Source organism: Prosopis cineraria, unplaced genomic scaffold (genome assembly GCF_029017545.1).
Source record: "Prosopis cineraria cultivar Desert tree isolate PC_DT_omini unplaced genomic scaffold, ASM2901754v1 PC4, whole genome shotgun sequence".
In the NCBI taxonomy this organism is placed as follows: Eukaryota; Viridiplantae; Streptophyta; class Magnoliopsida; order Fabales; family Fabaceae; genus Prosopis; species Prosopis cineraria.
The window spans coordinates 25,203,092-25,275,180 of NW_026555335.1; the positions used below are offsets into that span (position 1 = coordinate 25,203,092).

The 72,089-nt window shown below is 33.3% G+C and overlaps 2 protein-coding genes across 2 annotated transcripts; one reads left to right on the top strand and one right to left on the bottom strand.

Moving 5' to 3' along the window:
• The first annotated feature begins 18,651 nt into the window (after window positions 1-18,651).
• Window positions 18,652-25,525, top strand: LOC129309181 (potassium channel AKT1-like). Its single transcript, XM_054950589.1, is given in 11 exon segments — window positions 18,652-18,975; window positions 19,532-19,897; window positions 19,984-20,041; window positions 20,116-20,433; window positions 20,554-20,799; window positions 20,919-21,017; window positions 21,536-21,754; window positions 21,859-22,053; window positions 22,681-22,756; window positions 24,376-25,059; window positions 25,062-25,525. Coding segments are annotated over 11 exon segments (2,694 nt in total). The 5' UTR covers window positions 18,652-18,790; the 3' UTR covers window positions 25,310-25,525.
• Window positions 25,526-25,936: 411 nt separating this feature from the next.
• LOC129309521 (uncharacterized) lies at window positions 25,937-29,136 on the bottom strand. Its single transcript, XM_054951126.1, has 7 exons — window positions 29,006-29,136; window positions 28,545-28,799; window positions 27,774-27,859; window positions 27,523-27,669; window positions 27,082-27,205; window positions 26,404-26,690; window positions 25,937-26,286 (listed from the first exon to the last, which is right to left on the bottom strand). Exons 2-7 carry the CDS (start codon window positions 28,747-28,749, stop codon window positions 26,194-26,196), a joined length of 942 nt encoding a protein of 313 aa, XP_054807101.1. The 5' UTR covers window positions 28,750-28,799; window positions 29,006-29,136; the 3' UTR covers window positions 25,937-26,193.
• Window positions 29,137-72,089: the final 42,953 nt, after the last annotated feature.

Sequence of the window (72,089 nt, forward strand, 5' to 3'; positions counted from 1 at the left end):
TAGAATTGTAAATTCTATCACACTTCTTGTTTCTAATTCAAAGTGGAAGAGAAATAATGAGAGATTGAGAGAGCGGCCTAGAGCTATATTAGGATTTGAGCTTTTGGCCACTTTGAGGTCCCTTAGAGCTTTATATACCTTTGGGTAAGTCTCTCCTTCCCTTCTCTTTCCCTCTACCATTTGTTTCTTGATTCTTTAGGGTTAGGGTTATAACTTATGGAAAGAGACACTTACCTCTTAGATTTTGTTAGGGTCCTTAGGTATGGTCTCACATTTGTACTCTATGGGTTAAACTAATGGAAGTTTTTAAAGGGATTAATGATGGGTTTTAGCTTAACCCTAACACTAAGTAATTTGGTTAATGATAATGGGTTAGTTAAACAATTTTGTTTATACTAATGTGAGATAAAATAACTCATGCAAGCTAGAAAATGGGTTACTCATAGTTAGTGTCATTAATCAGGGGTCTTAGGATTAAACCTTGTTCAAGGGTTAATTAATGATGATTAATCATTAATGATGCTTAGTGGTTTTAATTGCATATTGACAGTCTTTGGAGCCATTATATTTGGGAAGCTACCTTAGAAATCTAAAGCTGCCCTTAGTGTGGTAAACTAAGAGTTGAAATAGTTGAGAGTTAAATTACAGTATATGTTTATTATTTACATTTATGAGCTTGTATGATTATGGTATGAAATGCTTTGAAATGATATGAGTATGTTTGTTTGTATGGATGGTTAAGCTTCATATTTGGGCACAGGTAGTATGGAAGTGAATAAATGGCTTTATGATATGATATCAAGGATGAATACATGAACATGAGTAGATAAGCATGAGATTGATTATATGATGAATTGAGCAAGGTTATGTCTATGAATATGACAAACTTGTATATGATAATAATATTATGTCAAACTAGAGAATGGCTATGAATATGTCATCGTATAGGATTTAGATTTGTATGATAATGGATAGGTGGGAGTTTACTCGAGTGAGTATAGACAATATGAAAATCCACATGCTAAAGCCTCAATTGATATTTGTGCATTGGGGTTAACATAATTGACTAAAAAGTTCTTAGTATTATTATTGTTCTTTAGGGAATGGTATAAGGTGACTATAATACTTAGTATCATCGATTTCCTATGGGTAACAGTGTGGGATGATCAAATTTGACACCCTTAAGTATTTCAAAAAAGGGCCTATAACATCCTGAATTTCAATCTAAGAAAACTAGTTGCTAATCCGTGGTAAATTAGTAATTAGTGGATTAATTATGGTTTTAGATAAGGGATTAATATGTGATGCTTATTGGTTGGTATGGTTACCTAGTCATATGGTAGAATGACAATTTAGGACTTAACATGCATGCACTAGTGAGATTGGGCTCATAGTGTCACAAGTCGTGGCATGTGTTGTATGCACCATAATGCATAGCATAAAATTTGCATGAAGCTGACATGCTCAGCTAGTGAAAACAAAAGGAGAAGGAAGGAAAATCATTTATGAGAGAGAGAGAGAGAGAGAAAGAAGAGCCTGTCTTTGGTAGGGCTTTGATTATTAGAAGATTGGGAGTTTGCTTTGGCCAATGACTTGTCGGGTAAGTTTTATGCTGCTTTTTATTATGTTTTTACCCTAATTTCTTTTAGTTTGGTCAGTAGAAAAATTGAATTAGGAAGTTTTAAGGAGTTAAAATCTAAGGAAAAGGTTTAAAAAGAGGTATCAAGTGTGAAACTAAGGTTTTGCAACCAATCTGAAGTTTAATGTTGAACATTAAGGATATGGGCATAATTAACCTAATTTATTAGGTTAAAAATAGAGAAAATTGGTAAACAAGTAAGTTAGAAGGGTGTTTTGGTCATTTAAGTGGCCTAAGGGAAAATGACTATAGAGAATTGATTAAGGAATGTTCCTTGTGTAGATTGAGCATTTAAGAAGTTGCTCATAGGAATCTATACTCTTAGGAGTTAACTGTGTGAATGGTAACCCTTGGTAATAAGGGTAACTGGAGTAATCCTTTTATCTGTTGGTTTGTAAAATTATTTACAAGTATTTTATATAACTTTACGCATTGTGTTTTATGAACTGATAGAGTAGTTGTATTGCGAAAAGAACTATGTATGCATGTGTGTAAGTAATGCTTGAAATGTATATGATGAAACATGTGTATTTGGATCCGCGAGTGTACCTAGACTAGGGTAAGGGGTCATAGTTATAATCCTTCCCTATATCTACCATATATAAGAAAAGATTAACTTAATCATCGCCATACTTAAACTAAATCATAATCAATCACTTTATTTAAAAAGCTTGGGCCCAATACTTATTTTGCAAAATCACTAAGATCATAACACATTAGAGCAACACATAGTGGAAATAAATCATATGCATTCATATCAATCATTGCATGTATTTTAAATAAAGAAAACAAATCAAATTATAGGCCATGCACCATGGCGCACATGATGGAAAAATGCTACTGTTAAAAACTAATTTGCAGAGCAAACTTTTGGCGTGCTCTATAAAGTCCCAACTCAAATCAAACTTTACCATTTCAAATCACACAATCAATAAATCAAAATTAGAGTAATATCCCTTTTATTTGTTTTGAAATCATGGGATCCTGACTTCTTAAAACATATATTCAAATAAGAGGACTAGCGGAAGTGCAAACACATTCAAATGACTCAACATAACACAACTTTTCAATCCTAGAAAAGGGTCATGCACAGCGGCATGTACCACATGCACAACGACATGTGGTATAGAGCAACGAGCTCTATTTTTGTTTGCGTCATGTACCGTGACACATATGATAGCAATTTCTACTGTCATATGATAACTCAAAAGATGAACTTTTGCCAGCACCATTTTCACATCCGATGTTCGATTAGAGGGATTTAAGTGCCTGCGCAAAGCTTGCAACATATACTAGTTAATAAAAAAAGTCTGGACTCGTTCTAACAGTCTAATCTAAAATTAGACACCTAGCTGCAAAAAGCCACTTTTCTTTCAAAAACTTGCCCTTAAGTGCTCAATTTTCATTCTTTAACCCATTAGACTACTTTGGGCCTTGAACCGAGTCTAAAAAGACTACATATGCCTGATTGACACATCATACCACAAATATCACATCAATTTCCCATTTTAACCTCTCAATGCCACATTACACAATTGTATATTTATATGAGGAATATACATACAACACATATTCATATATATATATAACTAGACTTGTTCCACCTTCAACCCTCCAACTCTCACATATAGGGCTCTGCCTTACCATATGGTCAAGAATCACAATATACTCAACTCTTTCAAATAGAGCTCCATCTTACCATTTGTGTCAAATTCTCATATAACAATATAATTCACAATCAATACAAAATCATCACATCAATTCAAATTCAACACATATACACAAGTGGAACAAGTTATACAACATCATATACTTGCTTGTTTAGCATCTAGGCTTACCTACATACCCTCTCACTAAGGCACCTTTAGCGAGATGCAACATCAAATACACATACAAGCAAGGTTCACAACACAATTTATATACACATTCACTTATGCATCTTAGTTGGCAACTCAAATTCTATAAATAACTTTATACATTCATTCATACATATGGTAGTCATACCACCACCAAATGAAGCTACTCTTTCCTTGCTTCCTTTCTTGGCCTTTCATGCTCTCTTCATGTGTGTTCAAAAGTAACGGAGTGAAACATATGTCACAATAATTTAGAGGTAACCCCAATTACCGGTTAGTAAGCAAAATCATAAACAAGCGATAAAGGAGCATGTGTATCAATAAAAGCAATATCATATGCATATATAGGAATTCATTCTCATAAATCTCGTTATGCTCATGCAATACATTCTTGGTTCTAATTAGTGGAGTAATCTTTATGATTGGACCAGGACTTCCAGTCATAAGGAATAGGGCCCACCATACTACTGCTCAGACCAAGTAATACTCTTTGCGTATGGGTGGTCTCCTAAGTCAGTCATGGCAGAGTTAAACTCTATGCTCTAGATCATCAGGACTTCCTAATCTTATACAGAGCAGGACCAAACACTATGGACTCCCAAGCATGTAGATTCCCACAATCAATGTCACAAGTACTCAATCTATACAACATAGTATCCCTCAATCAGTTCTCAACACTTAACATAAGCATTGATTTGGCTAAACTGAATCCCTTAACACAGACAATAGTCCAATTAATGCGTCTTGAATTCATTAGTCTATTACCTATAGTCATTAGCCTTATAGGTTAATTAAATTATCATAATAACCTCCTAACTCACTTATCCATCCAATTTCTTAATTTCAACCTAACTTTTTAGCTATTTTGATCTCAAATCCTTAAAACTTAATTGTTCAACTCCATACTAATCACGAAACCTTATTTTTATATTTGATATCCTATTTTAACCTTTTCTTTTAGATTATAACACTTTAAAACTTCATGATTTGATTTCTCAACAGATGAAATTCAACAAAAATAGGGTAAAATTGAAGTTTAGGGTTGCTCGATAGTTACCCAGTAAGTTACTAATCGAAGAAAACTTTCGAGGTCCAAATATCACTTGTCCTAATAGAGCTAAGCTTCTCTACCCCTCTAGATGCATTTTTCACACTTTCTCTTCTGATTTCATGAGCTAATCACGTTAGCTTTAAGTAATTCCTAGACGTGGTGTATGGCAGAGTGAGTTCAATCTCACTTGTGCTCACGCATTATGCCCTGAATTGTTGTTTTACCTTTCAATCCTATCAATATAACATTCAAACAATATAAATTATCAACTCAACACCCAAACCACAATCAATTCACTAATTACTATTTTACCCCTGATTAGCAACTAGTTTCTGGGATTAAAATTCAGCATGTTTCATGCATCTTATCCATATACGATATTCGATCAAAGTGATTTAAGCACCTATATGAAGCTTAACTCATAAGCTAACTAATGAGATAAGTTCGGGCATGATCTAATAATCCGATTTTCTTGGTATAAAAAGTTACCTTTTTCAAAGAAATTAACACACCCAAGCACTCAAATCAATTCCCTAATCTTATTAGACCATACTAGGCCTTGAACCACTCCAAAAGAACCTAATACACCTGATTAAACATAATATATCACATATATACACACATATCAAAATTTGCCTGTTCAACAGCCAATTTCCACATTTATAAATTTCCCACAAATTGGCTCAAAAACTATCTTTTGGCCATTTTCACAATAATATCACCATAAAATCACACCTTTACACATTCACAACATATTTACAATTAAATCTTAGCCCCAATTACTCATTTCACCACACATTTCCACATATAGGCTAGATTCACAAAATTACTACAATTCTCAACAAATTACAACTTTAAACATACATGCAATTCCCATAGAAACTCATATATATAATATTCACATTAAGTTAGTTCATTGCATAAACTCAGAGGTTTCATAGCTATGGCACTACTATGCCAATCTAGACTCTTTTTCCTTGGCTAAATCACTATTCTGACCTGTAAAATGTAACCATGAGGGTGAGATAAAAATCTCAGTAATATAATAACTCTCTACTATTGACCATCACATACAACTATATAAAAGTATAGTATAATATATAAGTAAACATAGCATATACATATGTTTCATTTCAAATCACAACATATATTAATTTACCTCTTTTACTACTATATTCACTATATTTCTAACATGTAGCATAATTACTATCGACTGAACCTCCAAATCACCTTAACTTGAAACCATAAGCTTGCCTTAGAATAATATGCACTCTTATTGGCCTTAAGCTCACCTTCAATAGTAGAATCACCCAGCCAAAGGTATTTTATCTCACTTTCAGACTATGGTTTTCCTCAATACATACAATAGGGCGTCGATGACTCTAACACCACATCACATTGATACTAAGGAGTTTGAATCTCCAATACCATACCTCAATAAACACTAAAGAAATAATCTGTACCACTGTACCTTAAAATGTACTAAGAAGATACAATTCTCCAACACCATATCCCATTGGGCACTAAGGAGAATATGCTATATGATCTTTCTCTACATCTCTATATGGGTGAATATGATGCTTTTCAAACCAATCGTAGGTTCCTATTCACATCTATACATGTATCCACAATACCTAATATATATATATATATAAAAAAATATGAAATCACACGTTTTTAGTTGTCTATTTTATCAAAATCCCTTTTTCATGCAACATTGACACAATGCCATAAAACATGCTTAGCTTAAAATAATTTCATGCACTAGATAGTATACTCACATACAGTTATAATAAATAATCAAACAGAGAAAGTTATTATGTTACCTCAAAACTTTTGTCACAAGAAAAGTTACTTATGGATTCAATTACCATAAAAACTCTCCACAAGCTTCCTCCCATAACTTATTCATAAAATACGCCAATTTACACATAATTGACACCATTAGTCAATTGATTTAACTGACCAAAACACTAAATTGCTACTAATAGCTATACTTAGCTATTCAATCCTTTTCATTTAACCAATCTAAGTTCATTACTGCTCAACTATCACTTTACATCACCTCAAACAATCCCATCTTATTCTAACACCATTTCTACACCTATTTCTATTAAATTAGGGCCAAAATTGAGCTTACAAGTTTAAAGCTCTATCATTCAACTCTAACTAGTCATAAAGCTCTAATTTAATTCTTGAGAACCTTTTTATTACTATTGAGTAAGAAACAAACCCTTAAAATTTCACTGATTCAATTTCTCTATAACTCATACCAAGAGAAATTGTAGTAGAATCAGAAGTAAGGGTTATATAAAGTTTACATGATAAGTTACTAATCAAAAGTGCCTTCCAATGCTCTAAAATCCTTTTCCTTGGCCAATCTTTTCTTCTTCTCTTCTCCCTTCAAGTGTTACACCCCAAAGACTCAAATTATCAAATAGTCATTCAAATTTCTAATCACTTGCTAATTACTAATTTAACCTTAATTAATAACTAATCATAATATTAAAAAATTAGGATGTTACAACAGCCCTACTCTATGTAAGGTTAGAAAGTCTTAAAAGCCTTGAGGGTAGAGCTTACTCTGCCAGGAAGGACCTAGGAGAATTATCTACCAATGTAGCCTAGACTAGGGTAGGGGGTCATAGCCCTACTCTATGTAAGACTAAGAAGTCTAGATAGTCCAAGCATTGCGTGTTCTCTGCTAGTGGGGACTTAGGAGACCACTTATATTGATAATACCTAGTCTGAGATAGTGGTTTGGTGGGCCCTATTTCATGTAAGGGTAGAAGTCTTAGTTTGAGCATTGAACTTGCTCCACTGGGGTGAACTAGGAGTATATCAATATAGTGTTTAATGAGAATGATGTTATGTATATGTATATATATATTGTTTTATTAAAATGATGTTACTTTATTTCTTATTTATGATTTTACTTACTAACCGGTATTTAGGTTTTATCTAAGTTACTGGGATGTATGTCTCACTCCATTACTTTTTTATACAGGTGAAGAGAGCACAAAAAGGCTAAGAAAAGAAGCAAGAAAGTTGTGTTCTATGCTAACAGATGTAGGTGGTCTTAAACCTAGTAAGAACATGCTTGTAGATGAACAAGTTGCCATGTTTTTACATATACTAGCACATCATGTGAAGAATAGAGTAATGCAACATAACTTTGGTAGATCAGGAGAAACTATTCGTAGGCATTTCAACTCAATACTTACTAGTGTAATGAGACTTGGAGATATGTTGTTGAAGAAACTAGAGCCAGTGGCCGATGACTCTAGCGACGAAAGGTAGAAGTGGTTTAAGGTAAATATGCATGTTATGTATTTATCATTATTTTTAAAAGTTGTGTGAACAATTTATATTAACTTTTTTCTACTTTTCTATTTTATAGAATTGTTTAGGTTCCTTGGATAGAACTCACATCAAGTTAAGAGCTCCTTCTCTCGACAAGGCAAGATACCAGAATAGGAAAGGAGAGATAACTACAAATGTGTTGGGTGTTTACTCACAAAATGATTTCTTTATATATCTTTTGCCTGGTGGGAAGGGTCTGCAGCAGATGGATGGGTTCTTCGTGATGCCATAAGTAGAAGGAATGGCTTAAGAGTTCCACAAGGTCACTATTACTTGGTTGATGCTAGGTACACCAAGTGTGAGGGATTTCTTGCACCGTATAGAGGGCAAAGATACCACTTAAGTGAATAGAGAGAAGGGCGACATCCTAGAAGTGCACAAGAGTGCTTTAATATGAGACACTCTTTTGCACGAAATGTAATTAAGCAGTGCTTTGGTATTTTGAAGTTAAGGTGGGCTATACTAAGAAGCACATCATTTTATCCTGTTCGAACACATAACTGAGTTATAATTACTTGTTGCCTCCTACAGAACTTAATTCGTCAAGAAGGTGTAGATCTACTTGAAAATGAAGTTCTAGAAATGGGTGTTGATATGGACAAAATAGAAAACACCCTAATTCAAAACATGAATGCTTCTAATGAATGGGCTACCTTTAGGGATACTCTTGCTAATGAAATGCTCACTACTTTTTCTTCTAATAGGACATCTAGATGAATTAGTTATTTCATTTGAACATTATTGTTTGTTTCAATATGTCAAGTTTCTTTGTTTGTTTGAGTGTGGTGTATGGTATGATAAAACATGTATTATTGTTATGTCCTTAATAATAATATATTGTCATATTGTTATATTGTTATTTAACCTCTTCTCAAGTTCTAACATTTTCTTCTTATAGTTGCACAAACATGTCAAGTAGGTCTGGAAAATCAGACAAGCATATGTGGACACCCGATGAGGATGAATTGTTAATTCAATCCATGATAGTACTACATGGTAAGGGAGAACTTGTATCCGATAATGATTTAAGGCCACGTGTCTTAAACACTTTGAAGGACATGCTTGATGGTTTAATACCTGAAAGTGGTATTAAGGCCCATCCCCATATTCAATTAAGAGTCAAGAAGTTAAAAATTAACTATAGTGTGGTTTCTGACCTTCTCAATTTATCTGGTTTTAGTTGGGACCCTGAAAAGAAATGTGTGACAGCTTCTAAGACTGTTTAGGATGAATATGTGAAGGTAAATTGCTGTTGTTAATTTCTGTTGTTTCTTTCTACTATTTATTTATTTTTTCTAGTTTTAATTGCTATTAGTTTCTACTGTTTATTTTTTTTTCTGGTTTTTATTGCTGTTACTTTCTACAATTTCTACTGTTAAATTGCTGATGTTTCTACTTTTCCTGCTATTTTTTTCAATTACAGGTAAACAAGAAAGCTGCTAAGTGGAGAAACATGACTTTTCCCCATTATGATGAGCTATCCAATATCTTTGGGAAGGATAGGGCAACTGGAAAGGATGCACAAATGTATAAAGATATTGTTGAAGAGTTTCATGATCAATATGGGTTTACTCCACCCATAAAAGATACTCCTATTGAGCATATTCCAACTGTTCTCAAATGGATGGATCACATGCGAATACTTCACCACAAGAGAACTCTCCAACTGAGCTATCCCCTTCTGATGCAATTTCCAATGTAAAACAGAGGAAGTGAAATAGCATTGAAGTGAAACCTTCCATCCTTGAAGGCATGAAAATGATTGTTCAAATACTAGCTGATAGGTTGAAGGAGTCATCTGAGCATTTTGGCATGCACCTTAATAGATTTGAATGTGAGAAATGTATTAATGGCATGAGGTCGTCTTTCTTTGTTGAGTTGAAGAAGGTTGAAGGACTTTCCCACCAAGAATGTCTCAAGGCATATGTAAAGATTATTGGTGATAAGAATATGCTGATTGGCTTTTATTCCATACTTGAAGAGGACAAAGCTTATGTAATTCACAAAATAATTGCATAAGCTAGTATTGATGTCACTTGATATTTTGGTGTATCTTGACTTTTTGGTAATCCTTAGTAAAGTTGTAAGAGGATCCTTCATATGTAATGTCATGTTTGGATGTCTAATTTTTTGTGTAAGATATGGCATATCTTACTTGGGTGCTTGGATATATGAGTAGCACCATTGACTATATTTTGTTTCAAGGTAAGATATGGAGTATCTTGCTTCCTTGACCTTATTAATTATGATATGATAAATGACATCCTTTCTTTCATGTTTTATAGAGCATCTCTTGGAATTTTATATAATAGTAGTATCTTGTTTGGTCACCATTCAGTCGTGAACTCTAGGGAAAATCCTATCTAGATGCCATGAGGATACAACAATGCAATGAAGATGATGAAAAAACTAGGTGAATTGATTGTGAACAAGCTTTTCATAGTTTCTTCATTTGTGATTTTAAATTAAGCTTCTTCTGTTAGGCTTGTTGCTCACAAACTGCTAGAAATACAAGAACAGGCTTTTGAATATTCAAATTTGTCAGGAGTTGCAGATGAGTAGAAATACAATGACAATTTCTGGCCATAAAACTAAACTAAGGTGATATCTTGGTTTCCATCTATACTCTTCATTTTTCCCTTTTTAAACAGAGCATGTTGCATTGAATCAAATAAGTAGCTTGTGCCAAGGAAAATTGTTTGGATCTCCTAAATAATCTTATGCTCTACTCTGCTTTCTTAACATACCAAATGCTATGTTGTGCAAGTTTGATGACATCCTCAGTGCGTATGCTTGTTTACTAAGTGCATTTGTGTGCACAATCATATGTATGTGTATGCATGCGCACACATGTGTATTTATGTATGTGTTAGTGTCCTTAAAACAATGGAAAATCATCAAGTCAAGATTGAGAAGAAGAGGAACAATGGACTTCTTATTAACCAATTAAATGTACATGTACATGTACATGTACATTTTTACAAGAACTGTAACCTAAAGAACCAAAAAGGAAAAGAAAAAGAAGAGGAGGAGGAAAAAACTAAACCTGTTTACTGATTTAATCGACCTCTTACAATCCAATTCCTGACATAAAAATTATAGCACCTTTCACATAAGTCCTTAAGCTATGACAATCCATACTGAACAGCACCAGAATGTTTACGAGTTGCAACAGCTACTGTTGTGGCACCAACTACACCAAAGTGAGATTGTGGCTGCAGAAGCTTCACAACTTGTAAGCCCAGCATTACTCAATGGTTGAAGCATCAGAACCTTCATTAAAGATTTCAAAATGAGAATCTGATCCATCAACAGGCTCTTCTCTATTGCCATTTACCATTGGAAGACTTCCAGCTTTATGGTTGCTATCAGTAGCTTCAGTCTTCTTGGTTGAATGAGGATCTGGAATGCACAATTGTCTGTTCATCCAATCTCCCATTGATTTTAAAATAGCAACCAAGCATTTCATGGCCTCAAATTTTAACGTTGCCTCTTGAGGGGGAAAAAGTGAAGTCACTATACTAGGTGGGACACCCTGTGCAGTTTTAAGAAGTCCTATAAGGACCATAACAATTAAACAGAAAAGCAATGAGTGTATTGAATGACAAGCACACCTACACCAGCTGAAATAGTTTCAAAATTGATCGACGAATGCAATGCTAAAAAATATAATATATAAAGTAAATCAAATTTTAGGGGAAAACCTTACCTCTCAAATATGTTTGATGAATTGACATCACAATCATAATTGAGAAATATGTCCACCAATATCTATGAATCAACACACAACCTCTCTAGAAAATGAAGAAATATCATCTTTTGCTTTCCAGTGCAATGGCAAAGGATATGCATAATATGGACTAGTTTAGGGCTCTCAGAACAATCATAGGGAAAAAAAACTCCAATTTTTTCTTTTAATCTAGTTCTAAATCTTAATACAAGACTGATGAAAATGGAGCAAGGTAACTAGAAAACTATCATAAGAGTTGAAGCACTAGTCTTCAACAACGATAAACATAAGTACTGCCTGATAGCACCCAAAAACCTGTTTCATCACAAGCAAACACAAATATTACTATTCTTCATCATCATTTAAGGAAACTTGTAGGAGCTAAACATCAAAGCAAAATAATATGTGTTTGCTTCGTCATCATTCTTCGATACTCACCATGAACCAATACTAATCCACATATACATACATGCATATATGCTTCAAAGTATATGACATCATCAAAGAATGAATGCTAGTGCTATATGGAAGCAACATTCACTCTGCTTTACATGTAGAAAGGTGAAACACTTACAACATCAGTGCCAATAATGTAATCAAAGGGAGGATCAACAGCCCTAATGTGATCCATGTCTCCTTATTATATCTCTGAAACCTTAACTAAACCAAATAAATCTATAAAAGAATAGAAGTCTTTGTCAGATGCTATAATTCTTATTTGTAGAATAGTAAATAAGCTAAGACCAAGTACATGTATGAAAAGCATCCCCTTCCAAAATGAAACATGTTTTACAAGTTTAAAAAATATTCAACTCCCAAGTTTCACAAAAACACCCTTATCGCATATGGCAATATAGATGGTTTAAAAGTTTCAAACCATACCAGGATTTTTCTGCATGACCCTTGAAATATTGCACTCAACATTTCTATAAAGTATTGGCAAGACCTCTTTTTAGTCTATCACTATAACATCACACCCCAGCAAAGCCATACCTATAAAGTGCAAAAGAAGCACAAATCAGATTATATCAGATATTACCATTCAACCAAATCAGGGCAGCCAGAATAATTCCAGCCAAGGGATGCAAATAGGTAGCTTGAATTAATTCAAGGAACAATTTTTTAATTCCTTGATTATAATATTAAAAACCCATAAAATCCAAAAACTCCACAACCAGCCCCAAGTTCAATTACACGTTTTCCTTCAAGCTTAGCTAGGGAAAACTTCCCCTTTCTGCAATTTTTTTCCTGAATCAATGAAAGATGCAATCTTGGAGTTAAAGTCATCTAAATTCAAAGTTATTGATTGATGCTTTTGCAGAAACAAAATGGCAATACCTGACATGCTCCGAAGGGAAAGTAAAGTAAATCAAAGGCTTCATTTGAAGGCTTTAAAGCATACCTAACATGCTCTCCTTGGCTCTTCATTTTCATCTTGGAGGCGCTTACGAGTTGATGGAGCTGAGAGAAATTAGAATGGCACGAACAAACCCTTCGCAATATGGAGCCCGACGATCACAAATGGAAGCCAGAGACCTCTCAAGCTCACCGTTGTAGAAGTTCATCAGCAAGAAGAAGAAATGACAAGATGAAGGGGTGATCACATTTTTATTGGGTTTTATTTTCTGTTTTTATTATTTTAAAGGGTATCTTTGTCTTTTTATAATTTATATTTAATTTAAAACTAAAATGAAATAAGGTATTCCTTGAAAATATTCCTACATACCAAACATAATTTTTACCCAATCCCAATCCCAATCCCTTAAAATTGAGATCTGCGTACCAAACAAGGCCTTAGGGTGGCAAATTTTAAAAGAAAAGTAGCTTTTTGCACCCCAAGTGTTTAATTTAAGATTGAAATATTGGATCATATCCAAACTTATCTCGTTAGATAGACTGTGTTATAAGCTTCGTGTGGGCTCTTGAATCATTCTAATCGGATGTCGAGTGTAAAATGGCGCACAATGGAAGTTCATATCAAAAATCTGCCACAACAACAAAATCTAATACTTGCGCCGTGGCGCATGGTGTGTAAGTCATGGTGTATGACACAGAACCAGGGCACGTTGCTCTATGCCACATATCGCAATGCATGTGGTGTGAGCTACGACCTATAGCCTATTTTTGAGAGAAATGGCTGTTTGATTTTCTTGTTGAATGGTGATGTCGTTGCATTTTTGTTAGCCCTTTTTATTTAACATATTTTCTATGAAGTTGGGATCCCACATTTTAAAAATAAATTAAGGGCTATAACTCTGATATTGTATTGTTATTGTGTGGTAGGATGTGTATGAATTGGTAAAGTTTAGACAATATGGATGACTTTACAGGGGCAATCCATTATTCAAGAGTAAGTATGGAAATTTTTGGCTAGGTAACCTCTCACAATTGGAAAGAGGGCTAATTTGGTCATACAACTTAGTCCAATATGAATTTGTAACCCATGGATTCAATCAAAAGATGGAAGGAGAGGAATAAGGATGGATGCATGACTTGTTAGATATATGATTACATATCAATAGAACATTTACTATGAATACTTTCTTTTCATGCTTTACATTGCCACTCATTTATGTTCTTGAATTTATGTTCTTAGTTATTGAGATTTTATAATCTCACTCCTTTAGTTTAACATCTTTCTAGGTGATGGTGAGGGCAAAGGGGAACATCTAAAAAAAGAGATGCCTCCTTTACTTTGTAAAGTCTCTAACCATATACCATGTAATTTTGAATGCTATATTGCTAACTCTAGGGGTCTTTTTGTATTCAACTATTTATCACTTGCATGTAGCCTATTTATTTGACTTAGGCATTTTGGTATTGACCTTAGTATGCCTTTGATGAAGCATCATTTGTGCAAGTGTGTGATCAATTCTATATTTGATATTTATGGAAAAAGGAGATGAGTTTTGAATGCATATAATATATTTTGGCGCATGCTATATTACACACATGCTCATTTATGCATTATGCTAATAGCTAGTATGAGGGGGATGGACATTTGGTTGATGGTCTTAGCATTGGTGTTGTGATTTTAGCCCCAAGTATCCAAAATCTCTATATGTTGCTTAATTATTAGGAAACTTATACCATTAGTTAAATTATTCAATTATCTTTATGTGGGTGCTAAGATTACCTCATTTGGAGGTTTAAGTAAAAAATGCAAAGCACTAAAAGTTGGATTTCGAGTGTTGTTATAACAGTTGTTGTCAAGGCATGTGAGCTATCATGAAAGGCTCTGTTAGCCATGGAAAATAGCATGGTGTAGTTTTTGTGAAACTGTCTCTGTTGACCCCATTTTAAATTATTTTCATGGTTAAATTATTTCCATGCTTCCTAAAATCTTTATGCTTTGATTCTAAGTGTTTGAAGGGCCTTATTTAATTGATTTCAAATTTACTATATTTTTAGGATTTCATTTATACAATAGTCATTTTAATTAATCATTGGAGTCTTAAAAAGTCAAGGTTGATCATATCATCCTTTGGTACTTTCTTCAATTGAATTAATGGGCATTAGTACCACAATTATTTTTAAATGTTTTTATGATCTAAGCCATCTAAATCTATTACTTTGCTTCTCACTACGTTCACCCTACATTTCTTCAATTTTATAATCTAGCTTTGATCAATGAATGGTCACTTCCTTGCGATCATCATCGTATACTGAGATTTTTGATAGTTTAGGCAATCCAAGGAAATTATGGTAATGGACCTTGGGAACCCACTATCATTAATTTTTCACACATCGAGAATGAAACTCCTATGACACTCCTAGTTTGCTCAAGGAGCATGACACTCCATAAATTTGGCCATTAGAAACCTTCAAACAACTCAACCATAAAGTTAAATGAAGATAATTAGTAAAAACTATTCTAAATAATGAATTCCCAGTTTTCTCGATCTAGATCCTAAACTCAATGCATAGAAGGGAGAAATGGAAGCTATAGGACTTACTAGATTAGTAAGAACCTCAAATATACCTCTAATTCTACAAAAATCATAGATTATAGCTCCTTATCAAACTCTCCCATGGCTCCTCTTTATCCTCGTCACAATTCTATAGTAACAATATGTATAATCTCTTTTAAATTGTTGTCTGGCCTTTGATAGGATATCCAATACTTATTATATACCACCTTCTTGACCTCGATCAACAAGGCTGATGTCTAGTGCCAGATAGCCCTAAATGGGCCTTTCCAAGGCAAAGGCCTTGTTTTATATCCAATCCCAAATAGGATATCTAGCCTAAGGTATCTTTTCTTGCCCAGGATATCAACTCCCTTGTGTTCAATCAGTTCAATCCAATTTTATTTAATATCTCTCACCTATTTAGACTCTATAATTATCTCCAAAAGGACTCCCAATCATCTCTTAATCAATTATAAGTCTCAAAACAAAAATTAAGATATAACAGTCAACTCACAGTAAAAGGAGCAAGTCTCAAGGCATTTGCATCATTTTACATGATAAATTAATGACAACCAAATCCCATGCGATTTAAGAGTGTTTTCACAAATTTATAAAACTTACTTGTTAAATAAGTCTCATAATTGGGACATATTTATAATTTTTTCTTAAGGTTAAAAGCATTGACCAATTAAATTATAATTATTTTTTGAATTAAAATTATTATCAATCAATCATTGATGAATCAAGAAAAAATTGCTATTAAATCTCTCCTTGGGAGAGAAATTGTTTTGAGAGACTAAGACTAATTTAATGATCAAATACACACTATGTCTATTATTTTACACACCAAGCTTATCATCTTTCACTTTAAGCCTATGACCTTACATGCCAAGGCCTAACCTTACACAATATAAATGTGCAAATTTGATGAAAATACAACATATTATCCTAAAACTGGTGATCTATAAGAAAATAATAACATCGACAATGGATCATTCAAATCGCAAGCATGTAAATTACATGGCATTTTCAAAGGCTAACAAGTAACTTTGTTGTGCAAGGTGATAAGCCTGGGGTGCAAGGTGATAAGCTTAAGGTGTAAGGTGATTAGCTCAAGATGCAAGGTCATATGTTTAAGATGTAAGGTTATAAGTTGAGGGTGTAAGGTTATAAGCTTCGTATACAAGATAATAGGCTTTTGTATACAAGGTGATAAGCTTGAGATGTAATGTTATTTGAGGTGTAAGGTGATAGATTTGGTATGCAAGGTGAGGTGTGCATTTGGTCTTTAAATTAGTCTTGGTCCCTCAAAACAATTTCCCTGCCAATAAGAAGGGATTTTATGGCAATTTTTTCATAAATCAATTATATATTTAATAAACATATCGTATGAAAACTTTGATAATAGAATCCTCAAAAACCCACTCATTCATCTAACGAGCACCATTTTATTAAAGTAAATCATTATATAATTAAAAATAATCAAAAGTCATATTAGTCATTTTAACTTTATTAACGCCCATTCAATTTAGTTCTACCACTTATTTTAATTTTACTAACGCCCATTCTGTTCATTTTTTGAAGGAAAATAAATACACCTATAACACCACATAATTACAAGAGAATAAAAAGATTATTACCTTTGGTCATCTGTACCTCAATATATGAGGTGGAGGTTTATTAAATGTCTCAAAATCATGAGTAATTTTTTTATCCTAATTAATAATAGAACTAAGCGCCTAGTATTATCATGATTAACAAAATTGACACATGCCAATTCTTAACTTAACTTTGTATAATCATGATTAACATAAAAGAATTAATTCTTTTTTTTGAAGTTGTAAAATTGAAGTTAGAATTAATTGAAATTTTCTAATTAAAGTTAGGCAAAAATTTATGCTAAAAAAATAAAGTTAATGTAAAAATTAGTGACTTTAAATTGTAAAAAAAATTAGTCATTTTAATGTGATTTATTTTTAGATATATTTTTTTCTTAAAATTTAGTTTGACAAACAAAAGCTTGTTTGGATGACAAAATTCAAGAATCATTTAAAATGTATAATGACCAAAAAGACATAATTTTATGAAAAATATTGTTTCTATCTTTTTAAGAATAAATATAAAACTTTAAATTACAATTAAAAAATTAGTTTTTATATAATTAAGTATTATTTGTAAATTATAAAGATCTGAAATAAATTAATAAATTATAAAATATTAAATTCTAAAAAGATAAAATAAATTGATAAATTATTAAAGCCTTTTTTGACAAATTGAAAATAGTACATGATTAATCGTGTCTTATGCGATTTTCAAGAAAAGCCAAGAGCCAAAATGCTTACTCTTTCTTTTAAAAATATAAAATATTTTAAATCAAAACTCACCTTTTAATAGAATAATTACTCAACTTCAAAATAACTTTATCTTTTTATATTTATTTATATTTAATAAAGTATTTCACTCTAAAATAAATATAAAGTTATTTTTTTATTAGGAATACTTTTAAAAAAAATTAATAAATATACCTTAAAATATTAAAAATATCTTTTATTTTTAAAATTTAATTCCTCAAAATATATCTTATATTTTTAAATGGAACATGTATTTTACTTTTCTTCAATTTAAATGGACTTCCAGACTAAATGCACTGCTGAACTTTTTTAATCAAACATCATTTCAAATTTTTTAATGAATGGTTAAGACCCAAATTTGGAACCTAACCATAGTTTGGACTTATCCGAACACCATTCTATTTCTTTCCCCGTCCTCTGTTTTAGATGATTATACGGATGGAGTAAACCAGTGACTGTTGTGGCATAACAAATTCAATTACGGAAGCAGCTGTCAACTCGGGATTCTAAAAAAATTCTAGTGAAATTCTAAAAGAATTGTTGAAAAATATACAAATTTAAGCAGAAGTTAGGGCCGCTGATGTAATTTGCTCTAATAATTTCGAAAGGAGGGTTAAAAAAAAAAACAAAAAAGGCTTTGACTTGGGAAGTTTTGGTGAAAATTAATGAGGATGGCATGCACGTGTCTGTTCTCTGTTGAGACGGCCGCTATATAACGCAAGCTCGGTCTTGTAATCCCCCACCCCAACAGCCCAGGCGAAGACTCACATCGGAAGAGCGAGAGGGCGTTAACAGCATCCATGCCGACTCAAACCATATAGAAAACAAAACGACAGAGTTACAAACCCAGAGAAAGAGAAGGATTAAAGAGAGAGAAGAGGGAAAACAAATGAGAGGAAGCAGAAACAGAGGGGTATTTGGTGTAGGTGTATGCGGTCAAGAAGAGCTTGAGTTGTCCAGAGATGGAAGCCAATACAGTCTTTCTGCGAACATATTACCTTCTCTCGGCGCTCGAAGCAACCGTCGAGTCATCCTTCGTCCTTTCATTATCTCCCCTTATGACCGACTTTACAGGTTTTCTTCTCTCTCTCTCTCTCTCTCTCTCTCTCACAATCGCATTCACATTCACATTCACATTTACTTTGTTATCTCTCTCTCTCTCTCTCTCTCTCTCTCTTCCATCTCGTGATTTCTTGCTGTTTGTTTCCCGTATTATTTTATTGGATTGGAAGGATTCTCGTGACTGTCGAAACTGTTTCTTTCGTGATTTTCAATTTCCTTGTCCCATCAAAGCTGTTTCTTTTCCAAAGGCCAAATTTGTTCTCTTTGAAATCTTCAATTTCCTTTTTGCAATCTGTTCAGAAATGCTAACCATTCTATCTCTAGTCAGCTTAATGGGTGCTTCTTGTTGGATCTTTACATATTTTCTTGCTTTCCGTCAGACGTTGCTGGTAGCTATATATGCTTTTGCTTCTTCTTCTTTTCTTGTTCAAAGCATTTTGAATATTTTTGTTATTCAACGAGTGGACAAGAACGATTTGGATTGGCCACTGCAAAGAAGTTTCAATTTTTAATTGGAAACAGCTTTTTTGTTACTGCTTGGAAGAGAATAAAGTTTTGCTTTCTACAGGATATGGCAGACTTTTTTGGTGATTCTTGTTGTATACACAGCATGGGTATCGCCATTTGAGTTTGGATTCCTCGAGAAACCTGTAGCACCACTTGCCATTACAGACAACGTTGTCAACGGATTCTTCGCAATCGACATAATTCTCACCTTCTTCGTTGCTTATATCGACAAAGCTACCTACTTATTCGTGGATAGCCCCAAGAGAATCGCTTGGAAATACGTAAGTTCTTGGTTTGTCTTCGATGTCATCTCCACCATCCCTTCAGAACTCGCTCGGAAAATTTCCCCTTCACCACTTAAATCATATGGATTCTTCAACATGCTTCGCCTCTGGCGTCTCCGAAGAGTCAGTGCTTTGTTTTCTAGGTATGGGATATGATGATTTTGTTTCAGATCAATGACCTTTCTATTAAGTTTTGATTTTAATCCCAATCCTTCATGCTTTTGATCAGATTGGAGAAGGACAAGAACTATAACTATTTCTGGGTTCGCTGTGCTAAGCTGATATGTGTAAGTTTCTAAAAGTGAATTTACAGTGTTTATATATTGTAGCAGATGAACAAAGTTTGGGAGTGTCTGTGTAGGTTACGCTTTTCGCTGTTCATTGTGCTGGATGTTTCTATTATCTTCTTGCTGCTCGGTATCATGATCCCAAAAAGACGTGGCTGGGGGCAACAATGGGGGATTTTGAGGAACAGAGCTTGGGGTTGAGATATGTGACTACCATATACTGGTCTATTACAACCTTAACGACTGTCGGCTATGGAGATTTGCATCCAGTGAATTCCAGGGAGATGATCTTTGACATCTTCTATATGCTCTTCAACCTGGGATTAACGGCATATCTGATCGGTAACATGACCAATCTGGTCGTCCACTGTACGAGTCGAACCAGAAAATTTGTAAGTAAATTATCACATCTTTTACACTTCATTTTAGAACAAGTCTTGGGATGTCACAGAATCTGGAAACGACATGCACTTTTGGTTAGTTTAGTTGAAGTTTGTTGGTTGATTTTGTAGAGGGATACCATACAAGCAGCAGCAAGTTTTGCACAAAGGAATCGATTACCGGTCCGTCTACAAGATCAGATGCTGGCACATTTGTGTTTGAAGTTCAGAACAGATTCAGAGGGGTTACAGCAACAAGAGACACTTGATTCTCTTCCTAAAGCCATAAGATCAAGCATTTCTCATTATCTCTTCTATTCTCTGTTGGACAAGGTTTATTTATTTCGTGGGGTCTCTAATGACTTGCTTTTCCAACTGGTAATTGCTCAGTCACGTCTCAGACCTTCCTGGTTTTTCTTTAATTTCTTGTTTTGTCTCCCTTTTTATGCTAATATTTTCTTTGATTATTATTATTATTATTATTATTTTGCAAAAAGGTGTCAGAGATGAAAGCTGAGTATTTTCCTCCCAAAGAAGATGTCATCTTGCAAAATGAAGCTCCCACAGATTTCTACATTCTAGTGACCGGTTCTGTGGTAATAGTCACAAATTGACTCCTAAAATACAGGGCGAGCAGTAGTATGTCTACTGCAGAATCTTAAACTCATTTTCATATGTAATGTTTCCTTTTAACTTTTAAATTGGCACAATCTGGCTTTTGCCATTAACAAAAGTTGACTTTAATTGTTAATTAACTAAAAAATGATAAAAAATTATAATAAAGGACCAAGAAATTACTGACAAGAACTCATAAATTAAAGAAAAAGACCAAAAAAAAAAATTAGTAGTCATTTTTTCTAATTTTTGAGATCATTTTCGGACATTTTCTGAGCAATTAATGGTCAAAGTTAGTTTATGTTAAGGCATGAGTTAAACTGCACCCTTTTTCAAAAATTAAAGAAAAAATTACATAGAAAATGAGTTTAGGTTTACTTCCATAGGCTTATAGTCTATAGATTAACTTGCTCTTATTATTATTATTATTATTGCAACAATTTAAAATTTATAATCTTGCATCACAATTTAAAACTAACCAACACAACATAACTGACAGGAGCTGTTGGTGATGAAAAATGGAGTAGAACAAGTTGTGGGAGAGGCAAACACTGGTGATCTCTGTGGCGAGATAGGGGTACTCTGTTACAGGCCACAGCTCTTTACGGTGCGAACCAAGCGACTGAGCCAACTTCTTAGGCTGAACCGTACGATCTTCTTGAACATCGTTCAGGCCAACGTTGGGGATGGCACCATAATCATCAACAATCTCCTCGAGGTCTGAATTATAGTACCATCATCATTCAACAACGTTGAAAATGTGAAAGAAAGACATTAATTACGTGTGAATGATGGATGACGATGATGTTGGTGTCGTAACAGCATCTCAAGGATATGAAGGACCCAATCATGGAGGGTGTGTTGGTGGAGACAGAGAACATGCTGGCTCGTGGAAGGATGGACCTCCCACTCAGCCTCTGCTTCGCTACTCTCAGAGGAGACGACTTGATGTTACATCAGTTGTTGAAACGAGGCTTGGATCCTAATGAATCCGACAACAACGCAAGAACTGCTCTCGTACGTACAAACTACTATACCAACATTCTACTTCCACTTCAGTCTGGTTCCTACACTGTATCATGAGTCTCACATTAGGAGTCTTGTAAGTGGAGTGAGGTATATAACTTATAAGTATAATGGGTTTTTTCACTCAAAAGACTAGTTTATTTGGATGAACTTTTTCTTTAAACTTGTGTTCATTCTTTCGATTAGGGTAACATTATCATGAGTCTCACATTGAAGAACCTCACAAGAGGAGTGAAATTTGTAAGTGTGGAAGGTTCTCCCACTCAATAAGTGTAGTTTTTCAGAAAAGTTGCATTACTTATAAGTTATGATCATTGTAACTCATCTTAGATCAAATTTGTATTTAACATTGTAGTATCATTAAAGAGCCACTTCTCACATACTCTCTCTCTTCATACATCCGAAATAATAGATTTGAATCGGATCTGTTGAAAAGGTTTTAGAAGAGAAGCCAGATGCATCTTTGACTCTACTGATAACTACTGTTGAGAAATATAATATATATGTGTGTGGATATAGTATATATAATATAACGGGGTATTATAAGTTTGGATTCGTATGCGTTAAATTTCTTGATTTGTCATGTTCTAATCTGTGTGTCACTTTCTGCATTATCAGCATATAGCAGCATCTAAGGGAAGTGAGAACTGTGTCATGCTTCTGTTGGATTACGGGGCTGATCCCAACTTAAGAGGTAAATCATCTTTCATTCAAATTTCTTACTTTCGAATGTGAAGACTTCTATGTCATTATATATGAAGTCATTCTCATATTCGATACGCATCTTATAAACGATGATTTTGCTCGAAATGTTATAAAATGGTTGAAGAAATTAAAAAAAAAAATTAGTGGATTAATAAAAATATAAAATTTGACATTCAGTTTATTATTATTATTTTAATTTATTTCATTCTTTTATGATTACGTTGTCATGAATATTTTTTATTTTTGAAATATTTTTTTGAAATTCAATTCTCAACATCTTTCCTTTTCATTTTACAATTTTTTTATAAAAAAATTAAACTTTGAAATGTTTGTATAATACGTATTGTAATGCGTTGCCTCGCTCATGTACAGTGTCTGAATTATTTTAATATTAGTCATACATGGTATATATAGACACTTTTGTGGCAACCAAAAAACAAACACCCCTCTATATCTAGTAAATCAACGATTATTTCATTTAATTAAGGGAAAATAATAATAAAATCCCTTTGAAATATATAAATTATAATTTGATCCCTCAAAATGTCATAATTTCCCTAAAGTCCCTAAAAACTTTTATGTCATTAATGAAGTTATGTAAATTATCAAATTATCTTTGTTAAAATAAATTATTCACAAGTTTTGTTTAAATATTTACAACTTTCTCTCTTATATTTGCAACAATGTTACGGTAAATAAAAAATTTTACGTGTGAAGTTGTGATTTACTGTTGCATTGTTGTGAATATAAGAAAAAAAATTGTGAATATTTAAACAAAACTTATGAATCATTTATGTTCAATAAGGATAATTTAATAATTTATATAAATTCATTAATGATTGAAAAGTCCGTAAAGATTTTAAGAAAATTATGACATTTTGAAAGACCAAATTGTCATTTATATATTTTAGAGGGATTTTATTATCATTTTCTTTTAATTAATTGGCATTAAGTCAATCGTTCACATCGCTTCTAAACATGGTGTTTTGAGTGGCCAAGTGTATCAATTATGATATTTCTTTTGGAGCCTAGTGCTTTGCTCATTTCTTAAGACTTGAGCTTCAATAATTTAGTGAGTGGCCAAGTGTATCAATTATAATATTTCTTCTGGAGCCTAGTGCTTTGCTCATTTCTTAAGACTTGAGCTTCAATAATTTATAAATGATGTTCCTATTTTAGTAAGGTCAACGTAATAATGGATTTGAGATAACATTAATTATAGTCGTCGTATCGTCTACCAAGACCCATTTTATCCCCATTTTCCCTCACAAACAGAATAAAACCATGGACGTCGACATGATCAGACTTACCAAAGTCAACTTCTCTCTTGGATACACCCAATGGGTGATCAGTTTTCATCCAAATTAGCCAGATTTCAATGTCGACTTGATGCGTGCGTGTTATTCTAAATTGAAAATCCCTTACGAGTTATGATGAATTATTATTCCATATATTTTGCATTAGAGATGTAAATCTTAACCGTCCATGGACCAATCAGTGGATCTACATTAGAGATGTAGATCTCCAAATTCGCACTTATTAAATGAATGTAAAGACCAAGCTTCTGTTTCGTACCACGCGTTCATTTTGTTTAGGCAACATTTTCAGATTGTGAAGGAAATGTACCACTATGGGAAGCAATACTGGGTCGACACCAATCAGTGGTGAAGTTGTTGGCAGAAAATGGAGCTTCCTTGAAATTCGGAGACGTGGGTCATTTCTCATGCACTGCAGCAGAACAGAACAACCTTAGCTTGCTCATGGACATAGTCCGATATGGAGGAGATGTCACAGTTCCTAAAACCACCACCGGGACCACTGCCCTCCACGTGGCAGTCTGTGAAGCCAACGTTGAGATTCTCAAGTTCCTGCTGGAGCGTGGGTCCGACATAGACAAACCAGACAAGGAAGGTTGGACCCCAAGAGAGCTTGCAGACCAACAAGGTCATGAAGAAATCAAAGCCATTTTTGCGTCCACTGGGTGGCCCAAAGCTCAGTCTGTTGTATCCATTCCTGAGAGGCAGAGTACGAAGATCAGGTACCTTGGGAGGTTCACTAGTGAGCCATCCATGCCTGTGGCCCCACAAGACGGGCCACTTCTGGGTACTGACAGGTCATGGGGTGATCGGAGTCGGCCGAGGAGGAGGACAGATACTTTCCATAATTCCCTGTTTGGGATTATGTCGGCTGCTCACAAGGGGGAGAACATAGAGGATTTGATGTTTGGTGTTAATAATAATAAGGTGCAGTTTACAGATAATGGAGGAGGAGGAGGAGGAGGAGGAGGTGTTTGGCTGCTAGAGTTACTATCACTTGTCCGGAGAAAGGTGAGGTTGGAGGGAAGCTTGTTCTGTTACCTCGGAGCTTCAAGGAGCTGATTGAGGTTGGTGTTAACAAATTTGGACTGGTTCATGATACTGTGAAGGTTTTGAGCAAAGATGGGGCTCACATTGATGATATTGAGGTTATTAGAGATGGTGATCATCTTGTTTTTGTCTCTGCTGCTGGTATCACACGTCAATCCAGCTGCCCAAAAATATAAATGGATGATTTACAGGTTTGATAGGTATTATTTGTGATGACCAAACAGAGGTTAGGTCTACGGATGAGACTAGTCTTCTGCAGTCTAGTAAACTAATGTTTGATTCCTTGTTGAGAAAAGTACCTGCATTAAATACTTGATTATGTCTTAAATAAAATTATTTTTTATAAGAGTATATTCATGAGCAATAAAAAAGAAAAGAAATTATTGGTGATAGTCTCACTTTGTTAATAAAATGTTTGTTTTTCAAGTCTCACTGTACTAATGTAACTTAGGCTCTATTTGTTATCGTTTATCTTAATATATTGTGATCTTATTTCAAAAAGAAAATCGAAGAAATAATACCTTGGTTGTCTGTATACCCCTTTCCTTGTCCTACGTTTGCTTTTCATTAAAATATTGCCAGTTTCAAACAGTACCATCGCATTGGTCTAATCTCATGCGGGACTTCTTGAAGTGAATGAGAAACGCACAATCTGTTTGGGATTAAAGAAAAGGAAAATAAAAGCACAATTTGAATCTCTTCCTGAGCTGAACAATAATGAAGGGGGGGATTCCCAATGAGTCAGACATGCTTGAATTTAAATAGTCTACAACCTGATTAAGACGTGCACTGCAAGAAAAACACCCGTTTAATTCTTCAATTTTTTATTTACGAAAGGAAAGAGTTTGAAACTGAGCAAGTAAGTGCACACATTGTAGAGTCAATTTTGGTGAGGTATAGAATCTGGCGAGGAACCAGGTAAAAACGATCATACAATCCACTTGCATGCTCAGAGTCACAGAGTAGAAGTCTGCTGAACATGATAGGTTCTAACTACAATTAAAATAAAATCTTGGCATAAACATTCTTTAACACATTTTACAAGTCTCTGTTTAATTAATCACAAAAGCTTGAGCATTTTCAAGCGCTCTTCATGTTCTGGGTCCAGTTTTGGCGGGGAATAAGAACCTCGGAGATCCTCCACTACGTATTCCTGGAGATATATTATAGCCAGTTAAGTGATGTGAAACGGTAATCCGAGTGCAAACTTTGTATAAATTAAGACCAGATGTAAGAACCAAGGGATATTTAAATGGCATTGTTAGAATACCTTAGTCAGCTCCCTCTTGGTCAGTATGTGGTAATGTCTCTGCCAAATTCTCTGAATCGCCATGGTGGCTGCGAGAAAACTATAAGCTATGCCCAAAATTGCAAAGATGACGACAAAAACAACCACAAGGGCAAAGCATGCTTCCATTGATGCGGGAAAGCAATCCAAAATGCCCCATCCATAACAACAGTTCTGACACCCAGCCATTCTGGAGTCATTGGCATTGAGGGAGGAAAAATGTAGAATGAGACCAAAAAACCCAAGCAGCACAAAGAAGGCTAGTACTCCTGATAAATGGAAACATTCGTTGTCATCCATCAGAAATCTGTACTTTTGTGCAACAGAGAGGCAGATGAACAGAAAGCAAAAGATAAAATGTTCCACGGTTGTCATTTACTACTGCTAAGGATGGAATAACACCTACAACTTCAAGATGTTCCAAGGTGGACAGTAGCAACAAATATCAGGTTTTTTAAAATAAACCCTCCCCCAGTGGCAACAATAGGGCAATAATTTTAGTATAATATTGTGCTATTTCTTTGGAATTTACAGGGGACAATCTGAAGATAGAGAATATAAAAAATGGATCAGAACAAGCAAGAAGACAGATTTCCCTGAACCCGAGGATTTTCAACGTCTACAAAAAAGCAAATAAGTCATAACACAATGATAGCTTACCAATAGTGTAATAAAATGGTATAGGATGATTTGACAGTATCCGATCCCAACCATCATCGAAAGAGTTCCTGAATGCCCCATCTTTGTCCATGAGGTATGCAAACGCACCCATTGCCGCAATCACCTAGCAAACAAATAGATAACTCTACATAAGAGACTTCCGTGGTTTTTTCAAAATTTTTTTTTTTTTGTCCTAATTGATTTTGGAAGATAAACTCATCTGGACAATAGTATTAGACAAGATTCTTATTTAGCAGTACCACGTGCTACATTGTCTCATTTGATAAAGAATAGCATATCTAACAGATAACATTTCTGGATAATAGCATATCTAACTGATACAAATAATTATATCAACCGAAACTGAATTCATGGAATTCAAAAAAAAGAATATATCATTGAAACTTCTGCTTAGAGAAACGGTAGACGAAGAATACTCACAGTTTGTACAGCCAAAAATACAAGAAAAACATCCCTTGCCACAAAAAGTCTGAACTTTATTTTACGCCAGGAGTTGTCCTCAAACAATTCAATTCGAAGATGAAATTGGGCTTTGCAGGTGGTGCAGTGTGAGAAGGCAAACCCTTCCTATAGACCAAATAGAATAGGTTCAACAAATTAACCTTCAATGTCAACCAGCTAAAAGCTAGCATTTGAAATTATGCATCACGATTGTAATTCATGATATTCACCTTTACTGAACGCCAGTGATCAAGACACGAACGATGGACAAATTGTTGGGTCCCCTTACACATGCATGGTGATATCAATTCATCACCTAAAGAAATTAAATGACAACTATTTAGGTTGAGGGATGCAGTTGCCCACTCTTACTTATATACTCTTGTTCATTGACATCACAGCTGAATAGATGATGAACCATATTGAAGGATTCAGTGGGCCAACAATCGGGAACATAATTATCTTTAATTCTTTTACCATATTTATCTTAATGCAGCAGATACTCTTCCTTCTGAAAAAGTAATATATGCAAATTTTTCTCTTCCGAAGTCAAGTAATATTTTCAATGATAATATTAGAAGCCGTATTTTGTCACTTGAGAAATTGTTCAACACTGCTGTACAGCAAGAGCAGCCATATTTAGCAAGGAGGAATCCCATTTCAACCATCAGATAAAGAAATCCAAAAATAGGTTTAAAATAACCATAAATAACATCAAAATATTCCAATTTGAAACAGGGACCATGTGCTGGTTAAAATTTTGAAGATGCTACTTTCTGATACTAATAGCTATATTGAATTCTGCAAATTGATTCGACCATTTAACGGAGTAAATCATAAGTTGACGCAAATTTTCAAGGTATAACAAGACAAACATTTACAACCCTGAGTTCTTTGGAGGAGTAACTCTTTCATTGAATGAAATAACATGATGCAGTTGAATGAAGATCAAAATCTCACCAATTTCAACACAACAAAAAGTTCCGCAAACCATTTTTCACCTGGGTCGGAATCGCTTTCCAGGCAAATTCGACAAGAAGGAAGTAAGCCAGCCTCGACATCTTCACTCCTAATCTCACTCGTGCTTCCTTGACACTCCTCATCCTTCCGCTCTTCCTCCTCCTCCTTCTCCTGATTATCGAGTAGAGGGTCGGAATCACCAAGGTTTTGCGCAACTGGCGGTTCTAGCTGTACTTCCCGTTTCATTGCAAATTCTTCGCGCTCAACTAAGCTTTCAAAAATCTACCACAACCTCACTGAACGCATCGCAGACGTTAAAATTCAAGATTTAAAAACACCGATTAAGAAAAAAGCAGTTGCGATTTTGCATGATTTGGCAGCGGAAACTCAATTTCATAGTGATCGAACAGAAACTATGATTATTCGCAGAAACCCCACAATCGTTGACGATAATTAGAATAGTCAATGAAACAAAGATGAGCGGAATTTGGGGTTTAATTACCTGAAAACTTGCAACCAAACTCAGACGCGTAGGTGAACCAGGAAGAGTTGGATTTCTGATAATAGACAAACCAAAACTTTTCTACTATTCCGCGTGCCTGGTGTGTAGTGCGCACCTCAAGTATCTTCAAAATAAATATTTAAAAGGTAAATTGGATGAAAGTTTTCTTTTCCTTTTTTTTTTTAAAGATCAATTTCATTAAAGCAAAATAAAAGGAAAAATCGGTGAAATGGACTTAGTTAAATCCAAAATTAGTCTTAAGAACCAATATACTTGAAAAGCTAAAGTAATATTTTATTCATTAAATAATTTAAATAAATGATCATAATATCCTTTTTTGTTAATTAATTTTTTTCAAAAGGCACAAAATTCTATCACCAAAGCTTCAACAAGTGACAATACACCTACTGAAGCTCCAATTGGCAGGTGATGGATTTTCAGAAAGTGTCATCAGAAAAAATTAACAACCCTTGATTACATGTAATCATCAAGAATTATATGCAAACTTAACAACTAAAGGGTGTGAGGATTTTGAATTAGGGTGTGAGGAGTGCAAGGCTTATGGTTTGAGGTACAAAAGTTATGATTTGGATATAAGGCTTCTAGCTTAAGCTACAAGGCATCTGGCTTGGGTGCAAGGGGGTCTAGCTTGGGTGTAGGGGGTCAAGCTTGGGGTATACGACTTTTGACTTAGGATGTAAAGCTTCTAACTTGGTATAAGAGATCTAGCTTAAGGTGCAAGAGATCTGACTTAGGATGCATGTGTTCTGGCTTCAACAATTACATGTAATATCTTATGAATTATATGTAAATCAAATACACAGATAGTACCCACTGTTAATGACCCTATAATGACATGAAAATTACAACTAATTACATGTAAATCAATATGAGAAAAAATTCACGAGTATGCCTAAAGAATAATTTATATGCAATCTCTAACAGATTACATGTAAATCAAACACACAGAAAGCACACCCCTATCAATCTTTTAGAATTGCATGAAAATAACTATGAATTACATGTAAATCCATATAAAAAAAAATTCGTGAGCATATCTAAGGAATAATTTACATGTAATCTCTAGCAAATTACATGTGAATTAAACACACAAAGAGCATGCCCCTATCAATCCCTAGAATTACATGAAAAATGTAACATCATAAAATTTAGCATGAGAGACTAATTACTAATTAAAGGATAAATTAGTAATTTAATTAATTAATTAGATAATCAAGATTTTTGATGGAAATTTAAGCTTTTGACTTTTGAAATTGTTGAATTGAACAGACAAGATGGGACACAAGAGTGATGATTCGAAGTGAAGCGTGCAAGTGCAGTGAGATTTTCCTCACTGTGCCACATACAATAGCATATACACGGCGCATGGCATGTAATCAATTCAACAATACTAGACCATACTAGGAAGGGTTAACTTTGCATACTCAAGCACTTAAATCAATTCTATTATCTCATTAGACCATACTAGACCTTGAACCAAATCTAAAAAGACCTAATACACCTGACTAACCACAATATAACACTTATATGTACACATATCAAAATTTGGCCGCTCAACGGCCCATTTTCATAAAACACAACTTTTCACAATTTTGCATAATTTGGCCCACTTGGCCTTTTTCACCACAAAATCATCACAAAATCACTCTTTTACATATTCACAACAAGTTTACCATTAAATCTTAACCTATACAATTCATTTCACTACATATTTTCACACATGGGCTAAAATTCACCAAAATTCATAATATTCAAGGCTTTAAACATTCATAACATGCATGTAAGTCCTATGACAACTTATTTACACAGTATCCATTAAAGATTCAGTTCATTACACAAACTAAAAAATTTCCACAATAACAGAACCATTATGTTGGTCTAGACTCTTTTTTGTTAGCCGGCTCACTACTCTGACCTGTAAAAATGTAACTATTGGAGTGAGATAATAATCTCAGTAACAGAATAATTCTCTACTATTGACTATCACATGCAATTATACAAAAGTATAACATAACATACCAATAATTATAGCATATAACATGCTTCATTTCAAATTATACAAACATATCATTCACTTCTTTCACTACGAAATTCACCATTTTGCACCACTTTTCTAGCATATAGCAAGATCACTACCAATGAAACCTTTAAATCACCCCAACTTAAAACCATAGGCTCACCTTAGACCAATATACACTTTCATTGGTCCTGAGCTCACCTTCAGTAATTGAATCAGTTGGCTAAAGGTGTTCTATCTCACTTCCATACTATGTTTTCCCCCAATACATACAATGGGATGTCGTTGACTCTAACACTACATCACATTGATACTAAAGAGTCCCAATCTTCAACACCATACCTCAATAGATACTAAGGAGATAATCTCTAACACTGCACCTCAAAAAGCACTAAGGAGATAAATTCTCCAACATTGCACCCTGTTGGGCAATAAGGAGAATACTGTTATATGGTCTTTCTCTACACTTTACATTACAGGTGAACTCTCACTCCTATGATCATGTTTTTTAAACCAGTCACTGGTTCCCATTCACCACCATACATGTATCCACAATACATAGCATATATATACATATAAAGTATGAAATCACATGTTTTTACTTGTCTATTTTATCAAAAGCAATTTTCATATAACATTCACATAATGTCATAAAATATGCTTAGCTTAAAACATTTTCATGCACTAAATAGCATACTTTCACATAGTCATAATAAATAGTCAAATAGAGAAAGTTATTCAGTTACCTCAACCCTTCTGTCACTAGAAAGGTTACCCATGGCACTCTCTTAATCACAACTCATCTCTACCAAGTTCTTTCTCACTCTATGCCAAGATTATACCAATCTATATATAATTGGCACAATTAGTCAATTAGTTCAATTGATTAAGAATACTTAATTATCAACTATGGCTATAACTAGCCATCCATTCCTTTCTACTTAACCATTTTAGGTTCATTACCACTCAATTACCACTTTATATCACTTTAAATGATCTTATTTCACTTTAACATGATTTTCACCCTAATTTTCCTTTGAATTAGGGCCAAATTGAGCGTATGAATTTAAAGCTCTATTGTTCAACTTTAAACCAGCCACAAAGCTCTAATTTAACTCCTGAAAACCTTTTTATTACTATTGGGTAAGAAATAAACCCTTTAAATTTCACCGATATGATTTTTATATAACTCATTCTAAGAGAAATTATAGTAGAATCAGAGGTAAGGGTTATACAAAGCTTACCCGACAAGTTACTGATTGAAAGTGTCTTTCAATACCCAAAAAATGCTTGCCCTAGCCACCAAGCCTTCCTTCTCTTCTCTTTTATGTGTTTCTCTAATTTTTCCCTTCTGAAACTCACCCTAATTCACGATTGAAGAAGTCACTTTTTGGTCCATGTGCCAGTGCAAGTAGCATTACCTGCGACGCGTGGCATTGCAAGCAAAATTCTCACCATAAGCACATGCTTCACTTCAGGACACGGTTCTTCCACCCGTATTGGCTCATTTATCTTCCTAAAGACAAAATCATCAACTAATCTCCAAATCTCTAATCATTTACTAATTACCATTTTACCCTGATTAATAGCTAATCTTAGGATTGGAAAATCAGGATGTTACATGGCACACAAATTGCTTAAGTCAAACGTGTCTCAACTCATAGAATAGAGTGGAAAAAGAGGAAAGAAGCATGGTAGAGAGGAGAAGAATGTGTGCTCTGCTAAGATAAAGAATATTGGGCCACTGAGAGATATTTCAAACCTATCGCTTGCTGGGTAAGTTTTATACCACCCTAACTTCCTATTCTACACTAATTTCTCTTAGTTTGAGTTATAGAAAAATTGAATCAGGCAGTTTTAAGGGGTTGTTTTCTTACCCTTTAATAAAAAGACTATTTGGAATTAAATTAAGGTTTTGTGACTGGTTTGGAAGTTAGTGGCTAAACTTTGAGAAATAGTCTAATTTAGCCTAATTAAATAGGTTGAAAAGGGCGGAAGTTGATTAAGAATTGTGTTGGTGTTGGTAGAAGTAATAAGAGGATTTAGTATGATAATAAGAACCAAAGATAGGTAAATGAGAGTGTTTGAGTGATTAATTGTAACAATTAGTACTTTTGGTCAAATTGGTAATTGACTAATAGTGTTAATTTATGTAGATTGGTGTAGATTATTGTGAATTTGTACATTGACTAGGCAAAAGAAATTCGATAAGGACAATAATGTCATGAGTAACCTTTCTAAGTACAGAAGGGTTAAGATAACTGGATAATTTACTATGCCTATTAATTAGTTTAACTATTTATAAGTGAATGTTAGTGTGATTTATGATTGAAATTGTTGTTATGCTTGGAGTTGCATGTTTTAAAAGAGTTTTAGCATAAGAAGGATTTAATTATGAATTTATATGTTTTTAAAAGATAATTCATTGTACTTATATGTGTAGATGTGATTATTTGCGTGTAAAAAAGGCTAATCATATTAGAGGATGGGGTTCAACCTAAATTTGTAGAGATGTGTATGTCAAAATTCATATGGTCAAGCTGGCACCATAGGACATCTAACGTAGCATTATATTGGGGATTATTACCATAGGACGTTTGGGCAGTCTAGTAATTCCTTAGTGCCCGAAACGGTGTGATTAGGAGTTAACGATACCCCTATTATATGTGCATGTGAAAAGGAAAATCTATAGTCTGAAAATGAGATAAAATACCTTTGGCTGGGTGTTTTACCATTAAAGGTGTGCTCAAATCAATATTTAATTAGTTTAATAAAGACTATGAGTTTAGATGAGGAGCTTGAATATTCGATGAATAGATGAACATGCGACTATGATATTATTTTATGAAAATCGTTATAAATATTTGTGTACATATGTCTATAGATTTTGAAGCGAAAGGGTTTTGTTTACTTATTTAAAGTTAATATGGTTAATAGACATTTGATGAGTTATTTTTATTACCAAAAGTGTGCTTTTGCCTTAGTGTGTTCTTAGTTTAGCATTCAAACTTGTGTGTATATGTGATATTGTTTATATAATTGGTTTGTTAGGTGTTAAATGTTCTATCGGATGTGGTCAAAGTCTTAGAAGTGGCCAATGATATTTGGTTTGAAATTGAGGTGCTCGGGTGAGTGCAAATGACTTAAAATGGTTATTTTGCATCTAAGTGTCTAATTTTCAAATGAAATATAGATTTAAACTAAATTTTGAAATAAGCTTCATGTGGGCACTTGAATCATTCAAATCAGATATTAGATGTGAAAATGGCATACTTTATAAGTGTTATTTGATATTAAAAATTTGATACATGCATCATAATGCATGGTGCACATGTCGCAATGCATATCATAGAATGAGAACATATGGCTTTGCACTACATCGTATGTGCCACATATCACATCATATGGCCCAATATAGCTTAAATTTGCCATTTCACTTCCATTTTCTTCTTGTACTTGATATATGATATCCTTAACCTTCCACTATGTATGATTAAGACTTTTAATCCATGCCAAATGGTTTTTAAAAGATTTTAGCGGGATCTCAATTTATAATGGTTTTCAATTTAAAATCCAAGTATGAATTTACGTGGTAGTCCATAATGTCAGAAGGGCATTACAAAGGTAACTATGGATTACATGTAAATCAATATGTGAAAAAGCTCATGAGCATGATTAGGGAATGATTTACATGTAATCTCTAGCAGATTACATGTAAATCAAACACATAAAGTATGCCTCTATTAGTGCCCTTGAATTACCTGAAAGCAATTACGGATTACATGTAAATCAATATATAAAGAAATTTACAAGCATGCTTGAGGAGTAATTTACATGTAATATCTAGTGGTTTATATGTAAATCAAACACATAGAGGGCACACCACTATCAGTGCCCTTAAATTACATGAAAATGACTACAAATTATATAAAAATGATTAAGCCAGAAGCTTTACACCCTAAACCAGATCGCTTTCATTCAAGCCATACCCTTTGTACCCTAAGCCATAACTCATGCATCATAAGCCTTCGTAATGCCCTTATTAATAATTCCATACAATCTTTCACTCAATCTACTAATCGATTCAAAACCATTTTATGTTGAAGACTTTGGGATCCCAATACAAAACTTTTGAAAATCTCTTTATAGAAACCATTTACATTATTCAAAATAGCACAAAGTAAAAGCACTAGACATAAAGGCATCAAAAAGCAATCCAAAACATCACAACTTACACAAAAAGTGGGCCATGCGTTATGGCATGTGGCACAGAGACCTTAGCTACACGCTTTGTGCCTTGTGCTACGGCATGTTGTCCTTCATTAACACATGCTCCATGGTGCACATATCATAATCTACTATCAAATTATAGATTTTGATGTGAACTTCAAACGTGCACCATTTTTGCATTTGATGTTCAATTGGAATGATACAAGCGCCTACATAAAGCTTGTTTTATATTCTAACTAATGACACTAGTTTTGTTTCAATCTGATATTTCATTTAAAATTTAAACACCCAAGTGTAATTTGACCATTTTAAGTCAAAATTTGCAACTTGTTCATCACCGAATGTAACCAATTGTTATTAGCCACTTTTAGGCGCTTGATCACATCTAAATGGACAAACACCACCTAATTGAACAATTATATACATATTATAACATGCGTATACACATTTGGCTTGTAAATTGCCTATGTCACAAATTTAGGCCAAATTCCTTTTTCTCATTTCATCTCACACAATTGGCCAAATTTCCCTACATATCATCCATACTACAATTTTACACATACATGCATCTATCTACTAGCCTATATTATCATTTTCACCACAAATACACATATACCCACAATGCTAGGCTACCAAAAATCACACAGATTCACATTCACTTTTTACGTACATTTGTTCCTATGGCAACTTATACACAAGTTCATAGCTAATAATATACAAATTCATTACACTAATTCTTACAAAAGGCTTTTATGAGAGATATTAACTTAACCTATGTCTCTCCCCTTTGGACTACTAGTGCCAAAACTTGAAAATGTAAATAACCATGAGTGAGATCAAAATCTCAGTAACTAATATAACTCATTAAATGCCTATTAAAATAGATAACTATGCCAAAGTAACAAAACCAAAGTAACAGTATATATATATATATATATATCAAAGTATATAGAATTTCTTCTTTTTAAAGAATTTTCACACAATTACCACATTAGTATGATCATCTAGCCACCAAACCTCCAATGCTCCCTAACACAAAACTATAGACTCTATTAGATCAATCACATATTGATCCGAGCACACCTTTAGTGGTAGAAACACTCAAGCAAAGGTAATCTATCTCACTTACGAACTATGATTTCCCTTATTTCATACACTTGTGATAGAGGCATCGTTGACTCCTAACCACACCCGAACAGGCACTAGGGAGTTGCCAAACTGCTTAAATATCTTATGGTAGAATCCCAATATAATGCTATAATCCAATAGATTACCACCCCTTATAATCATGCTTTTCACATTTCACAACATATCAATCACTACTTTCATAATTTCCACTATATACTCATGTATAAATAAATTCCTTACAATTTGAAATCCAATAAAAGTTCCATAAACATTCCCAACTCATATTGCATGCCAAAATCATTTGTAATGAAAAATTATGTACCAAAAGCACAATCATCAAAATCACAGGTTGACACATGCATATTCACTTCTATACAGTTATAATAGTTAATAAACATAATAAACTATATAGTTACTTCAACCCTTCTACTTGTAAGAAATGGTTACCTATGTTTTCTCAACCTTACTTACTTTCTCTTACTATTCAACTGTCATAGACACTAGAATCTACACAATGAGGCACCTAGAGTCAATTTCATCATTGACAAAAAGTACCAACTATAGCAATCAAGCACCTAATGTTGGAAATGTGCTCTATGGCCAAACATTATACTATGCACATTGTTATTTAATGAATTTCTCTTTTGTTATCATAACAATGCATGTTCAATATGATAACTGTATCATCAGACAAACTATAATGATTGTCCTAAACGTCCCTGGTCAGTCATCTTTGAGGGATCATAGATGAAATAAGACTAGTATGATTTTGATTAATTATAGAGATACAAATCAAAGTCATAAGTACTTGAAAGAGTACAAGGTGCTGGACCAACCCATTATGAGAAAGCTGTATGGTACAAGTCATAAGCTTATCTCATATGTAACTATATCACTAAGCCCTTTGACCTGAGATCATCATAGATTCCTAGATGACCACTGAACTTTGACCTAGTCAAAAGTCACATTTGACTAGGTGATCATAAAGGCTATGATTGAGTTTAATGATATTTATGCAGAGGAATATGAGTGGTCAAGATAAAATTTGTTCCTCACATTAAGTGAGAGATATTACTAGGCCTCTCAATGAGTAAAAACTGAGAAAATTTATGGCCATACTACAATGGAAAGGATCTTTCCATTGCTACTGTCAGTCCACTTTAGAATCAAGAAAGTAATGATCAGGTAAAGGAGAATGACAATTCTATGTCTCATACTTAATCAAAATATCGTGACAAAAGGGATGTGATATGGTTGCATGATAGGTTACATCAGATTATCGATCTCCATGTGAATTGGGTAGTTGCAATGTCTTGCTAGAGGCCACTTATGACTTGTGGGCTAATAGTATAATTAGCCTATTGCCAATTTCATATGGGCCTATAGGGTTGCATATAAGAACAGCTCAACTCGAGCTATACTATCCATGTTTATTAAATCTGGAATATATCTAGATTCAATGAATGTAATATAGGGTGAATGAATTATATATATATATATATTTGAATATTTATTTAATGCATATTTATATATTTATTTATATGAAATATAAAATATAAAATATAATTATATATATTTTGAAATATATATATATTCATATGTGTGTGTGTATATCTATGTACGTGATATATAAAATTAAATATATAATATACTATATATATATATATATATATTCAAAAAATATATGTATATATATTCATATATATATATATATAATATGTATATGTGATATATATTATATTATATTATATTATATTATTATGTTAGTTTTAAATTTAATTTTATATGATAGATTAAATTTAATAACTAACATGATATGAGAGAATATCATGTCAGTTTTGTAATTTAAATTTATAAGATAAATTTGAATTAGATATGATATCATGGATTAAATATATGAGATAAATTTAATTATATTTTCGTGGACTTTTTAAGTGGAAGATGAAAATCTTTATCTATATACTATATATAAATAGGGACGTCCTTTATGAAGAAACAGAGAATTAGAAAAGTTCTGATAGTAAAAACACTTTGAGAGCTACAAACACCTTATAGAAAGGAAAAATAATGTTCAAAGAAGAATGGACGTTGGGAGCACTAGCACGTTGTTTGAGTTAGAGAGCTGTTTATATAGATACCGATAGAGGGAGCAGATCTATGTTATCAGCTCTTGAGATCCAAACTCTTGAAGAGAATGTGCGCCAAGTTCAAAGAATTAAAAGGTAACTCTTCTATCTATCTTGACTTAAATGAGTTTGTTTGGTCTATATCAGGATAGGGACTTTAAAATTTTAATCTTCTGCTGCACCTCCCTATCTAACACCTAATCACTATCATTTCTTCTCTTTATACTCATTTACGCACTTTATAACCAACTACTACTCAATACAAGCTCTAACCTCTACCTAGTCAGATTTCTCTCTATCTAAACTAGGTTAAATTGAGCTTATAGCTTCAGAACTCTATCATTTTGACTCAAACTAGTCACAAAGTACTAGTTTAGTCCTAGAGGACCTTTCTATTACTATAGGGTAAGAAATCATCTTCTTAAAAGTTTCAAATTTAATTTCTCAATAGTTAAAAATAAGAGAAAATAGGGTAGAATCGGAGGTTAAAAAAGTGCAAGACTTACCCGATAAGTAATAGGTTAGAAACGTCGTCCTTTCTCCTAAAAACCAAAGCCTTAGTAGAGGACCACCTCTTCTCCACGCCTAATCCCTTTTCTTCTTCATTTTCCTCTTCTATTTTTCACGAGCTAACATGTCTAACTTATCAAAATTTTCCACTATACATCATGGTGCATCCAACCTTAATTGCAGCGCATGGCATAATAAGAAAAATCCTCACTATACTCACACGCTTTACTTCGGGATGCTATTCTTCTACTCATATATGTTCATATAACATCCCAAAGAGTCAAAATAAAATTTCACTATCTAGAATCTTAATCTTGTATTAAATCACTAATTTATTCCTTAATTAATATTAATGCAGAGATTAGAAATGCGAGACGTTACACCTTGCACTCAAGCCATACCTCTTGTACCTAAACCAAATCCCTTGCACTTAAGCCAAGATCCTTGCACCCATGCCAAAATCCATACACTCTAAGCCATAACACGTGCACATTAAGCCAGAAGCCTTACACCCAATATTAGATTGAGAGGCACAACGAACAATTAAAATTTTAAAATCTCTATCCCGATGTGGACTGTAATATTTAAAAAATTTTAACCATGATTTATTAACCTAATGAGGGTAGTTAGTGAGTTAATAAGGTGTGTAGCCAAAAGGACTTAACTTGGCATAATTGATGTGATTTCAGCCTTAGAAGTGGGTCTGAATCAATGGCAGGCCACTTGGGCAAGGAAAGAGGACAAAAAAAGAGAAGAATTGTTTTCGTGTCGGAGGTAACAGGAGGATATAAGGTTGGCATCTGATCATGCATATAAGTCTAGCCACATGGTTGTTAGTTTTATGGTCCGGCATATGTTAAGGGCATATGATTGTTATTGTTGCGACCCTGTGTTATGTTTTTACTAAATAACTTGATAAAGTGTTCTTGTGGTAAGCTTGATCACATAATTGTTAGTTTTATGAACCGTGGCCGAGTGTAATGTTTTTATATATGCTAATTGCCTAATTACATCTATTTTCAATTAATATGCAACTGTATGGGTTAAGTTAAACTTGGTTACTGAGTGGTTATATTCACCCCTCAATTCTCAATATTTTTAGGAACTAGCTCATCGGATCCGAGTCGGGGAAAACATACAGTGGCTTAGGATTTGTGGAGTAAATCCTCTATATACCTTCTTTAGTTGTTTTCATATGTATTTGTTAATGTAATTGTGAATTAGGACTGATTGACATGATTTATGCATTACTTGCATGATTTTATATATAACTAGTGTATTTTGTGCCCTGGGTTAATCAGTTTTGTTATGAACCCGTGGATAGGATCAAAATACTTGTGCAAGTAGAAATATATGTATTTTTGAGAAATGTGAATGAAATGATTGATTTGGTTTAACTTTTCCTCCCCCTTTATGTTTTGTGAAAATTGGAGTTGATTGGTGATTTTATGAAATAAGCATTTTTAGTTGTGTGTGGTGTGTTGCACGAGTCTGCAAGAGTCCATTGAGTGTGGTCGAATGGTTTGTGCAAGCTATTGGCACGTGTGGTTGAGTTGAGACACCCAAATTGGGAGATTTTGTGAAAAAGTGGTCAAAATGAGTGTTGGTGTCTAACTTTTTATAGAAAAGTAGTTTGATAATGAAATCGGTGCCATTAGCTAGAGGTAGGAGAAAGCTTCATGCAGACACTGAAACCACCTAAATTGGACTTTGGACGGAGATTTGGGATGCGTCAGAAGTTCACTCCTTAGCTGTCAAATGACAATACTAATATCTCAAATTTCGTGTAATGCACCGCAGTGCATGGCACAGAGAAGGCACGCCGCGGCGCACGTGTCCTTTTCTGTATAGAATTTGTTTTTGAGTTTTAAAACTCATTATTTGGGTCCCAATTGATTTTCAAGCTTTCGCTTTGTTTTCAAAACTTTGATTTGGAGTCCTTAAATTATGTTTGGGATTTAAATTGATTAAAATTGGGATTCCTTTGAAAAGATTTTGAGAAATTTCCTTTTATAAACCCTACAGTTTGGTAATCCTTTGAGTGTTAAGCCCTGGATTACCATAATTTGGAGTTAATTGTGGTTTAACCTTAGGGAGGTTACATGGACCAATTGAAGTCATTTAACATAAGGTGGATAGAAGAGATACTTTTTTGGCTTTGAATTTCTCACATGTTTTCTTCAAGTATTTGGGACCTCAAGAGTTGACAACAGGATTAGCTCCCTTTATCGGTATCTACACAAACAGATCTCTACTCAAACAGTGTGCTAGTGCTCGAAATGTTTGTCCGTTTCCTTAAATGTCAAACTTCTCTTTTCTCTAGGGTGTTTTCGTGGCTCTTATTATGTTTTGCCATCAAGACTCGTTTTGACTCTAATCTTAAGCACGTCCCCTTTTCTATAATATATATATAGATTAGTCTTCATAAATTTTTAAAAATAACCATAATTATTTCAAATCATATGTTGAGCCAATTAAAATTTAATTAAAATTTATCTCATAAATTCAACTTATAGAATAGATATGATATCTTCTTATATTAGGCTAGTTATTAAATTTAATTTATCATATAAATCTAAATTTAAAACTAACATAATGATATAATATAATATAATATAAGATATCGGATATATATATATATATATATTCTTATATATATTTATATCTATATAATATAATATATATTATATTTCCAATTTTATACACACACACATATAAATATTTATTAGATAAATATTCAAATGCATATATATATATATATATTTAATTAATTCACTCTAAATAAAAGAATTATACTCTTTAAATCTAAACACATTTAGATTCAATGAACTTGGACATTATAGTTCGAGTTGGGCTATTCTTGTGTGCGACCTTGTAGGCTCATATGAAGTTTACAGTGGGCCAATAATGCTACTACTCCACAAGTCACAAGTGGCTTCTAGCAGGATATTGTGACTATCCAATTCATATAGGAATCAATGATTCAATATAATCTATCATATAATTGTATCACATCCCTTTTGTCATGTGATATTTTGGTCAAGTGTGAGACATGCGATTGTCATTCTCATTTACTTGACTATTACTTTCTCAATCTTTGAATAGACTAACTATAGCAATGGAAAAACCTTTTCCATTATAATATAGCCATATATTTTCTCAATCTTACTCATCAATGAGCCCAATAATATCTCTTAATTAATGTGAGGAAAAAGTTATATCTTGACCACTCATATTCCTTTATATGAATACCACTAAACTCAATCATAACCTTTATGATCACCCGATTAAAGGTGAGTCTTGACTAGGTCAAAGTTCAGTGGTCATCATGTTGGAAACCTTGATGATCTCAGATCAAAGGGCTTAGTGATATGATTACATATGAGATAAGCTTATGACTTGTATTATGCAGCTTTCTCATAGTAGGTTGGTCCAACACCTTGTGCCTACAACTTTGATTTATATATCTCTATAATTAATCAAAGTCATACAAGTCTTGTTTCATCAATGATCCTTAATAGATGGCTAATTAGGGATATTTAAGACAATCACTATAGGTTATAAGGATATAGTTATTATAGTTAACATGCAATTAATATGATAACAAAAGAGAAATTCATTAAATAACAATGTTCATTGTATAATAATTGACCCAAGGGCACAATTTTCAACACCCAAGCCATACCTCTTGCAACCAAGCCAAAACCCTTGCACCCTAAACTAAAATTCTTGCACCCTTTTATTTTGGCACCCCAAATTAAAAAAATATATTGTGTGAAGTAAGAATAACATCATGCCCATATTAAACTACATCCTATCCTGTATAAAAATCAAATAAGGGAACACTCACAATAAGTTCTCTCTTGTTTAAGTATTATATATTGTATAGCAAGGCATATTGATGTCTAAATGATGTGAATTCAACAATTTAAAATGAATGACAACTAAATGGTCCCTAAAAAACAAGTAAATTTAAAGAAGGAGAATGAACAATAATAATTTCAATGAAAATAATTAATTGCATTAGGTTTGGTCTCTCTTTCCATCAAGTGTAATAAAAAAGATAAACAAAGACCATAGGGTATCTCATATCAAAAAATATTCTATAGTCCCATCAGAATAACATCATACCCATGTTAAAATATATTTTACCCGATGCAAAAAATAAATAAGGGGGATGACCATAACTACACTTCAAAATACATTCAAATTTTCCTTTAATCTTCCAAGAGAATTCTTTGATTAACATTTCCTTGTAGTTCACTCGAATTATGAAGTGCATGCAAGAGCTTCTTGACTTGAACTTTATTTTTCTCTTTAAACAAAACCTTATGCTTCTGTGTGTCTAAAACATTATGCCTAAAATGAAAATTAATAGCCATCATAAGTGAGCCATTCACACATTAATTGGTCACTACTTTATGGGGTGACATAGAAAACCTTCCCTTCAAGATAGAAGAATCAAACATTTAAAAAAGAAGAAAAATGAAGTTGGTCTCAGTTGCACATTTTCAGGTGTTCTTTCAAACTACTAAATGTAAAATAATTAAAAACCTTGTGCAGGAGTGATGAGATAAACTAAAATATTATTCATAATCACATTTTATGAATTGTAAGCAGCATGTGTTAGTAGCATGCACTCTTCATTCAAAACAAGAAAGTAAACAACACAATAAAATTTACTAAAGCCTATTACAGTACTTGATAATGGTTTTGGCAGCTCAATATTAGATGGAAACTTTCAATAGATTTTGGTAATGTATACCATTCTTAAAGAAAAATAAAGTTTTGACACCACGAGTAATGCTTGAACAAGAAGGATTAACAAAGAATATCCACTTAGATTGAAGTCATGTTTTAAAGAAAAGCTTACTCAGTTCAAGGCTCAAAATCATAATTCATATCACATCCAAATTGGCAATTTTGTTTCAATTGACAAATGAACTAAAAAGGAATGTAACAATTGAGGTGAAAATTATATACATGACAAAACAACCAGAAAACCCACCTGAATGATTTCCAATGGTTCCCCATCAAGAAGATGAGCATCTGCTGGTATTATATCTTTAAGTTTAATACTGATGATATCACCTGGAATCAAAATCAAGGCATGTTGCTCATTCCACCTACCATCTCAAAGAACCTTAACAATGTAGAAATTGGAAATGAAAATATGAGGAAAATGATTTCATGGGGCAAAAAAAAAGAAAATAGAAAGGGAAAACTAGACTGCATCAATAATTAAGCTAAGTTAGAGTTGGTAGCCATTAATATGAAAGGAATTAAATGCCAAAATTTGACATCTTTGCTTTTAGAGCAAGACAAGCCATGAGAGCGGTTGCAGCATTACTCATATTATTTTCCTTGATGAAACTAATTATTGAATTGATGAGGAGCAGAGTGGTGATACTCACAAAGTTTAAGGAATAATTAAAATCCTTAATAACAAAAGCATTAAAGGCTCGAAAAAGTTTTTCTTGGAAAGTTTAGCAACAAGAACTCTAAAAGCTGAACATACTCACCCCTTTATTGGTAAGCACATTTGCCATTATAGTAGCATCCTTTATAACCTATGATATAGAATTCCATATAAAACCCAAGAACTTTAAAATTTTTCTCTCCTAAAAGATAATTTACTATAAAAAATAATACTTTTTATTTTTTGCTTGGCTTTGATTGAAAAATAGCATTGGGAGAAGGGAAAGGTATAGGATAGGATGAGTTTTAAACTTTTTTCTCCTCAAGCTTGCCATGCTTGAAAATGGTGAGTCTCTCCTCAACTTTGCTTTCAGGGGAAGGCAATGGTTCAAAACCAAATGAAGAGGAAAGAGAAGCAATGGAACTAAAAGAAGAGGAAGAGGAGAAAAAAAATCTACGGTGAGTGTGGTGGGAACCATTTGGTAGTAAGAAAGTGAAAAAAACATTTAGTCGGTGCTGCAGTAGCCTCATCGAAGCCTAGCTACTGATTTTACAATAGAGATCGATGCCATCTTGACCCGTGAGATAGGGCAGCACTATCGATCAAGGAGTTTCCAACAATGACATTAGCAATATGATGATGACTTAAACAGAGGGGCACAACCTGAGGGAAACACAACATAATGAAGAGTGGATAGGGCACAAGGGCATTTCAGTCAGATGAGGAAGTAGTTAAATAAAAATAATAATAACATTGGTCCTTTAATGACATTTGGTCCTTGGGACCAATTTCCATTTCAACTTGGTCTTTTTGACCAATTTTTCCAAAATAAAGTACATAAAAAGGAAAAAAAAAAACCAAATCAAGGTCAATTTGGGTTTTGAGAACTATAGACTATTATACAAGAAAAATGCTAGAGGTGATAATTTGAGCCAAACCTAATGATTAACTTGAATAAACCTTAAAAAATCTTAAGGCCAAGCTTGAGATTTTGGAAGATTTTTTTCATTCTAAGCATATTTGGGTCGCTTGAATAAACTCAAAGAAATTCAAGCCAAGCCCAAACTCAAATGGGCTTAGTTCAAATAGCTGAATTTCCTTTTTTTTATTATTAATAAAATAATATAAAAATAAGATAAAAATTTAAAATAATATTTTTTTTTAAAAAATTGAAATCACATAAAATAAAAAAGTAAAATGAAAGAAAATCTAATATTTTGGATATTTTGACTAGCTTGAATAAGCCCAAAGGACCAAGGGTTTAGGACTAGGCTTAATCATATATATAGACATTTCATGTGTTAGGATATTTTAAGCTCAATTTGAATAAGTTCAACTCAAATAATTCTGACTCATCCGAGCTATCAGCTTTAAAAATTGCAATAGCCTAATTTAAATATAGGAAATAATTAAGAATCTTATTGAATATGACTTTTTAATTACTATCCTATACTAAGAAGCACATCATAAGCAATAATGAGCTCACTTGGGGTTTCCATCTAAGCAACCCAACAACACTTTTATGCTTCAGAGATAAATAAGATAATAAATGAAAATTTGAAATCAAAAAATTAAGACTTTTTTATTTTCTATTTTTAAAAGCTATTTTTTATTTTTAAAAATAGAAAAATTTAAAAATTTGTTTGGATAAGTGTTTTTCATTTAGTTTTTTCCAAAACTATTTTCATTTTTTGTTTTTAAAAACAAAAAAAATAAAAACAACTTTAGGTTATTTTCATTTCATTTTTTTTATTTTAAAAATACTCTACATTTAATTATTGAAAATTATAGTTACATTGACCAATTTCTATTATGGATCACTGCCATTAACTACTTATAACCATTGCTATTAATCCATTTTTTAATTCTAAACCCCTTTTTTTTTTATACAAAAAGAGCATAAAATTAACTGCTAATGCTTAAATAGTCTTGAGCAAGTAAATTCCTAACAATAAAAGGATCACAAAATTGATGAAATTTAGGCCATGCTGCCGGAGCCTTTTAAGCAAGGAAATCTACTACTTTATTAACAAAACGAACAACATGAATGATTGAAATTTTCCAATCCCTCTGCAGAGTTCCTTGAATTTCTTTAATCAGCTCTTTAAACTTATGTAAGTCAATGTTCCACCCTTGACCACTTCTACTACATCATTGGAATCATTTGCAACTATGACTTTATGAAATCCAAGGCCCCAAGCCAACTTAATACCCATGAGAATCTCTTAAAGCTCTGACTACTTGATTCATAAAGAAACCTAAAATGAAATTCCCTTGGTCATCATGCATAACACCTCCACATCCTCTATTCTGACTACTTGGGATGAATGAGCCATCCATGTTAACCAAAACCCAATCTTTTCGAGGAGGTGTTCAAATAGTCAAACTTTTATTTGGTGGTTGACCATACCAGTTCATTCTATGGCTAGCAATGTATACAACACGTAAGGTTTGGATAATTGCTTTAGCTTGAGCTCGAGTATACTCATTGAACATCTGTTTACCTTCAAAGATATGTATATTTCGACGTCTCTATATAAGCCAACACAGGATAGTGAAAAAAGAGCTCCAGTAATCATATTCTTCATCTAAAACTATCTTTTAATTGACATAACCAAACAAATTTTCATTTCATTTTGTTTTAAAAATAATTTTAAAAACTGTATTACAAAATAGTTTTTAAAAACAAAAAATGAGAATAGAAATCAAATAAGCTCTTAAACACATGCTTCTATAGGATGTTATTTCTTTTCTAAACCTACGAGAGTGTTTTCTATAATAAGTGCTCCTATAGGTGATTAATAGATCAGCACATTAGCCAAATGCTTACAAAATCCTGTTTTATGAACTATTATTCAACAATGGGAGCTATTTGAAATTTTATTAGAAATAATTAGAGAGACAAAAATTCAAGCTCAATCTTAGTTTACTTTAACTTGATATTTTTAGAATTTCAGACTAACTTAAAAAATCATAACATATTATAGAAAAATCGAATTGAGCTCATTCTTATATCTTTTTAAAGCTAAATGAATTCTTTAAATATGAAAATACTAAACTTAAGCCACTAAATACAATTAATTTACAATATAAAAACTATTTTGTTCTGTCCTCATTAATTTCCAAATTTCAATTCTTTAATTTGGAAATTCATGACTAATTAGGCATGAATATTCTTTAAAAGTGATCTTTATCTCCATTTGAAGCTTGGGATGTCCTCTTTATGAAATTTATTTGACTTCAAATTCTTAATTCTAGACATTACACTTTATTTAACCTTCAAAACTGCTTGATTGCCAAACCTCTCTAAAAATTAGATATCTGCACCTAATCTTACAAAATTCATATCTTATATTATAGGGCTCCAAATAATGTTATATCTTGCTCATTTGAAAGCTTAGGAGGTCTCCTATGAAAGAAAAATATGCTATAGGACGACTATTGGTCCAATAGACACAATTTATTCATTAAAAGTAACAATCTATGGTAGTCTTTTTACGGGTTACAAATTCCTTTCTCATCTTATAAAATTCACATCTTGAGTTATAAGACTTCGTTTGACGTTATTTTGGGTTTGTTGGGAAGATTTAGAAGTCCTCTAAAATGTATAAATATGAAACATGTCTTTGTATTTCAATTTAGTATAATTTATTTAATATTTAAAATTGCCTCATCTAAACTATGTACTAAATCCAATTTTTATTCACTAATTTGAAAAATTCATAACTTGAGTTATAGGATCCAATTAACGTAATCCAAGTCTTTTTGAGAACTTTAGGAAGTCTCCTGTGATGGAAAAATATCAAACAAAATGTTGTACTATTCCACTTTTATAGGGTTTAGATGTTGTGATCATAAAGGAGATTCCAAGTGAATCTTGAGCAATTAAGGAAAATAATCAATATGCAAGCCAATCCACAACGAAACATAAAATAAAGATTTTTTACCCTAGAAATTGAACTTGGTCATATAATCCTTAACAAAGGTTTCAAAAGAGGACAAAGTTGAATCCTAAAATTTCATGATATATCCATATTAAATGACTATCTTCACAATTTTAAGGGTATGTGTGATGTGAAAATTATTTTTAATGTTATTGATTTTTCTTTTTGTCATCTAAGTTAAGGACAACTTTTTTTTCAAGAGGGGGAGTCTAACGCAAATATAGTAAGCCAATGGAGAACTTCAAATAATCTAGCTTAAGTGGTAGAGCTCAATCATGCAAAGCAGGATTGAAGATGAAGTGCTTGGAGCCCAAAAGGATTTAGAAGGTGTGGTTGAATTCCATCCTCATGAAGGCATGTAATTCATAAGGTCTAAGGCTATATCCTCATATTTATAAGGATCCATTACATGTTGTTAGTGGCCCATAGACAAAATCCCACGACAAAAAGGCCCATAATTGTGTCGTAAAAGAACTTCAAGAGTAATGTCTTCATGTGGGGCATCCCAAGAGCTATAGAGAGTCCATATGTGAAGGGCCAAGTGTTACAAGCCTAAATATATAAAGTACTAAACCCAAGCATCCAAGATGTAACATCCCAAAATTTTATATGGGATTTATCAATTAATTGAGGGTTAATTGGTGAATTAAGGAATCAATTAAACTAATTATGTTTTTGGATCATTAATGTATTGATCAAAATGATGGTCAATCTTAGGATTGGGCTAGGATGGGATATTGGGCCAATTAGGCTAGGTAGAGGAGAAGAAGTGGGAATTCCATAGGAGACTCAAAAGACTTTACTAAGCTATGCAAGAATCATACATAGGCTGTTAATTTGGAGCTCAAATTGTTTGAATAATTAAGCTTCATAACTTCTTCCTTCTTTTCCTATTCTATAAAAATCTTTGCTAGGTTTTAGGATGATCGAAGATGATTTCAGTTCCATGGGTGTTATAATTGAATCCATTGACTTAAATGGAGTATTTGGGAGATGATTTGAGTTTCTATACCTACGACTAGGTGTTTATGGAGTTTTATGGTTGGCCTCATTTGGACAAAGCCTAGCCTTAAATTGGATCATTAGAAGCAATGTGGACTAAGAAATGGTATCATTTAACTTACTGGAAATTAAATAGAATTAATAGAAGATTATAAATGGTTGGGTTATGATAAAGATGGGAGTTATAAGTTTAAGTTAGCTAGTTAGAACTAAAAGTATACTTAATAGGGTTGGTAATTGACAGAGTAGTGTTTGAATATGTATATTATCATTGTTTGGAAACTTTTTGAGTAAGCCATGACTGTATTGTGAAAGGGTGGGAGTTTACCCTAAAGGGTTAGTTTAAATCCATATGATATTCACTGACATCATGTGATGTCCACCTTAATATTACCAGAACAACACTCTAATGAGACTGTTGTGATAACCAAAATTAATTAAAATCCTAAAGTAAAGTCATCACAACCCAAGGGTAGAGAAATGACTAGTTTAAATATTAGGATCCAAGAAAAATTATTTTGAAATAATGTTTGAGCTCAAACAATGGTTTAAAACAAGTTAAATAATGTAGCGAAAGCATTTAAAATAAGTACAACCATTAAAACATCAAATATGGCATTCTAAAAATTTTTCACAAAAAATGCACCGTCTACTGAGGCACAGGTATCCCCGGCTATGGTGGATGGCATAAAGGGACCCCATCCCTCTCTGTGTAATGTGCTATGGCGCACTCCTGCTATCATAATGGTTCTGCTGTCATGTCAGCTCCTTCGGTCAACTTTTGGAGTGTGTCATTTTGCCATTTGACATTCGATTTGAGTAGTTTAAGTGTCCACACCTAGCTATTCGAGCCCTCTCGCTATTGATACTAGTCTTACACCCAAACACTTAACCATTTAAAAGTTAGACATTTGAACGTAATTTGGTTTATTTTCAATTCATAACACACTCAAAGGTATCCAAAACCTACAAACTAATGCCAATAGCATTGGGACCACTTAGACCAACTCAAATGGACCATACACCACTTGATAGATCAATTATAACACAACAATAATAGTTTGTGCTCAATTTAGCTCATAGTAATGTATAGGGGTGTTAATAAAATTTCATACATGCAAAACATCACAAAATCATCACTTGTACTAGTATCTTGATCTCTCATAAACATTTCAATATAGATACATCATTCTAGGCTAAGATACATAAATTCGCAAGGTGTTATGCAAGTGACTCAAAATATGCATAAAATCCAAAGTTGGCATAACATTCATAAAGGCTATGATTGAGTTTAGTGATATTCATGCAAATGAGTATGAGTGGTCAAGATGAAATTTGCCCCTCATGTTAATTAAGAGATATTATTGGGTCCCTCGATGAGTAAGACTAAGTAAAAAAATATATAGCTATACTACAATGAAAGGGTTTTTCATTTGTTATGTTAGTCCACTCAAAGATTGAAAAAGTAATGGTTGGGTAAAGGAGAATGACAATTTTGTATCTCACACTTGACCGAAATATCACATGATAAAAGGGATGTGATACGGTTACATGATAGATTATATCAAATCATCAATCCCTATATGAATTGGATCGTTGCAATATCTTACTAGAGGTCACTTGTGACTTATGAGCTAGTAGCATAATTAGCCTGCTACCAATTTCATGTGAGCCTACAAGCTCGCACACCATAATAGCCTAACTTAAGCGACAATGTTCAAATTCATTGAATCTAGAATGTATCTAGATTTAATAAATGTAATGCTTTTCTAGGGTAAACGAATTATATATATATTTGAATATTTATTTGATAAATATTTATAGATATATATGAAATATAAAATTCAAAATATAATTATATATATATTTTTCATATATATATATATACATGTTTATATATATATATATATCTCTCTCTCTCTCTCTGATATGTATATATATATGGTATATGAAATTAAATATATATATATCTATAATATAATATGCACATATTTTTAAAATATATGTGTATATATATATGTATAATATGTATATGTGATATATATTATATTATATTATATTATGTTATGTTATATTATATTAGTTTTAAATTTAATTTTATGTAATAGATTAAATTTAAATGACTAACATAATGTGAGAGAATATCATATCTGTTATATAATTTGAATTTATGAGATAAATTTGAATCAGATATGGTATCATAGATAAATTTTATGAGATAAATTTAATTAAATTTTTGTGGACTCTTCAAGTGAAAGGTAAAAACCCTAATCTTTATATTATATATATAGGGACGTGCTTGATGGATGGATGCGAGTAAGAAAAGTCTTGACGGCAAAACACATTGAGAGCCATGAAATACCTTAGAGAAAAAGTAGTTCAACATTTTGAGAAAACGAACATTTTCAAGTGCTAGCATGCCATTTGAGTTGGAGAATTGTTCATATGGATACTAGTATAGGGAGCAAATCTATGTTGTTAGCTGAGATCTAATTTCTTGAAGACAACATGTGAAGCATGAAAAGTAAATGGTACTTGTTCTATTTATTTTGACTTGAATGAGTTTGTTTGGTCCACATCAGGATAGGGATTTAAAATTTTTAATCTTCCACTGCGCCTCCCTATCCAACAAGTAGTCCTTTCCTTCTCTTTGTCCATATCGAAGCCCTCACCTATAATGTAACTACAAGGTGAGATAAATATTTCAGTAATAGAATAATTCACAACTATCAACTAACATGCACAACTATAAATAAGTAAGGCTTATATACGCAAGGACATTATTTAACATATTCAACTATAGGGATTATACATCCACAAATCATTTTTACACTCTAGCATGATCATTCCACCATCCAAATCTCGATATCACTCTGACTAAAACTTAATGTTCTTTTGGACCAAATGCTAATGCATATTGGCCAGAACACACCTTCAGTGGTAGGATTACTAGCCAAAGGTGTCATATCCTATTTCAGACTATGATTTCCTCCTATTACACAAGATTTAGGATGTCGTTACTCCAATACAACATCACACTAATACTAAGGAGCATAAATCTCCAACATTATACCCTATGTGGACACTAAGGAGATAATCTCTAGCACTGTACCTTACTAAATACTAAGGAAATAATTTCCATATGGACTTCTAGTACTCCTTCCTACGAGTAAACTCCTACCCTTTATCATGATCATGCTCACACTTCTCATACTTATCACATACTTGTATCAAAATCATAAATTACTCATATAAGAAAATTTCATAAATTAATTATTTTAAAATCATTTCTGATGCACATTCCTTCTTTTGCAATATGCAAGACTTTCAAAATACACTTATGCAAAATTATATATTTAGTCATAAACAGTTAAGTACTTAATTAAATAGAGTGAATTATTTAGTTACCTCAACCCTTTTATCACAAAAAGGATTACTATAGTCTAAATATGTGCTTCACAAAGTCTATAAGCATAACAACACTCGAGCAATATATAATCTACACCATTTAACGATAATCGTCAATTATCACTCTAATTAAACCCTAAATTACTAAATTTCATGTACCCCTTGTACCTAAAATCTCATTTAATACCATCAATAACTCCAACATACTCCCTTTATTCCATTTAACACCCAAACATACTAATAACACCAATCATTTACCCACATTAAAACTCCTAAATTTTACTTAGGGTTTGTCCAAACCCTAACCAAAAATTTCAAATCACTACAAAACTTATAAACCTAGGTTTAGAAACTTGATTTAACTTTCAAAGATCTTAACTAAGCTAATGGGTTTGGTCAAAACCCAAGGAAATACAAATCAAACCCCCACATTGCCTTAAAGCCATAAAAATTCGCATAATTAGGAAAGAGAGGGGAAATGGAACTTATCCAATAATGATTCAAGCTTGTATTGCCTTTAAAGTGCTCCTGAAGTCAAGCCTTAGCAAACCCAGAGCCTCCTCTATTGCTTCTCTCTTTTCCCCTCTAAAATTGGGCACATTTTGAGTATGATTTAACTCAAAAAATGACTATGTGCCTTTATACAATGTGCATGCACCGCAACACATGGCACAGTAAATGCCATATGCTATTTTGATCTCTTACTCAAGCCTAGTTGATCCGCACACCATCTTAGCTCATTTTAAGACTGTTTAAAGGTCTAAAAACTTTATTAGTGTTGCACAAACATTATTAATTCACAAATCTCTTATTTTGACTAAATTACCCTTCGTAAACAGTTAAATTTCTAAGTTAAAAATTGAGAATGTTACATATCACAAGGGACCCTAATGATAAGTTATTATTATTTTATAGCCCTATTATAACTCACAAAGGTGTAAACTAGGGCATACAACATCCCAAGTATTCATAAAGGGAAAATCTATGGTTTGAGAGTAGGCATTTGAAATTTTAGAGAGGTTCAAACTAGTTGCCTACAAAATTATTTTACCCTTACATCTGAGTAGTGTGCACAACATTTTTCACAGATCTCAATTGAAGAAATATTAGCTAAATCCATCCCATATTATTGAAGTTGAATAGGTTGAGCTAGGAGATAATTTGATATACCGGTCAAAACTAAAGAGAATAATGGATGTGAAGGACAAGCAACTCTGAAATAAGACTTTTGACTAGTAAAGGTAGTTTGGAAGGGTATGACTCTTAGCAATGCTATGTAGGAAATCAAGAGAAGATGAAGTAGCAGTACCAACACAATAAAATCCTAAAAATTTAATGTAAAAGTTAAATTAATTAATTGAGAGGTTTAGCTAATTAATTATAGTAATTAGAGGTTTATTAGGGAATTAGGACAGCATTTAGGTCTATTACACCATATAAGGGGTTTAGAATAGGGTTTGAAAGGTTATAGAGCCACTTTAGATCTAAATTAATACTTAAGTGAGAGTCTCTAGACTGTGCCATGCATTGTGGTAGATGCTTTGAAAATTTAAATATAAGTTCTACATCTCAGGTTGTATCAAAAATGAGATATTTAAATGGAGAATGAGAGTGTTTAATTATTTTTGTATGGATTTTTGGATTACTCTAATTGAAGGTTTGACTTGAGAATTAGGTGCTCTGAAAGTTAGATTTTATTGCCATCATATATGTACTATAATTAGGTGTAAGCCATAATAGAATGCTTGCTTGGTTGCAATGGATGGGTTGTTTATGTTGGCCACGTGGAATATACCGTTAGTTGTGGCAAGTGGCATTTGTGTGACAAGCTATAGTGGACAAATGACTTAGCTATGGCAGATTTGACCATAAATGCTAAAATGATTATTTTACCCCTTTTAACTTGCATTAATGCTTAACCCATTTTCCATATTTTTACAAGGTCCAATTACTAATATGCTTGTGTAATGGAAAATGATTGATGTGTCATTGCATTGCTAAGTCACCTATTTTAGGGTTACCTTTTGTTTTCAGTTGTTAGATTACTGAAATTGGTTGTTTGAGTTTAATGGATTTTGGAAATTGATTTAAATTGGGATCCTATTTTCATAGAATTTTTCATTTGTTCTCATTTCATTATAACCATGGTTAAGCCTTTATATTCTCTACACATTTTCTTTTCCCTTACATAATTTTAAGTTATCTTTGTTTGAGCTCTTGTGTATCTTGTTTCATCCTTTAGGAAGGGACAGATGGTATGAAACCAGAAAGCTGCTACAGTTAACAACTCATGTACACCTAAACCTCAATTGCCTCTTAAACTATAACAACAATGTAACTGGTACCCATGAACATTTTGTAGAGTAACTTATATTAACATAGGTTAAAGGGAAATTTAGCCCCTATATTATAAGTCTAGTGTTAACATGGTTCAGTGTTCAATGACCATAAGAGTTTGAAATATCTGATAGACTAGAAAGAGTTAAATAAAGGCAGAGGAGATGGATGAAATTGCTCAAGGATTATAATTTGAGTTGAAATACCATCCGCGTAATGCCAATATGGTGGATGACACATTAAGTAGAAAGACACTACATGTGGCTACCTTGTTGGTGCAAGAATATAGTTTGATGGAATCATTTATGGATTTATAGCAAGATACACCATTAAAAGCATTAGTTGGTGCCTGCTCCATGGTAATCAACAATGAATTCTAGAAGGAATTAAGAATGGCATATTTAGAAGATGAGTATCTTCTTAGGACTCAAGAAGGTCTTGAGATTAAACAAACTAAGGATTTTAGTTTTAACAATGATGGGTTCATAGTTTATCGAGACAAAGGATGTGTTCCTAATGATGAGGATCTAAGAAAGGTAATTTTAAGTGAAGCTCATTAGAGTAAATACGTTATTCACCTAGGAGTTATGAAGATGTATCAGGATATAAAGTGCCATTATTGGTGGTCGGGCATGAAGATAGAGGTAACAGAGTTTGTATCTTAGTGTTTGACATGTAAGAAGGTCAAAATCAAGCACTTGAGACTGGCCAAAACATTGCAACCCTTAGGTATCCCTAAGTGGAAATAGGTATTAGATTGGGAGGCACAACAAAAGATTAAAATTTAAATCCTAATCATAATCACGGATCAATCGAATTCGTTTAAGTCAAGGTGGATAAAAAACATACCTTTTAGATGTCGAACTTTCAAGCTTCCTTCAAGTGTTTGGATCTCAGGAGTTGACAATGATATCAGCTCCCTCTATCAGTATCCACATGAATAGTTTACTAACACAAATAATGTGCTAATGCTCCCAATATCTAATGTCTGTATGTGCAGAAGCTTTAGAAGATATGATCTTCTAGCCTTATTCAGATGCTCCTTCTCTTTTTAGGTATTTTCGTGGCTCTCAAGAATTTTGCTGTCAAGAGACTCTCAATAAACTCATGAAGCATGTCCCCTTTATCTATATTATATAGATTAGGCTTTTTATCTTCCCTTATGAATTTTCAAAGATAATTATAATTATTTCAAAAATCATATTTTGAGCTAGTGAAGATAAAATTTAATTTACCTCATAAATTAAATTTATTTGAATTTATCATATAAATTTAAATTATAGAACGAATATGATATTCTCTCATATCATATTAGTTATTAAATTTAATCTATCATATGAAACTAAATTTAGAATTAACATAATATAATATAATATATAATATAATATATATATATTATACTATATATATTTTTTGAAAATATATACATATATAAATGTATATATTACATTTTGAATTTTTATTTCATACACACACACACACACACAAATATTTATCAAATAAATATTCAAATACATACATATATATATATATATATATAATTCGTTCATCCTAAATAAAGCATTACATTAATTGTGTACGACCATGTGGCCCTATATAAAGTTGGTAGTGGACCAATAATGCTACTAACCCACAAGTCACAAGTGGCCTCTAGCAAAATATTATGACTACCCAATTCATATAGGAATCAATGAACCAATGTAACCTACCATGTAACCATATCACATCCCTTTTGTCACGCAATATTTCGGTCAAGTGTGAAATATGAAATTGTCATTCTCCTTTACCTGACCATTACTTTCTCAATCTTTGAGTGGACTTGACTATAATAATGCAAAAACCCTTTCCATTGGAGTATAACCATACATTTTCTCAAACTTACTCATTAAGGGGCCTAGTAATATCTCTTAATTAATGTGATGGGTAAATTTCATCTTGACCACTCATTCATTTGCATGAATATGATTAAACCTAATCACAACCTTTATGATCACCTAGTTAAAGGTGACTTTTGACTAGGTCAAAGTTCAGTAGTTATCATGTAGGAATCTATGATAATCTCATGTCAAAAGGCTTAGTGATATGGTTACATATGAGATAAGCTTATGTCTTGTACTATATAGCTTTCTCATAGCGGGTCAATCTAGCACCTTATACTTTTCAAGCGCCAACAACTTTGGTTTATATACCTATAATTTATCAAAGTTATACTAATCTTATTTCATCTATGATCCCTCATAGATGACCGACCAAGGACATTTAGGGCAATCACTATAGTTTATCTAAGGATATAGTTATCATAGTGAACATGTAACCAATATGATAACAAAAGAGAAATTCATTAAATAACAATGTTCATAGTACAATAATTGGCCTTAGGTCACAATTTCCAATAATAGGATAGTATTTTAATTGGTTTTATGTCTAGGTTACTAAGAACTCAATTAGGGCATGATTCCATCTGGGTAATTATGGATAGACTGACTAAATTAGCTCACTTTTTAGCCATATAGATAAGTAATTCTCTAGAATAATTGGCAGAGATTTATATTAGAGAAGTTGTGAGACTGTATAGAGTGCTAAGGGATATAGTCTATGATCGTGATTTAAGATTTACGTCTAAGTTCTGTGAGCTTTACAGAGGGTAAGGGGTATTTATTTGAAGTTCAGTATGACATATCATCCTCAACCTGATGGTCAGATGGAGTAAACAATACAAACTCTAGAAGATATGTTACGAGCTTGCTCATTTGAGTTAAGAGGTAATTGAGATAGCCATATGCTGTTGGCTAAATTTTCTTATAATAATAGTTACAACTCCAATATCCATATGACACTATATAAGGCATTGTATAGGAGAAAGTGCATATTGCCTCTATGTTGGACTGAGTTAAGCAAAAGAAGTATATTGATATTAGATATTGTGGACCCGACTACACAAAGATAGAAATAATAAGGTAGAAGCTATTAATGACTCAGAGTAGACTGAAGAGTTACGCAAACAGGTGTATAAGGTTATTGGAGGTTTTGGTAGGTGACCATACATTTATGCGAGTACACTTGTAACTAGAATCAGTATGTTAATCAAAGCTAAAAAATTGACTTCTAGATTCATAGGTCTATTTGAGATTTTAGAGAAGATTAGGCCAATTGCTTATCAAGTTGCCTTATCACCACAATTATCGGGTGTTCATAATGTGTTTCACATATCTTAGCTCAAGAAATATTAGCCAGATCCTTCTCTTGTCATTAAACCTAAGGAAGTAAAACTTTAGAAAAACATGGCTTATAACGTTGAACCAGAATGAATAGTGAATGTGAAAGATAGACAACTATAGAACAAGACTATTTGACTAGTGAAGGTATTCTAAAAGAGAATGACTTCTAATGATGCTACCTGGGAGATAGAAGCCAAGATGAGGCAACAGTACCCGCATACATTTCTCTAGGTATGTGTTTATAAGGATACTTGAATTTTGGGAAAAAAATTCTTAAAAGGAGGGAATAATTGTAACATCTTGAATTCTTAATTAGGAAATTAATCACTAATTAAGGATAAATTAGTAAATTATAGGATTAATTGAATAATCAAAATTTTTGGATAGTAAACTTATATTTTGGCATGTTGGTTTGTTGAATGGATAGGATCAAGTGAAAGAATGGTGGTCCAGAGTGAAGTGTGTGAGCAATAGTAAAGTTCTTCTCACTGTGCCTCACATCGCAACATACGATGTATGCACCATGCTATATGGAATAGAAATTTGATTAATAAGACATGGTTAACTTATGAAAATCAAAAGGGAAAAGGGAGAAAGGAATAAAGGATAAGAGACCAAGCTCTGCTATGGCAAGAAGTATTAGACTACTAAAAGACATTTTTAATCTATTGCTTATTGAGTAAGTTTCATACCACCTTAAACTCTTATTCTACTCTAATTTTTGTTGGTTTTAGGTATAGAGAAATTGAATTAGGGAGTTTTGAGAGGTTGATTGCTTATCTTTTGGTAGTAGAAAAACTATTTAGAGTTAAACTAAGGTTTTGTGACTGGTTAAGAAATTAGTGGCTAAGCTTTAAGGCTATAGGATTAGTTTAGCCTAAATTGTGAAGTTTTAAAGGGTGGAAATGTTCATGTGAGTTATGCTTGAGTTAATAAAAGTGGTAGAAGGTTTAAGGCAGATAGTACAGACCTGAAATGGCTAAGTAAGAGCGTTTAGAAGATTGACTACAATTAATTGTGATAATTAGTGCTTTTGGTCAATTTGATAATTGACTTATAGTGCTAAATTGTATAGATTATCATTAATCACGCATTAACTTAGCAAGAGGAAGTTAAGAGAGCGAAAGTATCATAGTTAACCTTTCTAGAAATAGAAGGGTTGAGTTAACCAGATAATTTGTTATGTTTATTACTTATTTTAATTGTTTATAAGTGATTAACGATATGTGGTTTGAAACTGGAACACTCGAGAGAGTGAAAATAACTTCAAATGGTCATTCTACATCCAGGTGTCTAATCTTTAGATAAAACATCGAATTGAAATAAAACTAGTGTCATGAGTTAGATTTTGAAGTAAGATTTGTATAGGCACTTTAATCATCTCAATTAGACACCGTGTGTAAAAATGGCACACGTCAAAAATTTATATCAGTTGAGTAGTTTGATAGCAAAATCTAATACGTGCATTACAGTTCACGGCATATGGCATAGAGTGAGTGTAACATCCTAAAACTTCAAATCTGGAAAAGTGGATTAATTAAGGGATAAATTAGTTAAAAATATGATTAATTTATTTAATTATGTTTTTGGGTGGCTAATTGAATTTTTGAGTCATATTTGGCTCTAAATTAAGATAGGATAAAAGTCGGATCAAGTCGGGAAGCATCGGGGAGAGAAAAATCAAGTTGTTGCCCGCTGCATCATGAGTCGTGGCTTGCGTGGCGTGCGCTACGGCGCACTGCACAGCATGCAACTTAAATTTTTAGGAATCATAAAAAATTGACAGATTTTGGGGTGGAAAACCTAGAGCAAGAAGGGGAAAACTTTAAGCACTACTAGGGCATCAATTTGGAAGGATTTTGAAGATCATTTGAGTCTTTAAACTCTTGGGTAAGTTTCTTACCCTTCTCCTCTACCTTTTCATCTCATTTTCCATGGGATTTGAAAGAGTGAGAATTTGGTCTGATTGAATTAAGCCATGAGTCAATGTTTTGAATGTTTCTATTGACTCTAAAGGTTTAATTTAGGTTTATTAATCTTGGATATATGATAATAGGAAGTTACTTTCTTGTTTGGTGAATTTTGGATAGGGTGTTGAAGTATGATAAGTTGAGATATTGAGTTTTATATTGTGATAGAGTTAGAAAGAGACTTAAAGGGATAAAGTGAATAAATTCTAATCATGACAAGTCTATTTGTTGAGAATTTGAGTGACAAGTGGGAGAAGTGGGAGGTTATTATTAGCTAATAATGCTTGTGTTAATTGAAAATTAACATATAGTACTTGTTGATGTAGATTGTGGTGTGGGAAGACTTACCTTGACACAAGAAGAAATTTAGTACTACGGGTAACCCTTTTAGTAACAAAAGAGTTGAGGTAACTAGATAATTTGCATTGTTTATTACCTTGTATAAGTTATTCTCAAGTTGCTTTTCTATGATTTGTTGAGTATATATGTATAAATTCTTTAAGGGTTAAATATTTTAGAAAATGAATGGAGTATTGGTTTGTGAAATTCTATATTTTTAAAGTAAATAGTAAGATTTGTTATATTGGTTTGGAAAGTTGTTTATGCATGGTCAAGTGGAGATATGTAGTGAAATATGGCATATTAGAGGGTGGGAGGTCACCCTAGTGGAGATAGTAAAGATTAAGTCCATATGGCATTACTGGTACCTCGGGACACCAGGTGCAGCACTTACTTTCGTTAGTGCTCGAAAATGGGTGCGGTGTTGGAGACTTACTCTCCTTAGTACCTAACGGAGTTGGAGACTATGCTCCTTAGCATCTGTAGGATGCGGTGTTGGAGTAATGACACCCCAATTACTTGTAATAAGGGGAAACAGTAGTCCAAAAGTAGTTTAGGACACCTTGGCCAGGTAGTCCTACCATGGATGGTGAGCTTGAGGACCATACATGTGGTTTAGTTTTGTGAAATAGCCTACTGGTTCGGTCGGGAGTATTGAAGGACCGGATGGTTAGGGATCATGCATGCAAATTTATGGTGATATAATATGATGCAATTATGTTACTTATTTTAATGCTTGTTTATAACTTGGCTTGTTAATCAATAATGTAGATTATCTTAATTACTGAGATGTTTATCTCATCCCGTGGATTATCATTTTACAAGTGCTACCAGTGAGACTGAGCCAGGGATGGAATTGGGCAGGGGCTAGCATATCTGCTACACTCTTTATAAAGCCTGATTTTGGTTTGAGTGGTGTACATAAACTTGTTATATGATATTATAAGTTGCCAACTAGGAATGCATATCATTTTGATTGGTTGCACTTGTTTCATACTATGTTGTTTTGTATTTTAGCCCAATATGGTATGTGATGTGAATATGTAAGAATTTTTGTGGTGATGGGCTAAAATACTAATACAAGTGCAAGAAATGTTTTATCTATATGGTGACAATGTATTGGTAGTGTATTATGTGGCAATAAAGGCCAAATAGTGCTTATAGTGTTAATTGTGCATTTTGGCCATATTGGGTGAAATGGCCATTGAGTGGCCAAATTTTGTGTTTGGTGTGTTTTTGTGTGTTTGATTGGTCACTCAAGTGTATTTTGGTCTATTGTACTTAGTTCAAACCTCACAATGGGTTAATAGTATAAGTTATGAGTTTTGGGTACTTAAATGGTTGAAAATTTCTTTGAAAAACTGACTTTTGTATCTGAGTGTTTAAAATTCTCATATGGTGTCGGATCATAACGAAACTTGTACATGAGTTAGCTTATTGAATAAGCTTCACGTGGGCGCTTTAATCACTCCAATTAGACATTGGGTGTAAAAATGGCACGCGTTCGAAGTTCATTCAGAAAAGCTATCATGACAGCATTGCTGTCATGGACAGGTGCGCCACGGCGCATTTTGCGCAAGCTGCGGCTCACGGTACAGCAAGAAAATATGGTATTCTGTGCCACAAGCCGCGGTGCACAGATCACGAGCCGCGGAACATGGACTAAAATACTCAAAAATGATATTTTTTGCCCTGTTTTGAACTGGTTTACTTCCCAAAACTTTTCATCATGCTTCCAATGCCTATTTAAAACATTAAGTTTGAGCTCAAACTATCAATTTAAAGGGTTTTTATGAGATCCCAAATATTCCTCAATTATTTTTAAAAGATTATTAGTTTTAACCTATATATATATATATATATATGTGAGATTAGGAGCAAATCCTTGCTCCTAATTATGATTGGTTGTTGTGATTGTGTGGTGAACTTTGGTAATGTCAAGGTGGATATTACAATGAGGGCTTGTGGTTTTGTACTACATGTCGCGGCACGTGTGTCACATGCTGTGGCATATGGTTTAGTTTGCCTAAAATAACTATTTTTTCCTTATTTTCCCTATATTTATTATGCATGCAATCCTAATGCTTATGCTAAGAGTTGATACATCCTTTTGAATGATTTTGAATAATTCTATCTCCAATTCTGCTAACTTCTATAACGTTTTTCTTTCACTCCTTATCAAAAATGATGCCTACTTCATTGTGTGTGTTTACTTTTCCTGTATCCTAATGTTTGAAACCATGAATATTCTTAGCTTCTTCTCCACGCCATTTTGCTTCTTATAGGCATAGGATATTGATTTTCCTTTGAATCATAACCCCCACAACCTCTACAGATTTACAATTCAATGTCCCAACATTCTAAGTACCAAATCTAATCTTGCTCTCATAGACTAACATCTTTAGCCACACATATTTAGAATGATACGGTAGCCCTTACTTATTTAATACTATATTCGGGTACCGATACAGCGGCTCTAATTCACTTATCACTACACTTGAGCCATGCAGCATGTTATTTACAGGAAATGACCTAGCATTAGCATTATAATGCCTATTGTCCATGTTCATGATAGATTCAATAAAGTTTTACATTGGCTGTTGATAGCCTGATACAACCCTCCTCCTTCACTCGAGCTTGGGACTAGCTATAAACATAGGCAGAGTTAAAAGTCTAATAACTTAAAGTCTTCAAAATTCTTATTTCCCTACCTTTTTCTATTTCATCACCATAAAAAATTCTATATCCCTTCCTTAACAAGATGAAATATTAGATAACTTATTCAACCAACTTCCATAATAATAGAGTCAATTGGGGGCACAATATATGGTACTCACTAAATAAGTGAATATATCTATTACTCATATAAGAAGAAGTCACTACCACAAAAATAGGCTTTGGTGGCATTAAAAATTTTAGTTTCGTGGCATTTATAAAATGCTATAAGATCTAGTGCTATAATAAGTATCAAGTGGTGTTTCATTAATTATTAAAACGCCACAAGACTTATGACAAAGCGAGAGCATTTTCTTCTACGAATGCTACCTCTTTAAGCTTATTTTTTTAAAAACCCCAAGAGAGGTGGTGTTTATTCCATATTGAAATGCCACCTCTGTGAAACAATTTTTTTAAAAAAATTAAAAATCCTACAGAGGTGGCATTTCTACAATCTATAAACATCACCTTTGTAATTTTATATTTTTTTTAAATTTAAAATAACATAAGTGGCGTTTTTTTATTTCAGAGAGGTTGCATTTCTTCTACCAAGAAATGCCACCTCTTTGGTTTTTATTAAAATTAACATAGGTGGCTCTACCTAATGTTATTTTTTAAAAATAAATTTTATAAAATATTATACACCAAATGTAACACACTAAAATTTTTTTTAAAAATAATTTAACTCAACCATAGTTAGGTTACAGCCACCCAACACATTTTTATATCAATAATTTCAATATAAAAATATTTTATAATTGGCTTCAACTCACACAATATAACATTTCAGATAAATTTTTACCTCCCACATGCCATTAGGCTAAATCACAATTGTCCATCCCTATACTCCCAACAATTAAACTAAATCACATTTGTCCATCCTTATACTCCCAACAAGTAAAATAAGCAATTTAGTCAATTTTCAACACAAGCCAGTTATTTGGCCTTATAATCTTGCCATTTTAACCAATCCAAAGTAAACCAAATATTAAAATTACAGTCATCCAAATTGTACCAAAAATAGAAATAGTTTGAAAGGCATGATTACATTTATATATTCATATAATTGACAATAAACAAAAAGCCCTAATATTGGCAATATAACACATTATAAATCATAAATCAAATACCCAAAAGAGACAGTGGATCTATGCCACTAAGCCTCTGGGACTCCTCCACGTGTCACTCGTGGCTCTTCTCCTGAAAATTGTTAACCACATAATGAGACTCAAAAGTCCCAGTAACCAAAGCCAATTTATGATAGTGTGTACAAACAGTTAAGTGTGTGCTTACTAAGTGGGAACCAAAAATAATATAATTCCAACAAAATATAAGAAATATTACAATATACACAAACAAATCATCCTTATATCCCTCCATTAACCTCGAGCCGTAGCCTTCACTCAGTGCTAAATTACCCGGCCAAAGGTAGATTAGCCCGAGTCCTTACAAGCCACCTATTGAGCTCCAATAGCGGCGTACCACGTGGCACATAAATACAACAACAATAGCAAGTCTCCCAACACCTCCCACAATAATCAAACAAATTCATAATAATATTGCACAATTATACAATATTACAAAATTCATAATTTTCTCAATAATCACCCAATTAACATGAAGTAACATTAATCACAAATTAAAAGCATGGTTACCTTGTGGCTTTTTAATAAATTATTCCTTACAATTTCTCTCCCACCACAATCTTCACCAATAATACAATCTACAAATAACATATTATTTATAAATATTAGTTTCAATTTTTGAAACTAATAAAATAATTCTAATAATAAAATTAAAAATATAACATAATTCCTAATCTCAATCTTAATACAAATCTAGAGTTAATACTATTAAGTAAAATTTTTAACTCCTCTTTTACTCATCAATAAACATTAATAATCTAAAAATTAAATTTTAAACTAATTTCTATTATCAAAATTTTCTTTTTTTATTTTATAAATTCGCACCTAAAATATCCAAAAATTAAAAATTGAGTCTCTAGCTTAGAATCATAATCCTATAGCTATAATAATTCATTTCTCATCCCAAATAATCATCTAAACCTCAATAAATTAACATATATTTTCAGATCTAGTCTAGAATTTGATCCATAAGCCACAAATTCAAAGATCATCAACAAATTTATACTCTAGAACATTTATTATACTACTAACAACCTCATAAACCATATTTATTCAACATAAATTCATCCCTCTTCCAGATCTTAAATTTTCTACCACTACAAACTCAGAAACCAAAGAAGAAGGATGACTAAGAAAAATTTTTAAAACACTTACTTAGTCTTGAAAAGCTTAAAATCACACCCTAAATATCCTATTAAAAACTCTTACCTTAAAAATTCAGATCTTTCGCATCGGCGACTCGCGTTCTCTCCGCCTCAGCTCGCGCACAGGAAAAGAATTGAAGAAACGAAAGGAAACGGATGAGTTTTTATAAAAATTCAGTGGGTCCTACATTTTTTTATTATTTTTTTCTTTCCTCTCTCTCCCCTTTTTTTATTATTATAATATATACGTAATGATTGCAGCACGCGGCGCCGAAAGTAAACTCGTTCTTCTTCTTCTTCTTCCCCCTTTTTTATACCTTTTCTTTTTTTTATTATAATAATGATTTAATAATATTTTTTATTATTTTTTATTATTATTTTTTTAATTAATTTTTTTAATTTTAATTTAGAATTATATCCTAAGTTAGATTTAATAATCATTTTCTACTAATTTGCTTACCTCTAAATATTTTTCAAAATTTCTATTAACCCAAATTAACTATTAAAATTTAAATTGGGATGTTACAATTCTCCCCTCCTTTTAGAAATTTTGTCCTCAAAATTTGAAATTAGTAATATTAACTACTTACTTAATTAAAAAGACAAGGATAATCACGTTGCATACTGTCTTCGGTCTCCCATGTAGCATCACCTGGAGTCGTGCCCTTCCAAATTACTTTAACCAATCTAATGGTCTTTTTTCTTAATTGCTTGTCCTTGTAATCCACAATCCTTTCTGGTTCAGCTATGAATGTCAAATTCTCCCTGAGTTCAATTTCCTCGGGTTCAATTATATGGGAAGGATTTGGTTGATACTTTTTCAGTTGTGACACATGGAATACGTTGTGTATTCCAGCAATTTGGGGTGGTAATGCTACTTGGTACGCTACTGGTCCAACTCGTTTTAAGATCTCAAAAGGCCCCATAAACCTTGGTGTCAACTTCTTAGCCTTAATAGCTCTTCCAACACCAGTTACCGAAGAGATTTTCAAAAATACATGGTCACCTCCTTCAAACTCAAGTGGTCTTCTCCTCTTATCCGCATAACTCTTTTGTCTACTTTGAGCTGTGAGTAATTTTTGCTTGATTAAAGCAATCTTTTGGGTAGTCTCATCAACAATGTCCGGCCCCAAAACAGTTCTCTCACTTAATTCTGTCTAACACAGTGGCGATCTACATTTTCTTCCATACAATGCCTCATAAAGTGCCATCTGAATACTAGAATGAAAACTATTATTGTAGGCAAATTCAGCTAATGGCAAGTGACTATCCTAATTACCTCTAAGCTCAATGGCACAAGCCCTTAACATATCTTCAAGAGTCTGTATGGTTCATTCTGTCTGCCCATCAGTCTGGGGTGGTAAGCGGTGCTAAAACTCAGACGAGTACCCATGGCTTCCTGTAATGACTTCCAAAAGTTTGATGTGAACCTCGGATCACGATCAGATACGATATTTGTCAGCACTCCATGCAATCTCACCACTTCTCTTATGTAGATTTCAGTTAATTTTCAAGAGAATACTTGATATTAGTAGCAAGAAAATGAGCTGATTTGGTGAGTCGATCTACGATTACCCATATAGTGTCATAACCAGAAGATGTTCTAGGCAATCCTGTAATGAAGTCCATAGAAATGCTATCCCATTTTCACTCTGGAATATCAAGAGACTGTAGCATTCCGGCTAGTTTCTGATGCTCAATTTTGACTTTCTGGCAAGTCAAACAACGAGTTACATGTTCAGTTACATCTCTCTTCATCCTTGGCCACCACCAACCACGTCTTAAGTCATGATACATCTTAGTTGCTCCTGGGTGAATGGTATATCTACTCTGATGTTCAAGTAGGATATTTTTCAATTGAGCATAATTAAGCACACACACTCTACCTTTATATCTTACGACATCATCATCGGTCACATCAAAATGTTCAGCCTTTCCAGCCCCAATCTCTACCCTAATCTTATTCAAATGATCGTCCTTCTGTTGCGCAATTCTGATTTCTTCCCAAAAATTATTCTCAAATTCAGTAATGTGTAAAGTAGCCAAACGATTCTCGACTACTTCTACATTTATTGCATGGAAACTACTCCATAATTCATGTTCTCTGACCATCATGTGAGCAGTATGTACAAGCTTCCTGCTCAAAGCGTCGGCGACTACGTTAGCTTTCCCTGGATGATACTTCAACTCAAAGTCATAATGCTTCAAAAACTTAATCCATCTGCGCTGTCTCATGTTGAGTTCCTTTTGATCAAACAAATATTTTAAACTTTTATGATCACTGAAGACTTCAAAGGAAGAACTATAAAGATAGTGCCTCCAAATCTTCAAGGCAAACACCACAGCAGCAAGCTCCAAGTCATGAGTAGGGTAATTTTTCTCATGAGACCTCAATTGTCGAGAGGCATAAGCCACTACTCGATCCTCCTGCATTAATACACAACCTAAACCTTTCTTAGAAGCATCAGTATACAAGGTATAAGGAGCAGTTGGAATAGGTAAGGTGAGCACCGGTGTGGTGGTCAACCTCTTTTTTAGCTCCTGGAAGGCAACTTCACCTCGTTCGTCCAAATAAATGGAGCATCTTTCCTGGTCAACTTAGTCAAGGGCATTGCAATTTGTGAAAAACCCCTAATGAAACGACGATAGTAGCCTACAAGACCTAAGAAACTCCTAATTTCTGTCACACTTCGAGGTTGTTCCCATTTCATCACTGCATCTATCTTACTGGGGTCCACTGCTACCCCTTCTTTGAAACAACATGGCCTAAGAACTTAACTTCTTTAAGCCAAAAATCACATTTGCTCAGCTTGGCATAGAGCTTGTGCTCTCTTAATATCTCCAAAACAATTTTAAGATGTCTAGCATGGTCCACCTTATCCTGAGAATAAATAAGTATGTCATCAATAAAGACTACAACAAATTCATCGAGATAAGGCCTGAAGATTCGATTCATATAATCCATGAAGACAGCTGGGGCATTTGTTAACCCGAACGGCATCACCAGGAACTTGTAGTGCCCATATCTAGTCCTAAAAGCAGTTTTTGGGATATTGTCTGCTCTAACCCTCAATTGATGATACCCTGATCTTAGATCAATCTTAGAAAACACTGCTGAATTGACTAATTGGTCTAACAAATCATCAATTCGAGGTAAGGGATACTTGTTCTTGATGGTTACCTTATTCAATTGTCTATAATCAATACACAATCTAAGGCTTCCATCTTTCTTTTTCACAAACAGTACCGGTGAACCCCATGGCGATACACTCGGTCTGATAAACCCCTTCTCTAACAACTCTTCAATTTGTCTCTTCAACTCAACTAACTCTGACGGAGACATCCTATAGGGTGCCTTAGAAATAGGCCCCGTACCAGGTACGAGCTCAATCGAGAACTCAACCTCTCGTTCTGGAGGCAAACCGATCACTTCAGTAGGAAAGACGTCAGGGAATTCTCTCACTACTGGAATCTGATCTACACCTTCTTCAATCTCTGCCTTGATTGAAAAGAAAATCATAAAAGCTTGATAGCCCTTTCTTATACACTGTTCTACTTGAGCGGCAGACAATAACATAGGACTTTGGGACTCTACAGGGGTGTTACAGTAAGAGCTGAGAATGACACACTCTTTTTCTGACAATTAAGTACAGCTCTATTTGCAGACAACCAATCCATCCCCACAATAACATTAATCCCAGACAAAGACAAACAAATGAGGTCTATAGTGGTCTTTCGACCCTCATACTCAACCTCTACATTTAGACATGCCTTAGCAGTCCTTACAGTCAAATCAACAGGAGTAGAAATCTTCACATCAAAAGGTAAGGTACACACAGGCAATTTACATCTTTTCATACATTCATCAGACACAAAAGAGTGTGTAGCACCCGAATCAAACAAAGCACAAACATCATTATCAAGGATTCGGATTATACCTCGGATAGCATTAGGGTTGTTAGCAGCCTCCGGCCCAGAGAGGGCATACACTCGTGCTGGCACTATAGGTCTCTGATCATTACCCCTATTCTGATTTTGATAGCAAAATTGGGCAATATGACCAGGCTTCTGGCAGATGTAACAAACCAACAATCACCAGAATGAAACTTCCCATACTTACTGCATGCTTGATTACTAGGAGCACCAGAAGTAGGAGTAGAGGTTACTGGGCTCCTGTAAGACCCCTGACTCCCACTCTGATTCCCTCTGTAGCTTTGGCCCTTATGGTAGTAGCCCTCTTTCTTCTGATTTCTAAAGCCTCCAAAGACTTGACTGCTCCTCTTCTCTACTCCACCAATGGGTCTGGTGTGGATAGGGGGCTTCCCATGAGGTTCTTTCCTCCTCTCTCTATCAGCTTCTAATCTAGCCTCTCTCTTCCTCCGAGAGACTATTTGAAGCTTATTGCACATCTCACTGAATGTCTTGATCTCAAAAGGGGCTAACTGTTCCCTTAGATCAGGTCTTGCCTTCTCTAGTAATCGTTCAGCCATCCACTCTGTGTCTTCATGTTTCTGGAGGTAAGTAGAGTATTTAGATAATTCTGAGAATTGTTCAATAAATTCATCCTTGTCTAGATCACCCTGGCGGAATGCATGAAACTCAGCCTCCTTTTCTGCTCTCAGTGTAGTAGGAAAATAATTCTCGAACAATATGGCTTTAAAATTTTCCCAAGTAAGAGAGGAATCATCCTTCGGTCCTGATGTTTCCCACCACTTCTTAGCACTCTTCTGTAGCAAGAATATTGCTAGCTGCACCTTCTGATTAGAAGTGCACACAACCATATAAAAATACTCTCCAATTGATCTATCCATTCTTCAACCACCGCTGGCTTAAGATTTCCATCGAAAGTAGGAGGATTAAACTTGCGAAAAGTACTCCAGATCTTTGTGATCGTGGATGTCTGTTGATCAGAGTGGAGACTCACATTTTTGAACTAGTCTCATGGTGAGAATAGAAAGGTGAGCCTTCATCATCAGATTGGCTCGCATTGAATACCTTGGTATGACTTCCTTCTTGTTGGCCATTTCCCTCTCGGTTGGCATTCTCCTTATATTGTCTTAAAGCGGCCAACTCTTCTTCTTGCCTCTTCATGCGGTCATTAAGATTTTGCAGTAGATCCATCATTTGCCTCGTGGTTGGCTCATCCTGCCTTAGTTGTGACTGTATTGGCTCGCCCTGCCCTATTTGTTGTTGTGTGGGCTCCGGTTGTGCAGTAAAGGTATGTCATTTCCTATTGGCTCTATAGAATCACCGGCAATTTCACCACCTCTTCTAGTTTTACCTAAAAGATGGAAGTCACATAATTAAGTTAACACTAATCTCAAGACAAGAAAAATAATGGAGAAGCATTATGATTTAATAATGTATATTGCCAACAAACTAGGTTAATATATAACAACTTCATAATTTATAAAAATCTTGAAACGTGTAGCTCTGATACCAAGATTGTAACACACTAAAATTTTTTTTGGGAGAATGACAATTAAGGACATGCTAAGAACATTAATCCTAATTACAGACCGTGAAATTTTGAAATCCGAGTTAAGGACCATGGTCCTTAATTGTGACAAAAAAATAAAATTTGTGAGGTGGGATTCATTATTGCCACTTGGGAATTCACTAACCCAACTTGAAAAAATTTGTAACGTATATTGTGAAAACATGAAACCCCACTTGGAAATGGAATGTTTAAAAAAGCGCCACTTGGGAATTCACTAACTAGAATTGGAAAAATTTCTAACGTATATTGTGAAAACATGAAACTTCACTTGGGAATCGATTGTTTAATAAAAAACACCAATTTGGATAAGTCACTTTTTATTAATGATTCTCAAGTGGGGTTTCATTTTTTCACAATATACGTTAGAAATTTTTTCAAGTCTAGTTAGTGAATTCCCAAGTGACGCTTTTTGTTAAACATTCTATTTTCAAGTGGGGTTTCATGTTTTCACAATATACGTTAGTAATTTTCTCAAGTTGGGTTAGTGAATTCCCAAGTCGCGTTAGTGAAATCCCACCTCACAAATTTCATTTTTTTTATCACAATTAAGGACTATGGTCCTTAACTTGGATTTCAAAATTTCACGGTCCGTAATTGGGATTAATGTTCTTAGCAGGTCCTTAATTGTCATTCTCCCATTTAAAAAAAAATAATTTAACTCAACCATAGTTAGGTTACAGCCACCCAACACATTTTTATATCAATAATTTCAATATAAAAATATTTTATAATTGGCTTCAACTCACATAATATAACATTTCAGATAAATTTTTACCTCCCACATGCCATTAGGCTAAATGACAATTGTCCATCCTTATACTCCCAACAAGTAAACTAAATCACATTTGTCCATCCTTATACTCCCAACAAGTAAAATAAGCAATTTAGTCAATTTTCAACACAAGCCAGT

What these genes read in the sequence shown, in the direction of transcription:
- LOC129309521 (XM_054951126.1), bottom strand. Translation starts at nt 28,749, where the DNA reads ATGAAACGGGAAGTACAGCTAGAACCGCCAGTTGCGCAAAACCTTGGT. An exon ending in TATTTTTGGCTGTACAAACT is followed by an intron (nt 27,206 to 27,522) that starts GTGAGTATTCTT and finishes TTTGTTTGCTAG; the next exon opens with GTGATTGCGGCAATGGGTGC. An exon ending in ACCATTTTATTACACTATTG is followed by an intron (nt 26,691 to 27,081) that starts GTAAGCTATCAT and finishes TCCATTTATCAG; the next exon opens with GAGTACTAGCCTTCTTTGTG.